The following is a 72089-nucleotide window of genomic DNA, read 5'->3' as shown; positions in this document are numbered from 1 at the left end:
AGACACATATGGAGCGTTCTCAAACTTGGTCTATGCCAGTATCAGGCTCATACACAAACCAAGTAAAGACACAGCAAAATCCCCAAATCACAGACCAGTATCATTAATGAACTCACATGAAAAATCCTGAATAAAAGGCTTGAAAACCAAATACAGGTACATAACACTAACGTCCTCCACAATGATCAAGTTGGCTTTATTACAGAGACACAGGAATGGTTTAGCATATGTAAGTTAACAAATATTATAAAGCCTAGTCACAGGCTTGCAAACAAAAAAAAATCACAGGATTGTACTAGAATGTTTTAAGGTGTGTTACTTTTGTTTATGTTGCATCTGTTTAACTCTGTGAAGCTGTGTTACTGTGCCTGTCTAAAACACCTGGTGGTCTAATAAAGAAAACTGAATGGCCAATAGAGAGCAGGAGAAAGGATAGGTGTGACTGGCAGGCAGAGAAAATATATAGAGGGAGAAATCTGGAAAGGGGGATGAAGAATAAGCCAGAAAAGGGAAGGACATGAAGGGCCAGCCACCCAGCTACACAGCCAACAAGCCAGGATGTAAGAGTAAGATTTACAGAAGTAAGAGAACAGGAAAAGCCCCGGGGCAGAAGATAGATGGGATAATTTAAGATAAGGAAAGCTGACTAGAAACTAAGCCAAGCTAAGGCCAGGCATTCATAAGTAATAATAAGCCTGCATGTGTGAATTTATTTGGGAGCTAGGTGGTGGGCCACTAAAAAAAGAATAAAAAGCAAACAACAACATTACAGGATCATTTCCATAGTTCCAGAAAAATCCTTTGAAAAAAAATCAAGTATGTATATAAAGTAGCAGAAAACATATGAAATACATGAAAGGACAAAGAATTTTACTGAAGTATTGACCCGAAGAAATAAGGAGCTGGAGCTAAGAGTGAGAGCATGCATGGAGCTGTGCATCCAGTCCCTACAACCACGGTGAAAAATCTCAAGAGTATAGAAGATAGGAATTCCACCGAAGAAACCCGTAGCATCTGAAAGTTAGGACTTGTGATGGGATTTGAAGCCGATCTGAGTGGATAGGCTCTATTATGGTGAGCAAATATATGGTTGGTTGGTTGGTTGGTTGGTTGGTTGGTTGGTTGGTTGGTTGGTTGGTTGGTTGGTTGGTTTGTTAATGGGCTCAGACAGTCTCTGACCTCCTTCTCCAGGAGATTATGGCCCGATTTGGGATCCCTGCCTCTCTCCAGTCTGATAAAGGCCCAGAGTTTGGTTTACCTCCCAGATTTCTCAAACCCTATCTGAAGCTTTTAACATCCCTAAGCATTTCTATATCCCTTACAATCTTCAATCCTCAGGGAAGGTAGAATGGACTAACCACTCCTTTAAAAATATACTTATTAAGATGTCACAGGAACTTCACTTTTACTGGGTATAACTATTGCCTCTGGCTCTTTTCAGGGTCTGGGCTCTTTCCACGCAACCCCTTTAAATCACGCTGTTTGAACTCATGTATGGGAGGCCAGTTCTAGCCCCTGGCCTTCTATTCAAACCTTTGCCACTCCCTGACCACCCGCTCACCCCCTTACTCTATCACCTCTATTCTCTCCTATGGAATTGTGCTGACCGTTCCCTACCCAGGCCACGTGACAACCCCTGCCACCCCCAGTCAACAGCAGGGATCATGTCCTTCTTCCACCCAAGGCCAGCACCCCTCCCCACTTCCCCCAAATGGCAGGGACCCTTCAAGCTAATTCTTGTGACCTCCATAGCTGCTAAGCTCAAGAGCTTTCCTCACTGGATTCACCCATCTCACCTACCACCTTTTACCTCACCCCTACCCCAGGGTAATCCCTCCGCATGCACGGTGATGCAAACAGGGCCCTGCTCTCTTAAGTTCTAGAGGACACAGAGACCAACGGCCTGTTTCCAATTCCAGAAGAACAAGACTTCGTCCCACAACTGTACTCAACCCCACTGGATTGGGGACCCCATATGTTTCTCTTCTCAGTTCCCCCTCTGCGTTCTCCTGTCCCTACTGATCACACTCTGCTCCATCAGTTCCCACCCCCCCCCACCGACTCTAATAACATTCAAAGTTCTAATGAACCACTCGGCTGACTCACAGGACCACCATCAGCCACAGAGCTGGAGGTGCGAGGACCATCAAATACACCCAGGCGGTAAGAAACAGGAACACCCCAGAAGTATTCACACCCCCAGACTCAAAAGGTTCTGGACTCTGCAAAACAGACTTTAATACATAAAAGTTTGTTAACTGCCCTCAGCGATCAATCACCTGGGTCTCCTGGATGCTGAAGTGATAGGGCGATAATGAAAGGAAACAGACGCCTTAAGGTTTGTCTCAGGTGAAGATAGGAAGCCTAATTGATAATAGGAAAAAAAGCAGTTCCAGATTCCTGTCTCTCTTTGCTACATGACTCCATAATTTCAATACTAACCAATAAAATTCTGATAGAAGAATACTCAGCACTACAATATCATAGCTACAAGTTCAGGATTTAAATTCCCTTTGGTCACTTCTTAATATGTCTAATTTGTCTCCTTTGTAAAGTTAAAAATTCTTCTGAGCTCCAGGGAGTTGACTTGGACCCACCCAGACAGGTCAGATCCACTTCAGATAAGTATCATTCAAACTTTCCTGGTCTTGCGACCCCCTCCCTCATCCTTAGGGTACCCCCTCATCTCCTCCCCCACCAAGTACCAGGATCTAAGAAAAAATATTTTCTAAACTTCAACTTCTGCCTCACCAGCATCCTGTCAGGCTCAGGCTGTAAGATCCAAGCAACATTGGATGATTGCCAAGGCCTCAGAACAGCAGTGAAGACAATCAGCTACCTCAGAAAAACCGGCTACCTTGGAAAAAGTCCCCTGCCGCTCCCAAAATTAACTGGTGCCCTCCAAGTCAGCTGGAAGCAGTTCCAAGAGACACAACGCCCAGTTCTCATTCACCCAGCATCCCTGACCCCTTACTTTTTATAATAATAATAAAGAGGCTGGAATGTTATTATCCCTAGCCACTTCTGGAGTCACATGACCGCACACGTGGTGTCAGCAGTCAGGCAAAATGCTTAGTCACTCCAGGGCCTTACATCCTATGTAATCTGTGCACAGCATGGTCAAGTAGTCTGCGCAAAGTGTGGTCACGTAAGCCATGTGTGGCACAGCTACATAAGCCCATATGTGCATCCATGAGGCGACCTATAAAAGCAGACTCCACCCTGCCCTCTCTGCACATTTCTCTCTGAGAGGCCTACTCATGTCTGTCCTTTCCTTCCCCTAATAGAATCTCTTATAGTGGGTTTTGTTGTATCTTGTATTCTCTTGTGCCCTGTAAATAACATCGGTAAATAAATAACACTGGGGACCCAATGCCTCCCTGGGCTGTGGTTATCACTGTAGGGTAAAAAGGGCCAGTGAAAGAACACCCTGTCCCTAAGACCAGAGCTAAAAACACATCCTGCCTCTAACCAAGTTCAGGACTTGAAGTCCCACCAATCCCTGAATTCTGCTCAGAGTCTGACCAGGGTTTCCCTGGCAAAGTGTTAACAGCCCTGACTCTGGTCTTGTATAATATTAGAGGAACCAGCCTCAATATTATACATCCCAGGGGCTCAGGAGAGAGAACTACTAACGGCGAGGACTATTATCAGGAAATAATCTCAGCACACCGAGTTCTATAGTCCACTTGCTTTAATTCCTCTGGCATAACATCCTTTATACACAGCTTCAGTTCTGTTCTCATGTCTAGCTCCTTTCTTGCCTGATTTCTCTCTGTATTTATCTACCGTCCCCTCTAGGTTCTATCTTAATTCCTTCATCTAGTTCTGTCCCTTCTAGGTTCTCATTTATCTAGTTCTTTCCCCTATCAGCTCCTCTCCCGTCTCCTTCTCTCTCATCTGGCTCTTCCTCATCTTGTTCTTCCCCATCTGGCTCTTCCTCGTCTTCCATCTCGTTCCTCTAGTCCTCTCTTTTAGCTCTTCAATCTAGTTCTTCCCCATCTCAGTTCATTCCTCTCAAGTTCTTACCCATCTAGGTCTTCCATTCTCTTCTCTCTTCTCTGTGTCTCCTGCCTGGGAGTTCTGGTCTATATACACTTACAAGCAGTATTTCCTTAGCAGTGCAAAGCCAGGCTTCCAGGGTCAAATGGAGGGGTGATAAGAATAGGCTTAATTGACACATCCGCCAGGCCTTCTCAAACAGGTAACCTGGATGCTTAAGTCTGTTCTTAGAGAGTACAGAGGTATCTCTGATAAGGTACTTTCCTCCATCCAGTGATGGACCTGGCCGGATGCTACCAATAATGATAATTACAGGGAGGCTTGAACTGGGAGTTCTGGCTGAGCATAGCTGTTAGCACAGAAGGTTATCTAAATATTCCTAGAAGTGGTTAGGTAAGTAGTTAGAGGTCTATGAAGTTAGTAAGGCTGTAAGAAAGGAGGGGTCTGAGCTAAATTGTGTAAAGCTATTACTTAATGTCTACCTGACCTAGGCGGTGTCCCCTTGTGGAATTTACCTTAAGTCAGGAGACTCGCCTGTGGGTTGTTATCACTGTTAATCCTCGGAAATTGGGTGACCACCTGGGTGATGTCTCCTTTAGTCCTTGAAAGTGGCTAGGGGAGATATCTGATTCCAGAGAAAGCCTTTCCTGAGGCTGTTCTCCAAATGCCTGGAATGTGTATGTCTAGAGAGTGATCAGTCCGCACTGTTAGCCCTTCTTAGGGAAAAATCAATTAGGAAAGCTATGAAGGCACACATGATTTTCATAACAGAATACAGCTGATATATACCAAGCCAAGTAACACCAAAAACTCCTTGGGATTTGGCTTCCTCTGGAGGAATTCCCTGATTCCTCCAGGTAGTGACTTTGCCATAACCAGCTGAGTTCTTATGATATATTCCTGCGGCCCGCAGCACTCTGGGAATGGTTTCCTTGATGCGAGTGTAAGAACTCTGCTCCAGCAGGGGAGGGGTTTACAGCTCTGCTCTGCTCCAGGAAGAGTCATTGCAACAGACCTCACCCGATAGATTTATTGGGAGGGAAAAATCCAGCAGAGTGTCTGCCTCTGCTAGGGAGAAAAGCAGTGACAAACTGAACAGGATACAGAGCTTATATTGTTTCTTGGGGGCGGAGCTTTCCAGATCTGGGAAACCATTGGCCATCCTGCCCCCACCAAGTTCCTGGGCGTCTGTGATTATACACTATACTAGGACAGCCAAGCACACTTCCTCCCACAGTCAGAATCCTTTAGACATGAAAGTTCCTCCAAATGGCTACCAGATGTGCATCTTTCCAGGGACTCAACTAGATAATACACACATATACACAGAGAGAAACATACACAGACACACAGACATACACACACAGACACTCAGACATATACACACAGAGACACAGACACAAACATACTACACAGACATGAGACGCACAAACACAGACACACAGAGAGAGACACATAGACACAGACACACGCACAGCACATGGACACACAACACAGAGAAAGACAGATACAAACACAGAAACACACAGGCACACACAAAGAGAATCACACAGATATGCTGCAAGTCACAGGAAAATGTAATGGAATCCAGCTTCTATCACAAAAGCTATTACTTGGAAAGGTCAAGGACTTTTCCGAAGGGCAATCCATGGCTTAAGGAGTTTTGGTGATATTTTAGCTTTTGTATACATATTAGCCGATTCCTGCAATGACTTTCTTATACGCTGTGTATGCTTCCAAGAACTCCTAACAGTGTATTTACCTGATATTCTTCTCAAGCATCCTTGGCCGTAACAGCAAACCAGGTGCAATGTAGCTGTGAGGCAGACTGCCTAGGTCTGGCAGTGACCCTGCCCTGCCAGTGCATGGCGGCATAGGAAAAGAGAGGCAGTTTTGTTTTAGTGACTGAGAGACTCTTTTACCTAACCATCTGTGGGATTGTAGTTTGAGCACATTTGTGATAGACTCATAACGTTTCACCTGACCACTTATAAGAATATACTTTGAGCACATAAATTCCCTTTCTGACTTATTCCAGGCCTTATCAACCCCACCTCCTCTATTCACATCCCCGTTGCAGATGAAGCTGGCTGTCACGGCTCTGGTAGGAAGCTTGGAAGCTTTCCTTGGTATTGGAAGAGTCAGGCTGCCGGTGAGATGGAGACCAGTGCCGGGAGATGGAGGGGAAGGAACCGAGATGGAAAAGAATGAGGATGAAGAAGAGGATGGAGATGGAAATGACTTAGAGTTATGAGAGGACAGGAGGAGAAGGGACAGAGAGGAGCTAAGTACAAGAATAGAAAAGAAGCTGTGTAGAGAGAAAACTGACTCTAAATAAATAAATAAATAAATAAATAAATAAATCATATGAACTAAAGGGTCACATGTACATAGATTCATTTAATATCATCCAAGATTAGATTATCAACTGGTCACAGATTCTTCCTGGACCCTGAAAGGGCTTTCAAGTGGCTGGACTCCCATAGTCCCTGTTACAGACACATGTACAAAGACACACATTCACACAGAAACACACAAACACACACACATTACACAGACACACATAGGTACACACCCAGACACACACAGACACCATACAGACACACAGACACAGAAGCACACACACCATGCAGACACACACAGACACGGACGCACACACTCAACACACAGAAACACAGATACAAACACACAGAAACACACAGGCACACACAAAGACACACACTCACACAGAAACACACAAGTACATATATAACACAGAAACATACAAGCACAGACACAGAAACACACATACCATGCAGACACACAGACACACACAAGTGCACACACAGACACACACAGTCCCATACACAGACATCAGACACACACAGACACTCACAGAGAAACATACACACACCACACAGACACAGACAAACACACACCACATGGACACAGGCACACAGAGACACACACACTCACTTACCAACAGACACATAGACACATATTTACACGCCCCAAATTCCCTCATGCTGCCCCCCACAGCACAGGGACATAGCGAGGTCCCTCTCCCTGCCCAGCACTCACCTGCACAGGTGCCCAACAACTCCTCCAGGAGCAGGCACTTTAGTGACAGCTGGACTAGGACTAGGGCTCTGTGTTCCAAGAACAACATCGTCTTCATCTGCCTTCATGAATCATCTGAGTTCTCTGAAGATTCAAAGCCAGACACGCTTCTCTTGTAGGTCCACCCAGCCCAGGATGCCAAGAACAGAATTGCATCACAGAGGGCGGAGTAGGTCTGGCAGCAGGTGAACAGCTGGGCTGGTGGGAGAACAGCTGGTGTGGGGCTCAGTGGAAGGTGAGAGTCACTGATACAGTGAGAAAGCTGTGGGGTCAGGCAGCCCTGATTCAAGTCCTGTATTCCTCTCCCTGGAAGCATTACAGCTTTCCTTTACAGCTATCCCCACTGCATCTCTGCAACAAGCAGGAAGGTTTCTTCTTTTTAACTGGTTTTTGTTTTGTTTGTTTGTTTGTTTGTTTTTTGAGACAGGGTTTCTCTGTGTAGCTTTGGAGCCTGTCCTGGATCTTGCTCTATAGACCAGGCTGGCCTCGAACTCACAGAGATCCGCCTGGCTCTGTCTCCCGAATGCAGGGACTAAAGGCGTGCACCACCACCTCACGCTCTTCTTGATGTTTTAATCAGGAGTCTGGAATACAAATAAACCCCTCATCCACCAGAAACCTTGTTTCATTATCTACTCCCCGTATCAAGATTCCATAGACATGCTTACACAGGACTCAGGCAATTTATGCTTGGAATTCCCCTTCTGCAACCACAAAAACAAATAATGTAAGCTCCTTGTTAATAACTTGTTGAGAATTAATAAAGCCATGAAAGATGGAAAATTTGAACCTTAGGTACCTATTGTTTGACCTTTGGGTTTAGCTATGTTGCTGTCTGGATTGGGCTCAGCCCCTGGGACTGAGCTCACCACCCACTGCTGCTGAGCAGATCCTACCCAGCCTGGACTTGAGTACTTTTAAAGCAGAACAGTAAAATTAAAAATGTATTTTATATTCACACACACACACACACACACACACACACACACACACACACACATTAGGAGAGACAATAAGCAGTTCATATAATTTCTCACTAATTTAGAAACTCAGGGAGTAAGGGTGGTGCTGCACACCTTTAATCCCAGAATTTTTTAATAAGTGAATTTATTTATTTATTTATTTATTTATTATGTATTTATGTGTCATTTATTTTACTTCCCTGGCACACCCATCTTCTAGGGGAACAGAGAAAGTTGTGAAGTCAGCACAGCTGCTTAACAAAGCTCCAGCAAAGCTGAGCCACATGCTATGATTGGTAGTTGACCTGAGGCCCTTTTGATTGGAATCTCTGTGTGTTACACTCTTGGCAGGCTATTACTGTAATGATTCACCATGTCTTTTCTGGGGAAATTGTTTCTGTATCTTCCTGAAGAAGTCTTGAATGACTAACCCTTTGCTTCCAGGGAAATAACCTTAGTTGATCACACTTGGGAGTCTTCTCTGTGCCTTGGAGATTGATATCTGCTCTCATGCAAACTCAAGAACAAAACAGAACCACATAAATTCAGAGGAGGCTGACAAGGTTGAGCAGAATAGGAGAACTGACACCAGGTCAGTGTAGCTGGACTTTCTCCAGTCCTTCCATGCCCAGCAGACGAATCTCTCCCACCCAAGGTCCCACAGCTGCCTATAAAATAATTATTCAGAAGCTTATATTAATTACAAATTACTGGATGGCCTATGGCTTCAGCTTCTTGCTAGCTAGCTCTTTTCATCTTAAATTAAACCATTTCTTTTTTTCTTAAGAAATTTTTTATTCATTTTACATACCAATCACAGACACCTCCCCCCCTCTTCCCTCCTCCTGCCCCTCCAGCCTTCCCTCCCTCCCATATGTGCAAAAAATATGCTGTGTCCAAAAAAAAGACTGTCCCCTTATAGTCATCCACTGGCTCTGGGATCTTTCATCCCTTAGTCCATAATTTGGGTAAATGAGAAAGGAGTGGTGGATCTAGGAGGAGTTAGGTGAGTGAATTAATGTGACTATCATACATTTTTATAATTAAAAATGAGACAGAGAGAGAAAAGAAGAAAAAGCTCCATATAAACCTACAATCTTGTAAACAACCTTAAAAGTTGAAGGGAGGCATCCTGCATGGGTGGCCAAAGCTCTCCTGGAAGTGATGGGTTATAGAGCAAAACTCCAGGGCCAGGAGTAGGATTGCTCGTGATTGGTTAGTCAGGGAGCCCCTATGGACTCAAGAAACAATGCAGGCTCTTGTTTTTGCTCTTGGTTGCCCAAAGAACTAGGTGATAACACTTGGTTGCCAAAGGCATCACACATCACAGTCACACGACACAGAGCCATGGAGATGGAGCTGTGTTTGAAGCCTCCTTCCTGCCTGGTAGCTTTCATAGTGACAGAAGATGCCATGCAGGCTGTTAGGGGAGGGGAGTCTTACCCAGCTATAAATCCAACCTGCCAGGAAAGATGTTCAATAGTGGCACAGATGGTATGTGGGTAACCAACATGCTCTCTGATTGGACTGGAGGTCCACTCCACAGGAGGGATTCCATATGTGGTACCATAAACCCACTCAAAATCCCATGGCATGGAAGGTCGTAGGGCCTGGGGGGGAGTGGTGGTGATGGTGGTGGTGTGTGTGCATGCTAACTTCTGTCATTATTCAAATTCACAAAGCATTGGACTACTTTCTAAATAAGAATGTTTATACTCACAGACAGTAAAGACTCTCCTTGGCTTTAATCACTGAGTCTTCTCTTCAGTTGAACCACATTGAAGGAAGAGAAGAATAAGCAGCACAGGTGCTGAGAACAGCGATTGTTTAGTGCTCAGCACTGGATTAGACACTTTTGTGTCTTCTCCTGGGTTCAGGGAACATTGCCAAAGAGGGAAAGATTGTAAGAGCTGGAAGATGGGGAGAAGCCCTTCAAAATGCCATCTTCTGTGCAAGACACAGTCACTGCAAGCAGGAACTTACAACTCTGGATAACTGTGCTGGGTCTGCACAAGAATGGGCCCATCAGCAGCAGGGAAAGATGAAGGAGGGATTTGGGGGGGGGGGTTCTGAAAATGGAACAATTACGTGAAAGGATTAATGTTGATGGCATGTATGTAACATCAATAATGCATATTATTTGTTTACTTATCAATATTTTACAAGTTAAAAAGATAATCCATTTAATTGCCAAGATAAAAAGTTTTAGAAAAACTTGTTAAAATAAATTATAGAGAAATTCAGAGTCAGACAGAAGAATTTAAGGGTGAAATTATTTCAGGATTGGATTATAAGGTTACAGAAAGACAGCCTGTTTTCAAACAATCAACCTTAATTTAGCTGGTAACCAAACAGCAACTACCTGATCAAGGACATGCATGAACTAATTGGACTCCAGTTGAAATGTTAGATTTAAGGAAGTTTGAGGAGGCTATAGTATCTTATGGCACACATTTTCCATTTGTAAAGCAGATGTTAAACTCCTGGTCAACTTGTAATAGGATTATTCCTCAAGACTGGAAAGAATTAGTAAGGGCTGTCCTGGAACCCTGAGCATAACTGCAGTGGCACATGTGGTACAGAGATGAGGCTAAGACCACAGAAAGTCAATGGAGAGGTAGAGTTGTGGGAATTTCCCAGGATCAGCTTCTTGGAAAAGGCCAATATACTGAAATACAAAGACAATGTTTATATGATAACCAAACCTTAATTCTATGCCACATGACAGGCATGAATGCATGGCACAGAATTGAGGAAGCAGGAAAGCAAACTGAACTTGTACAGCCATTTTGGAAATCAATATGACACTTTCTTAGAAAATTGGGAATCAATCTCCCTCAAGACCCAGCTACAACACTCTTGGGCATATACCCAAGGAATGCTCAATCATACCACAAGGGCACTTGCTCAGCTATGTTCATAGTAGCCTTATTTGTAATAGCCAGAAACTGGAAACAACCTAAATGCCTTTCAACTGGAGAAAGGATAAAATGTGGTACATATACACAATGGAGTACCATTCAGCAGAGAAAAACAATGACATCATGAGGTTTGCAGGCAAATGGATAGAACTAGAAAATATCATCCTGAGTGAAGTAACCCAGACTCAGAAAGAAAAACATGATATGTACTCACTCATAAGTGGATACTAGATGTAAAGCAAAGGATAACCAGACTGCAACTTACAACTCCAGGGAGGCTACCTAATAAAGAGGACCCTAAGAAAGACACAGGAATCATGAGCAAACTAGGGATCAGGGGATAATGGAGGGCAAGGGTGGGGGAGAGTGAGCTTAGGGGAGCGGGAGTCCCAGTGGATCAGGAACAGAGTGGGAGAACAAGGAAAGAGATACCATGATAAATGAAGACTTCACAGGAATAGGAAGAAGTAGAGTGCTAGAGAGGGCCCCAGAAATCCACAAAGATGACTCCACTATAGACTAATGGCAATGGTCAAAAGAATGCCTGAGCTGACCTACTCTGGCAATCCGATGGCCGAACACCCTAACTATCATGATGGAACTCTCATCCAGTGACTGGTGGAAGCAGATGCAGAGATCCATGGCCAAACTCCAGGTGGAGCTCCAGGAGTCTAATCAATGAGAGAGAGGAGGGATTATATGAGCAAGAGATATTGAGACCATGATTGGAAAAAGCACAGGGACAAATAGCCAAGCTAGAGAAAACATATGAACTGTGAACCAATAGCTGAGGAGCCCCCGTGGAATTGGACTAGGCCCTCTGGATAAGTGAGACAGTTGATTAGCTTGAACTATTTGGGAGGACCACAGGCAGTGGGTCCAGGACGTGTCCTTGGTCCGTGAGCCGGCTTTTTGGAACCTAGGGTCTAGGCTGAGACACTTTGCTCAGCCTTGGTGCAGGGAGGAGGGGAATGGCCCTGCCTCAACTGAATGTACCAGACTGGGCTGACTCCCCAGGGGAGACCTTGCCTTGGAGGAAGTGGATGTGGGGGTGGGTTGGGGGGGGAGACTGGGGGGTGGGAGGAGGGAGGACAGGGGAATCAGTGGCTGATATGTAAAATGACTAGAAAAACCTCTTATAGAAAATTAAACAAAGGAAAAGAAAATTGAGTCATTCACTAAAGTTATACAGGGCCTGAAAGAATCCCTCACAGATTTCTTACAAAGGTTTTCATCAGCAGTAAATAGAATGTTCCCAAATTCAGAAGCTAGACAGATAATAATCGAATCTTTGGCTTTTGAGAATGCTAATGCAGCATGCAAAAGAATAATCAGGCCATTAAAGGTAAGATCTGCACTCTTGGAGGATTGGATCAGGGACACAATTAATGTTGAGTCTCATGACCATGATGACATGTGGATAGGAGAAGCAATTTCAAAAGGTTTAAGGAATGTCAGATGTTTGGGGTGTGGAAAGCAAGGTCATTTGAAAAGGGGATGTAAACAGGACATTCCTGGAAAGAATGTTTATTCTAGGAACAGTAACAGTATGGCCCTTCCTTCTGGAGTATGCAGAAGGTGTGGTAATGGTAAACACTTTGGGTAAATAGTAAAAACTACTCGAATGTAGATCAACAAGAGACGGACAAGGTAATCCTTTGCCTCTGTCCTCAGGAAACTCTCAGAGGGGCCTCATGCAGGCCCCCACAGCAAATCCAGTTCAGACCTTTCCTGCCATCATAGAAGAAACCCATATTCAGACCAATTAAATAACCAAATACCTATTGGAATAAACCAGACTGCTCAAAGTGATAGAATAGCTGAAGCAGAGAGAATAGAAAAATCAAAAGAAGCCATAAGGCAATTTTTTGGCAAATTGCTATAAATTAACAAAGACCAAAATTAAAAATACAAATAAATGATGTTTTGTAGGGTGGTTTAGTAGACACAGGTGCAGATGTGACAATAATTGCACCAAAATTTTGGCATCCAACATGGCCTCTTCAGGAGGTAAAGGTACCGCTGTTAGGGATCAGAACATTATCTCAAGTGAAACAGAGTGCAAGATGGCTCGAATGTATAGGTCCAGAAGGACAGACAGGAAAATTAAAGCCATATGTGGCTAACACAGCTATGAATTTATGGGACTGTGATCTATTACAACAATGGAATACTCAGATTAATATCCCTCCAACCTCAAAAACAAATCATAAACTAACACATGTTTCTGAGAGAAATATTAGAAGGTATTATTCTAATGAGTGGTCACCAGCTATCCAGATTGTACAAGAACAGGGCACAACAACAACTGATGATCTTTCAAAGACACCAACAGCTCTACCTTTAAAATGGTTAACAGACAAGCCTGTATGGGTTCAGCAATGGCCTTTAACAACAGAGAAACTCCAGGCTTTAGAAGAGCTGGTAGAAGAGCAGTTAAATGCTCAGCATATTGAAGAATCAACCAGCCCTTGGAATTCTCCTTATTTGTTATTAAAAAGAAATCTGGTAAATGGAGAATGGTAACAGACCTTAGAGCAATGAACAAAGTAATTCAGCCAATGGGCTCTCTACAATATGAAACTGTTTCTTTTCAAAACCCTCACAAGAAAAAGACAGACAAATATTTGTTTTCACAGTGCCTACTTATAATAATTCTCAGCCAGTTAAGAGATATCAATGGAGGGTTATCCCATGGGGAAGGTTGAATAGACCAACTCTGTACCAATATTTTGTACAACAGCCATTGGAAGTGATACGTAAAAAATTTCCTAAATCTATAATTTATCATTATATGGATGATATTTTACTAGCTGACTCAAATGCAGATACTTTAGAAAGAATGTTTGAAGAAGTAAAGAAAATTTTGCCTTGGAGGATTGCAAATTGCTCCTGAAAAGATACAAAGAGGAGATTCTATTAATTATTTATGATATAAAGTAGGTGTACCAAAAATTAGACCCCAAAAGGTACAAATTAGGAGAGATGGATTAAGGACTCTTCATGACTTTCAAAAATTATTTGGAGACATTTCTCATCTATGAACTATTGCTAGGGTAAAAAATAATGAACTGAGTAATTTGTTCAAAACCTTAGAAGGTGACAATGACTTAAATAGTCCAAGAGAATTATCACCTGAAGCTGAGAAAGAATTGGCCTTGGTAGAGAAGAGAGTACAGGGAGGACACATGGATCATGTTGATCCAAAGCTGGATTGCATTTTGGTTATTTTATCCTCTACACATTTTCCTACAGCAATTTTAATGCAGAGGTAAGATATTATATTTGAATGGATACTTCTACCAAATAAACAGAGTAAAAAATTAAAAACATATGTGGAAAAAAATCTCTGACTTGATTTTAAAAGGAAAATTGAGTGTTTGTCAATTATCAGGAATAGACCCAGCAGAAATTGTCATACCTTTAACTAAGGAGGACATTGACAAATTATAGGCAGAAAGTGAACCTTGACAAAGAGCTTGCAGTAATTTTTTGGGAGAGATTAACAGCAAATATCCCAAAAGCGATAGAATTGAACTTACAAAGAGAGCTGATTGAATTTTGCCTCGCATTGTACAGGAAACACCCATATCTAGAACTCGTACATTTTATACAGATGCAAACAAACAAGGAAAAGCAGGTTACAATTCAGAAAACTTAAGGAAAGTGGTTCAAAGTCCTTATAATTTACTTCAAAAATTGGAATTATATGCTATTCTGTTGGTATTAATGGATTTTTCAGAACCTCTCAACATAGTTACTGACTCTCAGCATGCTGAAAGAGTGGTATTACATATTGAGACTGCAGAATTTATCCCTGATGAGTCAGAATTAACTTCATTAAGTATTCAGTCACAGGATATAATCATGAACATGAATCACCCCTTATATATAACTCACATCTGAAGCCATACAGGTCTGCCAGGCCCTCTAGCACAAGGCAATGATGAGATTGATAAATTATTGATAGGAAATGTACTGGAGGCCTCAGAATTTCATAAAAAAAAACACACATTATGTCAATAGTAAAGGTTTAAAAAAGGATTTTTCCATAACCTGGCAACAAGCCAAGGAAACAGTAAAGAAATGTCCTACTTGTTCCTTCTACAATCAAACGCCATTACCAGCAGGATGTAACCCAAAGGGTTACTCAGAGGAATGAAATCTGGCAGATGGACGTGTTTCACTTTGAAGAATTTGGAAAATTGAAATATGTACACCACACCATTGATACTTATTCAGGATTTCAATGGGCAACTGCTTTGAGTTCTGAAAAAGCTGATTCTATAATCACATTTGCTAGAAGTTATGGCCATCCTGGGTATACCTGCACAAATCAAAACTGACAATGCTCCAGCATATGTCTCTGTTAAAATGAAACAGTTTTTTGCTTATTACAAAATAAAGCATATTACAGGTATACCACATAATCCTACAGGTCAAGCAGTTATAGAAAGATCAAATAGAACTCTAAAGGATATGCTAAATAAACAGAAAGGGGTAACAAAAACATAAATAGACTGCATAATGTTCTATTAACTTTGAATTTTCTCAATGCTAATGAGAAAAAAACATCAGCTGCAAAGAGAAATTGGATAATAGAAAAAACTACAGAATTAAATCAGCCTATATACTTCAAGGATATGCTGACCTCTGAATGGAAACCAGGATATGTGTTACGTTGGGGACGAGGTTTTGCTTTTGTTCCTACAGGAGAAGATAAGCTGTGGATACCATCAAAATTGATAAAGGTTCGATTTGAACAAGAGAAACCTCTTAATTAGAGGAGGTGATAGTTCATTAACCAGCATGAACATCCAATTTAAACTTGTACCATTACTACATGCCTTTTCATTTAATCAGATATAACTTGCCAAAGGAACATCCCCAAAATTAGTCTTGGGGAAAGGTTTTTGTTTTTGTCTTTTAGGAGAATGAAGGTTAGGGAATCTGAAGAACACAGGACAAATGAGACAACTGAAGAAGAAGGACAAATCATCTATCCCAGGAAACAGAGTGAAATGGCCTATTGGTATATCATCTATAAAATTTTATAAGTCTTCCTAAATGTTTGTTTCTGCTCTTCTCTAAAGAAATTTAACACTATTTGTCTTCTAGTAGTCCCAGTTCAAATACAATTTAAAGCTGGCTTTGGAGTTGGAGAATGTTTCTCTCCTTCTTTAAACTCAAGCATGTTGTTAAAAAGAAAGTGCAAACTCCCTGTATCATGCCAGAAGAAAGATATACATATACATATTTATGAGTTGTATAGCTTGGCCTACTCATGAGACTCCTAACAGTGGGAGCAGGGGCTTATCCCTAATGCTTTAGCTGGGTTTTGGCAATCTAGTCCTCATACTGGATTGCCTTTCCCAGCCTTAATAAAGAGCAAGGTGCTCAGTCCTATTGCAAACTCATATACCATTCTTCTTTGAAATCCATGTGAGGCCTGTCCTTTTCTGAACAGAAAAGGAGGAGGACTGGATTGGGGGGGCAGAAAGAAGGTGGAGGGTCAGATGAGAGGAAGAGGGAAAATAAGGTCAGGATGTAAAATAAATAATTACATTTAATTAATAAAATACTAATAAATTATTATAACCTATTAAAGAAGATTAAGTCACAAAATTTAATGGTCACCTCATAAATAATCAAAATTTTAATATGTTCTGAACCATACTTGTAGTCCTGTTAAGTACATTACAGAATTAAGCCTTATTTAGCTTCCTGTATATGTTTTCAAGGTTAAGCCTAAAACAAGTAGCTAAAAACAAGCAAGGTTTGTTCCAGCTCAGACAGTTAATAAATAACCATCCTCTAACTTGTTAAAGAACTTCTGAAGATGGCATTTAAACATGTTTAATGGAGCTCTTTCAGGTCTAGGCTCCAAGACGACAAAAAAGAAGAAACATTAGTGCTGAAAACAGCCATGACTGTGTGCATCCAAATCAATGCACAAGGTGTGCCTGGTGTGGGCCCAACGACAAGGCCACTAAGAAGTTCATCACTCAGAACATTATAGAGTCTGATGCTGTCAGGTACACTTATGTGCTTCCCAAACTCCATGTCAAGCTGTATTACTGCGTGGACTGTGCCATTCATAGCAAGGTATTCAGGAATCAATCTCCTGAAGCCTAGAAAGACCGAACATGCCCACCACTGTTTAGACCTGCTGATGCTGCACCATGACCTCCACCAAAGCCTATGTAAAGAGGTGGCTTCATAAGGCTAGAAGAAGAAAAAAACATAACAGAAAAGCAAAGTGGAAGTTGTACTTTAAATACATGCATATTTAAACTAGTCGCAAGTGCCACTACAGTGAACAGGTGTGTGGTAGAGAAATGGGAGAGGAGGAGGAGCAGAGTATATCATGCATTGTGGAGAGAAGGGGAACTGAAAACGCAAAGGTGGTGAGGAACAGGCTGATGTGGGTGGTCTATGCTGCCACCTGGGCTCATATGATGTCTGGGCCTGTGTTAACACAGAGGGACATGTCTGGGTCCTTGATCCCACCTCAATGGTGTCTGTGATGATATCCATGGCATGTGTTACCACCAAAGGACATGCAGATGGCTGGTGTCTGGGCCACCACGTGAGGCCATGTTGGTGTCTCGGGGCCACATTGTCACTGGGACCATACTGATCTTAGTGACCTGTGCTGCCACTCAGGGTCATGGCGACATCTGGGCCCAAGCTGCAGCTGGGGACTGTGTCTATATCCGTGGCCCTGCTGGTAGCTAAAGGCATGGGAGTATACAGCAGGTGACAACTAGTGTTCAAAAGGTCAACCTATCAAAACCAAGGATTCTCATAGAGTACTGAACCATCACAGAAGGTGTGTTGGGGTTATTTCGTTCTGAATGAATTGGCTGTTTCCTGTTGTAGATTTCTTATGCAATTACAGCTATGATATCTCCCCATTACCATGCATCTTCATGTAATATGTGTATGTAATCTCACAATTACATCTCAGTCTTATGGGCACATATATCCATGGGTGTTGAGGAAAATGACTTTTCATTTAGCTGTATAATTTTGATATATAGCAAATATACTAAGAGATGCTTCATAGCCAGATCCATTGTCCCATGAGACTGCAGACACTTAAAGCCTGCTTTGTTCCTTTTGCTCAGACTAACACAGAAAATAATAATCTCTCCTCAGTCTAACACAAACTGCACACACTTAGCTCATTTTTTACCTCAGAGCAAGTCAAACTAGGCTAAAGGCCTTTGTAAATAGATCATATGTTTAAAACTTTACAGTTATGCACAAAATCAGAGTCACAGGTGTCTACCAAGGTTACCAACATAAAACACCCTAAAAAAAGCCTGCCAATTTTTCGCTTGCCAAGCATGCTGATAAAAAGCTATGTCTCCGAGTATATCGCACTGGGCACTGCATCCCCTCCTTCTGGTCGTGAGACCTTGGAACCTTTTATTACCACAGTAATGGCTCTGCTCCTTATCATCTAGTCTAGGAATATGCTATGACCTTGAGGGTTTTGAAACTTTTCTCAGGATTTCAAGGAGTCTCCTGTGAGAAATGTATGGATAGTCAGGCAAGAGTGGAGCTGAGAATGAGAGTTGAAAAGAATCTGTAGATTTAGAGAAGTTTACTTACAACAATAAAGAGATAGGCTGAAAGAGCATGGTGTGTATAGATTCATTTCCTAATCCTTCAGATTAGATCCTTAGCTGGTTGTAGTGTCTTCTTCAAACTCTGGGAGAAGATCCTTGAGTCCATCACTTAAGGCCCTTCATTAGGCCTACCTTAGCCAGGATCTTTGTTGATGTCTGTGGGTCTTTTGACTACTGGGGGCCTTGGGAGAGCTGGGTCTGGTAGCCTGGGCAACCGCTCTATGTAACAGATGAAATAAATGACTGATGCCCACTTCAAGTCCAGGCTCCTCCTAGATATTAACTCTAATGACAGTCATTGTGGGTCCTTTCACCCTTCTATTTCTGCTAGTTTACCTTGGGCTACTGCATCATTAATGCATTAACTAGATGATGATTCCTGTCTGGATACCCCTAGGCATTAGCCCTAGGTTATTAGGTCCCAATATACACAGGTACCTGTCACAGAGTCCAGGATCTGACTCAGGATACAATTCAACAGGGGAACATAAGGGTCAAAGTTGACCTATAAGCTCCACTTGCCCAAGGACAGATAGCTTCCAGGACTGCTTGAGGCTACTGTTTATGGGAGATAACAAACCACATGTTTTCACTCCCCTGAACAAGTTTGTTTGACTCAATGGCACCTGATTTGCTTGATGACATGTCGGTGGGAGGTATACAGGAAGCAAGTATGTCAGGATATATGCTTGCCCCTTGCAGGATCTTGGGGAACACAGTGGCCTGTGGTTTTGCCTTTTTAAGCCTCTGCAAAACGTGACTCATCACCATTTCCTGGAACCCACACTATGTACCAGGCCCATCACTTGGCCTGTATTTAATTAAAGCTTGTTTCAAATTTATCTCAAAGCTAATGGAACTTGACTTTCTCTTGCAATTCTCAGGTTTAGCATCAACTCACTGGCATTCCATATTATCCTCCTTAATCTTTTCTGGAAAGAAATAATTGACAACTAAAATGTTATTAAAAAAATAAAGGAGGGGAAGTAGGTTTCTACAGCTACTCCTCACAATATTTTTTCTTCTACTTTATATACTTTAAATTTTTTAAATTTGGGCAAAGATGCCCTATCTGCTGCAGACTGGGGGATTGATTCTATTATATCTTACTGCTATTGTTACACTCATGGCCTCTGCTACTACTAATGTGCTAGCTTTATCTCAAGAGGTACATACAGCTAGATATGTTAATTATCTATCTAATAATCTTTTGTACACTTTACAGCCTCATTCTTAAAAAGGCCAGTTATAGGCCTATTTTTCCTGTCTGACAGCTGATATCATATAAACACACTGAGGCTTATATTAATTATAAATTCTCAGCCAATAGCTCAGGCTTATTACTAAATAGTTCTTACTTTTTTAAATTTTTTAATTCATTATACATACCAACCACAGATCACTCTTCCACCCCTCCTCACACTCCCCCCACCTACCCTCAAGCCACCCCCATCCATTCCTTCAAAACGATAAGGGCCCCACAGGGAGTCAACAAAGCCTGGCACATTAAGTTGAGGAAGCACCAAACCCCTCCCCCTGCATCAAGGCCAAGCAAGGCATCCCACCATAGGAAATGGGATCCAAAAAGCCAGTTCATGCACTAGGGGTAAATCCTGGTCCCATTGCCAGGGGCCCCTAAAACAGACCAAGCTACACAACTTGTCTCCCAAATGAAGAGATCCTAGTGTGGTCCCGTTCAGGCTCCAGTTCTCATGAGCTTGGTTCAGTGGTCTCTGTAGATTTCCTCATCATGATCTTGACCCTCCTTGCTCATATAATCCCTCCTCCCTCTCTTTGACTGGACTGCCCCCAGAGCTCAGCCTGGTGCTTCCAGCAGTTACTAATTGAAGGCTCTATGTTGACAGGGTATTCACCAATCTGATTACAAGGAAAGGCCAGATCAGGCACCCTCTACACTATTGCTAGGAGTCTTAGCTGGAGTCATCTGTCAATTCCTGGGAATTTTCCTAGCACCAGCTTTCTCTCTAATCCCATAATGTCTCCCTCTATCAAGATTATCTCTTTTCTTGCTCTCCCACTCTGTTCCTCCACCCCTCAACTCAACCATCCCATTCCCTCTACCATCCCCTTGCCCCCAGTTTACCCAGGAGATCTCATCTATTTCCCCTTCCCAGGGTGATCCATGTGTCTTTCTTATGGTCCTCCTTGTTACCTAGCTTCTCTGGAGCTGTTGGTTGTAGTCTGGTTATACTGTGCCTTACAGCTAATATTCACTTATGAGTGAGTACATACCATGTTTGTCTTTCTGAGTCTGGGTTACCTCACTCAGGATGATTTTTTTCTAATTCCATCCATTTGTATGCAAATATACACCCAAACTCATGGGGCACTTTGAAAGCAGTGCTAAGAGGAAAGTTTAAACCACTAAATACCTACATAAAGAAGTTGGAGAAATCTCACACTAGCAACATAACAGCACACATAAAAGCCCAGAACAAAAAGAAGGAAACACCCCAGGAGGAGTAGATGACAGGAAAAAATCAAACTGAGAGCTGAAATCAATAAAATAGAAACAAGGAGAACAATAGAAAGAATCGGTGAAACAAAAAGTTGGTTCTTTGATAAAATCAACAAGATACACAAACCCTTATCCAAACTAACCAAAAAGCAGAGACAGAGAGAGAGCATCCAAATTAACAAAATCAGAAATGAAAAGGGAGACATAACAACAACAGACAATGAGGAAATCCAAAGAATCATCAGGTCATACTTCAAAAACCTCTACTCTACAAAACTTGAAAATTTAAAAGAAATGGACAATTTTCTGGATAGGTACCATATATAAAAGCTAAATCAAGACCTAATATCACTACATCCTATTATCCAAGCATTCAAACACATGAGTCTATGTGGGCCATAGGTAGTCAAACCACTACACCTCAGCACAGTAAGTAAGCAGGTGTACTTACAGCATGGGAGATATAGAAGCTTCAAACAGAACTGTTGCTTTGTCCCTAACCAGCAATGCCCTGTCTCACACAGGACCATGCAGAAATATTTCATGAAATACCAGTGGTTGTTTTCTTTCTTTTATTTTTCTTTATGTGTGTGGCATTTTTGGCTGCATGTATCTCTATGCCCTCAAGCAAATCTGTTGCCTACAGAAGCCAGAAAAGGACATTGGATCCCCTGGATACTGGAGTTATAGATGGCTATGATCTGCCATGCCTGTGCTGGTAACTGAACTTCAGTCCTCTATGACAGGAATCAGTGCCTTAACCATTGAGCCATCACTCCAGCCATTTCAGGTGGGTGTTTTCTGAGGCAGATCTGACTGGTAGAAGGTAGAGAGTAAGAACTTGCTAGGATTCTGGCTGAAAGGGACAGTTGTGTTTGGTAGATCTTGGCTAGGTATTTGGAATGCCAACTTGTTCCATATGTGACCATTGTTAGTAATACCCAGGATCTAAGGCCAGTCACTGCAAGGGTTATTTCTATAAAGAGCACAATAGGGTAAGATGAGAGGCTGATGTTTAAATGGATTTATTAATTAACTTCTTCAGCAGAAAGTCCATGTACTAGATATGGTTTCTACTGGAGGGGACAAATTTAAGCCCTATCTTTTATCCTCCAGGTATAGAGATAGCAGTATACAAGAAAATACATCATTGCTTGTCCACTAGGTGGGCTGGAGAAACCTGAAATTCTGCAGAAATTCTCCAGAGGCAGGTGACTTAGTTCTAAAGTCAGACTTAACTGTCCATTTGTTTTTCATTTCCTGTGCCAGACATCCCCTCAAGCTTTAACAAAGATTAAATTCTCTAAGAAACAGCTACTCATGATCCACAGACATCAGAGAAGGCCTCCAGGGTAGAGACACTCTATATATATCTGTAGACAGATTGCTTATGCTTCCCATCTTCCATCTATGACTTGTGTGAGCCTAATTTGATGACTATGTTTTCTGTATCTTGATATCCCAGTGATATCACATATGGTAAATGAATGTTGTCATAGCAATAGGGTAGGCTAAATATGACCAAGGACTTGACATTGGGACAAGACAGCTCTTCACATCATCTATGTCTGTCACTATTTACCTACAGAGAAAGTTCACTAGACTTAATCCCTGAGGGCATTCAGTCATCAAGAGGAACTATGTCCTTTATCCAGTGAACTATGTCCACTTGGGGACATTGACAGTCCTATGAAGTCTCATAAACCCATCAGAAATGTTGGATTAGGGCCTCAGCACCTGGGCAGCTGTGATATCTATGCTGAGACTCAGAAGAACATGCCCAGGTGACCTAGCCTAACTGTGGCTCTCATGGCAAAACTGGCTGGTTCCATGAGCTAGGAGATTCAGAGAGCTAATAAATCATTCTCTCTTAGCTCTAACAGGTCAGATTCCAAGTCTGCCCACACTCCTCCAGCTCACATCGAGTCAGGATTCTGGGACAATGATCTTGAGCCAGGACATCCTGGTGGTGGGTTGTTCCCTCATCTGGCTACATTTATGGTGAGATCCACAAAATCTGGGTTTGTTCTGATTCTTTGGCTGAGTTACATCACCACATACACTGTTCTCAGCAGGGTGAATTCAGATAAAAGATTGACATTGCAATTGGTCTACACTGGGTGTGCACTAACTGCTTAAACCCTACCATGGGCTAAAAATGAAATAAAATTTAAAAAAATATATCATGTGTCCATCAGGATGTTGTAGGAAAGAGCAAAGATCCATTGGTGCACATTGTGTCTGCCACTGTGTGTGCAAGCCCCAGTAATCCTTGATTGACGGCTGTTATAGCTGCACATGTCCATACATTTCAACCACATTTACCCCTTTTCATCAGTAAAACTTTGTACTGATAAAAATTAAAAAGTTTTACTTTTTTGTTCTTACTGTTATTCCCTGGCAGACAAAGAACAAATAGAATGCCAGACAGTGGTGATGCTTGCCTTTAATCCCAGCACTCAGGAGGCAGAGGCAGATGGATCCCTGAATTTGAGGCCAGCCTGGTCTATAGAATGAGGTCCAGGACAGCCAGAGCTACACAGAAAAACCCTGTCTTGAAAAACCAAAAAAGGAAAAATGAACTAATAGACTATTCTCACCTCCAGCTGCATCATGCAACAGTGATACCATAGTGATTTGAACAGTATGGAGAGGGTACAAGCAGGTTCAAAGTAAGGCTAGGAACTATAGGGAGGAAGGATTTTTTTTTCAATTTCAATTCTGTTTAATGGAAAATAAATAGTAACAGTTGTTAATTTTTTCTATATATGAAGTCAATGAATTTTGTTCTTAAAGCTTCAATCCTAATGAATCCAGGATGACAAAACATGAAATCTTGATCTGAAGACCAACTGTGTTCAAAGGTATTTCCAGATGTGCATAGCTATGGAAACTGGCAGTAGTCCTTCCAAATGCTCCGGATAGTCTCCCAAATGCAAACTGAGGCAGAAAGGAAGAGCAGCCTTGGGCACAGTGGCTTGAGTCCTCTGGTCCAGAAAGGAAGGGAGGAAGGATTCTTAGTTGAGAGCACCGGCTGCTCTTTCAGAGAACATGGGTTCCATTCCCAACACATACAGGGCAGCTCACCATAACAATTAACTACAATCTGAAGAGGAAAGAGATGGCTCAGAGGTTAAGAGAAGTGACTGATGTTCCAGAGGACCCAGATTCAATTCCCAGGCCATCTGGTGTTGATCATGCCAGGATAAAATTTTTAAAAAGGAAGACGGAAACTATTAACTACAATTCTAGGGAACCCAATGCCTCTAAGTGGACTCTGCAAGCATTGCAGGTGGTACACAGACACACATGTAAAAAAAAACACTCATGAACATCAATGAATGTTGTAAAATTCTTTTGAAAACAAATAAAAAAAATTGAGGCTACAGAGAAAAGACAGTGTTCTTGGTCTCTTTGCATTTCATGGAATGCTGGGCCTATGTTCTAAGCAGGTGTGATCATCCCTTAGCTTCAGTGTGAGTGACTGGGTAGTTCTACAGAATTTGGTGGAAAGAAGCAATGTGACATGATTGATCACTATCAGTTAGTGCTCCTGAACGTGTCATTCACCCTGTATGTAATTGTATTCTCAGGTTTGTGAATGGTTCAACCCAACTGCTTTTAGGTGTGCTCACAATTAAGAGCATTTTGTAGATTAGGGATGCCTTCTCCTTTGCTGCCTCTAGAATCCTTGGGCCATCTCTTTCTCATTTTATTTTTATAATATCTATTTTATTTTATATATGCATATGGTTCTGTACAAACCTCTGTGCAGGACCCTTCTGAAGCCAGAGGACTTTGTGGAATTCTTTGGAGCTAGAGTTACAGAAGGTTGCTTGTGAAGGTACCAAACATTGGTGCTGGGAACTGAACTCAGGTCCTCTGGAAGAGCAACAGGTGTACTTAACCACTGAGCCATCTCCCCAGCCCTCCTCTGTCATTCTCTTCCTCCGTGTCTGGGAAAATCCTACTGTACAGTTATGGAAGTTAGAAGACATGAGGGAGTTGAGTCTGTCCCTGAAACACGTGGGACATGGGGATTGACTCAGCGTGTCAGCCTTAGCAGCAAGTGCCTTTACCCACTGAGCCATCTCTTTGGCCCAACCTGGAGGGATTTTCATTTGGAGACTCATCCTGTCATAGTTCGAAACTTCAATCATTAAAATATAATGGCCAACATTTGTAACACGTTGCTAAACAGTCTTATTAATAGAAAACCTGGAGCCAGATATTGGGGGTGAAAGTTGAAAGATCAGAGAAGCAGACCAGCCAGCCACTAGTTCTTACCTCTATGAAACCCTCTAAAAAGAGTCTAAAAAGAGAGAATTGCTGTTTCCTCGCGGCATATATACCTTCCTGTGCCCTACCACATTACTTCCTGGGATTAAAGGTGTATGCCAACACTGCCTGACCTCTGTGTCTAATCTAGTGGCTGGCTCTGTCCTCTGATCCCCAGACAAGCTTTATTGGGGTGCACAATTTATCACCACATTGATTAAGTTTGAGTAGGGAACAATCTGACATTTCTTCCTCCTCCTAACATTTCCTGCTCACCAAGAGCTTCCGCTGCCTAACTGCAGCGGAACTCTGTCCTCTCTCTGTGCTCTGCAAGCACAAACTCTGAGGCCCCTCTCAAGCTCTTATCTTAGGAAACTCCAGCTATTCTCTAAGTTCCTCTTATCCACTGTCAATGCATGGTCACCTCACCTTTGTGCCAGGACACAGTTCTGCAGCGTTAGGCCAGATTCCCACACCCTTAATCAGGCCACATCTCCTGCAGCTCCTTCTAGGACAGAGTGTAGGTAGGAGCTGTCTGTGCTGTGACCAGGCTACTCACAGTTAACACTACCTGGTTCCTCCACGCTCCCAGTCACTTACTCTACATTGAACTCTCACTACAACCAAAAGGTTGTAAATGATCAGACCTTTTTTTTCTTCTGGGGATCAGGAGAAGACTGCTTAATGATATTGCCCAGAAATAGAGAGTGTTCTTAGAAAAGGCTCCTCAATTTCCCTCCATGATCAGTCTCTTGGTAGCTATTTCTCATTCTCTTACTCTCCCTAGCCCTCTCTTATTTTAACTCTTATTTTTAAAGCTTTTTTAAAATTTTCCACATGCATATTGTTTACATTATATCATTTCCACCCCACCCTCTCCTACTCTACCTCCTCTTAGGATTTCAACTCTCTCTCAACTTCATGGCTTTTTCTTTAATTGTTATTATTATTACATATATATTTGTGTATGAACCAAAAAATATATAAATATAATCTGATGGGTCCATTTAGTGTTGCCCATGTGTATATGTGTTTATGACTGAACATGTGGGATTAGATTACTTATCCAGGAGAACACTGACTCTCCCTCTCTCAGAATTTATTAATTACCTGGAGCTCTTTATGTAGGAGGGGAGTCTCTTGAGATTTCCCCATGCATCCTGGCATGTCAATTAGTGTTGCCATTTTCCAGGACTATTTACGCAATCATATGGTTGACTTTTCTTGGGTGTATATTCCCCATAATACATAGAAGACGCAATAGACATCCTGGTCTTCTGCCTCTTAAAGTATTTCCAATCTTCTTCTGAGATTCTGAACCTCAAACAAGGCAGTTGTGTTATAGATAGATCAGGTAGGGTTGGACACTGCATGATGTGCATCTTAGTTGGGGTTTTATGCTGTAAAGAGGCACCAAGGTCATGGCAACTCTTTAAAGGAAAACATTTAATCAGGGCTTGCTAACAACTTCAAAGTCATAGTCCATTATTGTCATGGCAAAAAGCATGGTAACATGCAGGCAGGCATGGTGTTGGAGGAGGAGCTGAGAGTTCCACATCTTAATCATCAGGCAGCAGAAGGAGATTGTGTGCTAGACTGGGAGTAACTTTACCATATGAGACTTCAATGCCCACCTCCTCAACCACAAACTTCCTCCAACAAGGCCACAATACCTAGTAGTGCAACTCCCTAAGGGCCAAGGATTCAAACATGTGACTCCATGAGGGACATTTGTATACATACCACCAGGCATCCAATGTTCACTGCATTTGCATTAGTTTTGGATTTCTTTGGTGGCTGCTCTGTGCAAAAAACAGCATCTTTTATGTAGGGCTAGAGCTACACTTGTCTGTGAGAATAAGCATGTGTATTGAGAATGAACCTAGAAATTAAACTGCTTTAAGAAAGTGACCATTATAGGTTCTCCTCTAGGATTCATAACATCACTATCCATGTACAGTTGATTGCATTCCAGTACCAGCCGTGATTTCCATCCTTTTGAGCAGCCTGAAGTCGAATGTGACAGTTTTTGTTTACCTCACAGGGATAACTGCCAGTCTTGAGCATTTGGAGATATCTTTCTATGATGGCCATTGTTGTCATTTGTAGGAATCACAACTGGGTAGGACAATTGATTGTTTTCCTTTATTGCCAGCTTGTATACAATCTTCAAGTACCATAAAGTCTAGTCCTCAGAGAAGAAGTTTCTGCATCAGATCAGCATGCACAGGGACAACAGGAGTTGGCACCAGGTCTTCTGTACATATATTATAGCTATTACCTTGGTATTTTTATGAGACTCCTGACTCTGAGAACAAGTGGGTCTCTGACTCTTGTGTCTGCTCTTGGGACACTTTTACTCCTGTTGGGTTGCAGGGTCCAACATCAATATGATAGCTTTTTGTATCATCTTATTATATTTTATTTTGTCGTGTTTTCTTGCTATCTTTTAGAGGCCTATTCTTCTCTAATGAGAGAAAGAAAAAGGGAGTGCCTCCCCTTGGTATGGGATGTGCAAGGAATGGGAAAGTGTTGAGAGAGAGGGGAAACTATAAACAGTATATATTGTATGAGAAAATAATCTATTTTCAATAATAGGAAAAAATTCTTTCTTCAAAGTGATTAATAGCAGTAACAACCTTTAGTTAGATTAACTTTGTTTAAAAGACTAACATTATTATCACTAAAAGTGAAATTTAAGAACTTGCTGTCCATTTTTCAGATTACTAAAATTTATATGACTACCCAATAATGATGGGGGTATGTGGTGGTATTATAATTGTACTGAAATGTGATTTTGATTGTATGTTAATAAATAAAGTTGCCCAGGGGTCAGAGCTATTAGAGCCATAGCAAGAGTGTGGCCGTGGTGGCACACGCCTTTAATCCCAGCACTTGGTAGAAGAGCTAGGTAGATCTCTGTGTGTTCAGGAATACAGCCAGCATTGGAGACATATGCCTTTAAGACCTGGGGGGCTGTACATACAGACAGTGATGAGGCAGTCGTGTGTTTGGGTTTACAACCAATGAGAAGGCAGAACAAAAGACTATGAAAAGACTTACACACAGGAAATAGGTCTCTTTCGGGAAGCTAGGAGCTCACAGGAGGAAGGGTAAGATTTTAGCTCTGGGCCGGGCGGTGGTGGCGCACGCCTTTAATCCCAGCACTCAGGAGGCAGAGGCAGGTGGATCTCTGTGAGTTCGAGGCCAGCCTGGGCTACCGAGTGAGTTCCAGGAAAAGGCGCAAAGCTACACAGAGAAACCCTGTCTCGAAAAAAAAAAAAAAGATTTTAGCCCTGAGCTCTGACCTCTCGGCTTTCTCTTTTACATTGGTTCTGTGTTTCTTATTTAATAAGATGGTTGGTTACATCTACAGGGGTAATGGTAGAGGGACTTACATGAGACAGACAAATACTTACAAGCCCAGAGCCCACAGAGATGGAAGCATGAAGAGACACAAAACTGATTCCATGAATAACTCATAAGATTAAATCAACAAAGATGTTTGACAAAAGTGGACAATTTTTAATGATGAAAACAGACAAACTAGGGGTAGAAAGAGGCCAGTGCAGCAGGGGCTCATGTGAAAACCACCGCCAACTCGGTACTCAGTGGGGACACTGACAGTTTCCCTCCAAGACCAGGATCAACACAAGGATGCTGTGGTGGCCATTTTATTCAGTATTCCCTTAGGTGTTCTAGACAGAACAATTAGGCAACACAAATAACTAAATGTTGGCCAATTAATTGGCTATAAAATATATATAAAGGTGACATAACCTTATTTTTGGAAATTCCTAAAGATTCTACAAAAGTTTCTAGAACTGGTGAACAAATACACCCTACTGAGCTCTGCTACTGTAAACTAATATTGTGCACAAACAATTAGATGTCCTGTTTTGTCACAGGCATAGAGAAGCTAAGTAACAAGAAGGACTCAAGTGGGACCCATTTATCTCGCTGGGAAGTCTTAAAAAATAGAATAGATTTTGTGGATTGTCTGGGAGCAGGTAGGGATGGGAACAGGAGGAAACAGGTCGGGGAAGGTGGTATGGAAGGAGAGAATACTTGGAGAAATAACTGGAATGGTCGGAGCATTTTGGGAGCAATGTGGAAACCTACTACAGTGAAAAGTTAGACAGAATCTGCAAGAGTGATCCTAGTAAACACTTCTAGTAGTGAGGGATAGGTAGCCTGAATCAGCCATTTTCTACAACCACAGAAGACTACTAGCAGTGGGACACCAATCTAGCCATCAACAGTCGACCGACAATCTGTTCTTCCTGAAACATATACTGAGGTATGGTGGAACACAACTTGTGGGAGTGGCCAACCAATGACTGCACCAAATAAAAGCCCATGCCATGAGAAAGAGCCTAGACCTGTTACTGCCTGGATGGCCAGGAACCAGAGACAGGATAGCCCAGAAATTCAGGAACAAACCAAACATGACTGGAAAAACATTTCAATGAAATGATTACTAACGATATTCTCTTATACTAGTAGATCAGTGCCCAGCCTAATAGTCATCAGAGAGGCATCATCCCACAACTGATGGGAATGAAATTATTACTAATGATATTCTCTTATACTAGTAGATCAGTGCCCAGCCTAATAGTCATTAGAGAGGCATCATCCTACAGAATATAGTAACTGATACAGAGACACACAGCCAAACACTTGGCAGTGCCAGGGGAACCCCACAGAATATGGGAAGGAAGGATGGTGGAAACCAGAGGGGACATGGACACCATGAAAACATGGAACACAGAATCAATTTGGCAGGGCTTAGAGGACCTCAGAGACTGAAGAGATAATCATGGACCCTGTATGAGTTTAAGCTAGGGCCTCTGCATATAAGTTATGGTAATATAGATGGGTATTTTCCTGGAACTCCTAACAGTGGAAGTGGGGACATCTCTGACTCTTTTGCCTGCCCTTTGGACCCTTTTCTTCCTACTGAGTTTCCTCTCCCAGCTCTGATGTGAGGGATTGTGGCAAGTCTAATATAAATTGCCATGTCATGTCCTGTAGATATATCAGGGAGGCCTGATCATTTTTGAAGGGAAGCAGAAAAGGAGTGGATCTGGGGTAGAAGAGAAGTGGAGTTTAGGGAGGAGTGGGGGAGGGGAAACTGTGGTCAGGATGTAATATATAAGAGGATAATAAAAAAAGGAAAGAAATACATATTAACAGGAAAACACTCGTGTGCAAGGTCCCACTGTGAATGCCACTCTCGGGATGAAAACAGTATGATCGGCCCTTACGTGAAGGACCTTACATCTGTGCATTAAACAAACTGTGGATCAAAGCTGTTTAGAAACCAGCTATGTCCACAGTGAAACACGAGCAGACTCTTCTCCTATTACTCTTCCTCACTTCACATGGGTGAGGGTGTGCAGGCAGCATTGGGCCTAGGTGAATTAGTTAAACAAGGAATGTATTTGAGCATATGAGAGGATGTTTTTCTCTAAGCAAACAATGCATCATTTTCACAGCAGTCTCAGAACATCCAAAAGTTTGAGGGCTCCTGAAATTTAGTTCCCATGAATTCTGAAATAACACTATATATTTGAACCACAACCTCATCTCTTAAGGCCTTTGAATTTTTTGTAGCTGTAGCCAACCGTCTTATTAAATAAGAAACACAGAACCAATGCAAAGAAGAAAGCCAAGAGATCAGAGCTAAGAGCCTTACTGCCTGCTGCAGCTAGCCTCTTCAACCAAGAGACCTCTCCGAAAGAGAGCTACTTCCTGTCTGTTCGTCTTTATATAGACTTTCTGTTCTGCCTTCTCATTGGTTGTAAACCCAAACACATGACTGCCTTGTCACTGCCTGTATGTACAGCCCTCCAGGTCTTCTATGGTATTGAGATTAAAGGTGTGTGTCTCCAATGTTGGCTGTATCCTTGAACACACAGAGATCTACCTAGCTCTGCCTACCAAGTGCTGGGATTAAAGGTGTGTGCCACCACCGCCATGCTCTTGCTATGGCTCTAATAGCTCTGACCCCCGGGCAACTTTATTTATTAACATACAATTAAAATCACATTTCAGTACAAATAAAATACCACCATAATTTTTGTTTATAATATTGATGTCTTTAGTTTCCTTGTAAGACAACCTCACTTTAAATCCTGGCCTTCCATTGTACATACTTGTATCCCGGGATTATAGCCATGAGTCACCATTCAGGCTGTGCCTGAGTAGCACTGATCATTTTCACCACATAATTTTCTCCATTTTGTACACCATTGATAAAAATATGACACCACTCTGCTGTAGGATGAGAGGAGAGGTCACTCACTCATCGTGGCCAGGAGACTGGGAGACTGGTCTTCAAACCCAATCGGTTGGAGACCTCACACTGATACTCTCCAGCATCCTCGACCCTCACAGGATCTATTCTGAGTCCACAATTAGTTGGTGACAGAGTCATCCTCTCTGTGAGCTGCAGATTCTGGTTATTGAAGATCCAGCGGATAGAGATATCAGTGTCGGGTGAGATGCACGTGAAGATGACAGATCTATGTCCTGCAAATGTGGTGTCAGTGATTTGCACAAAGGGTTGCGTCATATTCTCTGAAGAAAGAGAGGAGGGTACCAAATGACAGGAGTCCAGACAGCTCAACCAGGCCCTCCTTAGTTCAGACTTTATAAACCTTCCAGGGGGAGAATTGGGAGCTGTGACTATAGACAGACCTTGTGCTTTGGATCTCCCACCCAGGGACTGTGTGACCCTGATTCTGGCACTGTTCCCTGTGTCTCAGTTTCCCTGTAATAGGACACACAGTGCATGATCCTTGCCAAGTCCTTAAGATAATCTTTGTTATCAGCAATGGTCTGAACTTGGGATGGGGAGCTGCTCACATCAGCAGCATCTGTTACTATTCACCTGCAGAAGAGAATTCCCTAGGCTGGATCCCTGAAGTGAAGGAGGAATCTGGTGTATCTGCCTCCTCTGTTTCTTCCCTGGGTGCCTTGACCTTCCTGTAAAGTCTCAAGTCCATCAGAACAATAGGCTAATGGCCCAGACACCTGTCCACTGAGCTTCAGGAGAAGGAGATGCTCAGGTGACCTACCTAACTGCAGCTGTTAAGTCAGTACACAGCTGGTTCTACACTCTATGGGATAGTCAGTCCCATGACTTGGACAGTCAGCAAAGCCTTGTTCCCTGTCGCTCTGAGAGGAAACCTAAACAAACCTTTACAAAAAGCTCCCCAGACTTTTTGTAAAGGCCCTCTGCATAAGCAAGACAGTTGTGCAGCTTGATCTGCCTAAGGGGTCCCCTGGCATTAGGATCAAGATACATCCCTGGTGCACAAGCTGGCTTTTTGGAGCACACTCCCTATGGGGGGACACCTGGCACAGCCTTAAGGCAGGGGGAGGGGCTTGGACCTTCCTCAACTGAATGTACCAGGCTCTGCTGACTCCCCACGGGAGGCCTTACTTTCTTGTAGGAGGGAATGGAGGATGGGTTGAGTGGATGGCTGGAGGGGCAGGAGGAGAAAATAGGGGGATCTGTGATTGGTATGTAAAATGAATAAAAAATGTAATTTTTAAAAAAGCTCCTCAGTCTCACTTTGAGTCCAGACAGGGTCAAAGTTTTGGAGTCTGTGCTCACTGGTGGTCTCTGTGAGGACTCCATGGTTTAATCAGCCAGGGAATGCCTAACTCCCTCAGAGTCCTTCTGGGGATATGTGTATGGTGACATATTCAAGTATCTGGGCTCCAGCTGACATCCTGGGGCTGAGTTTACCCAGCACAGATCCTCCTCTCTGCAGGTAAAGAAAAACAGGTGAGGGGTTCTGATCTATTAGTTTGTCTACCTTGTGTGTGTCCTGGAGTAGGTGTTGAAACCCTGGTAAAGAACACAATGTAGTAGGGGAGAGAATAGGCACAGCCCAGTCCTGACAGCTTTAGTGTATGAAGTAGGATAGGCCACACCCAGCAGCTTGGAGCCATAGAGAGCCACTTACTCTTTATGTAGAATTCCGCGTATGCTTTTTCAATTTTGGAATGCTTCCTTAAAACTTCCAGTGTGTACATTCCTGCATCTTTCTCAGTGACATCCCGGAGCATCAGGGTTCCATTATAGTACACCATCCCTTTTCCCCAGGAGAAGGAAGTCCTGGCCATGCTATGGTCTTCAACTTTAAGGAATGGGGTTCTATAATTTGCTTTGTACCAGGTAAAGGCTAGCATATCTTCTGGGAAATTATGGACTTGGAGAACTACACGTTCCCCTTTAGCAGGATACAGAGGCTCCGGGTGGATCGTGAGTTGGGAAGAAGTAAAAGGGTTACAGAACACAGAAAGGGAAGCTGAAAGGAAAAAGAGAAAAAAGTCATCACATGGGGATCATTGTGCTTGGTGAAAAGATGGTGACCTCCATCCTGAGCAGATGGATTTGTCACTCAGCCTAGAGTTGCAGGTGTGTGTGCATGCGTGCGTGCGTGCGTGTGCGTGTGCGTGTGCGTGTGCGTGTGCGTGTGCGTGTGCGTGTGCGTGTGCGTGTGTGTGTGTGTGTGTGTGTGTGTGTGTCTACCCCACTTACTGAAGAGCAGAAACCTGACCTCCTCCTTTCCAACAGTGCCCCTGAAGGTGCCATGTCCACTGCATGGAACTGTCCCCTTGGGTGTCTACATGGCTGCTCCCTCGCTGCCCTCAGTCAGACACTGCACACACTCATGCACACTGGGTTTTAAGATGATGCCTCCCCTAACTCAACAGGCCTGGAACTTTCACTGTCTAGGTTCTTTCCTCAGTTTCTTTGAGGTAACACTCAACCCCTGACCACACCTAATAGATGTACTTGCTAATCTGTCAAGTAGCCCTTAGGTCTGGGGCTGTGTGGGAGCTGGGAGCAGTCTCATTTTCAAGGCAGGCTCAGGTCTTCAAAAGGCTTGGGTTCTAGGCTGGCTGGCTTTATGTCAACTTGGCAGAAGCTACAGTCATTTTGCAAGACAAGGCCTCAGTTGAAAACGCCAGCACCAGACTGGCCAGTGGGCAAAGCTCTAGTAAATATTTTTAAATTTGTAATTGATGCAAAAGGATTCAGACCAATGCAGGCAGTTCAAGCCATAGGCCAGGAGTCCTGGGTGATGTAAGAGAGCTGGTTGAGGGGCTGGAGAGATGGCTCAGTGGTTAAGAGCACTGACTGCTCTTCCAGAGGTCCTGAGTTCAATTCCCAGCAACCACATGGTGCCTCACAACCGCCTGTAAGGAGATCTGGTGCCCTCTTCTGGCCTGCAAGGACACATGCAGGCAGAACACTGTATACATAATAAATAAATAAAATAAAATAAAATAAATAATCTTAAAAAAAAGAGAGAGCTGGTTGAGCAAGTATGAAGAGCAAGCCAATAGAAAGCACTCCTTCATTGGCTCTATGCCAGTTACTGGATTTCATTTATGACACTCTCAATTTGGAGCTAATAAATACGCCAGTTTGGCATGGATTTTCTAAAACCATTGTTCCCTATCAGCTTTGTAAGAGTAGAGCACTAGAAAATGCTCCCCTGGGTCACTTTAGTCCAGCCTTGGAAAGATGAAAGGATTCAGGGCTCTCTACTCTAGAGCCCCAAGAGCGTGGGCTGACTCTGACATCTTAGGCTGAGTTACTTTCCATCAAGGTCTTCCTTGATGCAGGTGGAGTCAGAAGATGGAGGATGATCTATGGTCATTTGTCTCTACCAGTGTGTCCTGTGCTAAGTGCTCAAACCTCCCCATGTGGACACTGGGCAGAGGGAAGGGAGGCTAGGGCAACCATGACAGTCCTATGTGTCTAAGTCCCACCCAGCACTGAACAGTCATGGAGAATCACTTACCGTATACCTGGAGTTGTACTTCTGCTTCTGCATTTCTCATGTCTGTTCTCAGAAATCGTACAGTGTACACTCCAGGGTCTTTGTGAGTGACACCATGAAGCAGCAGGGATCCATCACTGTACAGCATCTCTCTGCCAGTGTATGCAGACCCCCACAGAGTTGCTTTCCTGTCTACTAGGTATTTGACAAGCTCAAGCTTCCTGAACGAATTCACCCATTTGAACCAGACAAAGGCTATAATATTCAGTGGTGGATTGTGAACGAGGAGAAGAACACTTCCTCCTTCAGCGACGCTGGGTGGCACTGATTCAATACTGGGCTGGACAGAGGTGGCATGGTGCCCACAAGTCCAAAGGAAAACTAGAAGGAAAGAGAAAGATCCATATAAATAGAAACTTTTGACTGACATGGGCCCCTGTGTCCCGAGCACCTGTGTCCACTGCTCGTCCTCAGTGTGGGAGTGTCTCCCTGTCCCACCTGGTGAAGGTCATCATATGACCCCCATGTTCAGAGTGCCCACACTTGTCATTTCCACTCGGTTGTGCTCTCTCCTCAGTTGTCAACGTGGCCCTGTCTCACTGCCATCGACCCCTGCTCACATTTCCAGTGTTGGTGTTGGGGTGACGCCTGCCGGACCTCTTCCCCTGCACACCCCACATCTTCACTCTCTGACTTTGTTGTCAGTGTTTTTCTGTTCCTCTTGGGCTTCCAATCAACACCTGACTTCTCCTTCAAGTCCATGAAGACTGGGGCATCAAAAAGAAACTTAATTTGTCTTATTTTTTAAAAAAAAATACTGCCTAGAAAAAAACTTGGATATCTGTAGAGAATGAATGAATGAATGAATGTTCCAGAACCCTGTATGCCCATAGATTTATTGAATAATTCATAGGCTAGGGGATACGGTATTGAATCAATCCATTTCCTTTTTTTTTTTTTTACACTAGTTCACATATTACGTCTGCATGTGAGTTTGTATCAGGACCAGTCTCAGCATGGGTGGGTGGGTGCAGGACACAGCACTTGAGTGGAGGTCCGAGGACAACTTGGTTCACGGGCATCAGCTTGTCAGAAAAAGAAGCAAAGGCCTATATCCATTGGCCCATGTCACTGGTCCACACCAGTTTGATTTTTTTATTTATGACATCAAGCTGAGAATATTCTTCTTCAGAATATTGGGGCCATGCCTATTAATTTGGTGTAAGAACAATGTCTCTCCCACACTTGCCTTTTACTGTTCTCCCTTATTGTTTAATGTTAATGTTGCTGAGCCTCTGGACTGCCCTGTCTTCTCCCCTACAAACATTGAAACTCTTCTCACGTCCTTGTCCCTCTTAGGAGACTCCAGACAGTAGGTCAGTCCTCTCCTCTCACACACAGTCAACTCTTGGTCTCCTCGCCTGTGAACAGGAGCCCATGAAAGGAGATACATTCTTTGCAGAAGGAAATGGAGTCTGTGGTGTCTGTAGGCTGATCTGTCTTCCCTCTGTGGCACATCTGCTCCAGCACAGCTCCCAAGCTCTGCTGTCCTTCCCCCATCTGAGCTGAGCCTCTTCCCAGGAAGGAGCACCTCCCAGAGTGCCAGGGGCTGTGGGTGGGGCTGTGGGTGGGGCTGTGGGTGGGGCTATGGGCGGGCTGTGGGTGGGGCTGTGGGCGGGGCTGCGTTCCAAACACTGCTCTGCCCCCTCCACCCTCGGTGCTGCCTGGTGTCCTCTCCCCTTCTCTCCTTATGCTTCTGTCCCCAGAACACACACTGAGAGACAAGGGTAATGACCTTTCCTGTGACATGAGAGAATAACATCTGACCCTGGGGCTGCACCCTGCTGTGTCTTAGCCTTGGTCTCTAGTCACCAAAGGGAAAATCTGCACACCTGTGTGACACAGAAACCCAGCTGGGCACCCAGTCTGCCCTGTGTTCTCAATCCTCAGCAAACATGGAGTTTGCTCTTAGCAGAAAGTGACAGAAATATCTGTGAGGCATCAAAGGGACCAGATGAGTGATGTGTGGGGAAGAGAACAAATCTGTTCTCAATGGAGCCACCAGTCAACGTTCTGGCCTAGGTCAAAGGCCCAGGATGTGTCAGGATGTATGGGAGGAGGTGATCTGATTCCTGGACAAAGGCTGTGAGCTCCTTTGTCCCAGGCAAGATTTCAAGACCATGCTCCCACTTCCTGTTTGCTGAGCTGAGTAATGGGTCTGCCCATGTGCATCATGGTCTTTCTGAGATAACTTGGACCTTGGTCTAATTGGTTACCCTTGGATATTGTATATTTCCCAGAGGAAACACATAAAGGGGAAAATGGAACATGATCATGTGGCAGTGTAGCAGACACATTAAAAAGCCGTTAGGTCTGAGAATGCTGGGTCCATGAACTATGAACCAAAGACTGAGGGGCCCCCAACTGGATCAGGCCCTCTGAATAGATGAGACAGTCGATTGGCTTGATCTGTTCGGGAGGCATCTAGGCAGTGGTACCAGGTCCTGGGCTCATTGCATGAGTTAGCTGTTTGAAACCTGGGACTTATGCAGGGATGCTTGGCTCAATCTGGGAGGAGGGGACTGGACCTGCCTGGACTGAGTCTACCAGGTCGATTCCAGTCCTCAGGGGAGACCTTGATCTGGAGGAGGTGGGAATGGGGGGTGGGCTGGGGGAAAAGGGGGGGGGCAGGAAGGGAGAGAACAAGGGAATCTGTGGCTATTATGTAGAACTGAATAGTATTGTAAAATAAAAAAAAAAATGCTGGGTCCATAATTGTCAGGTCTGAAAAAAGGAGGATGGAATCAGGCTACTAGATAATGTCCTGATTAAGGCAAATTCTTTTCCACTAGTTTATTGTGTGTCCTGATGGCACCCCTGGTGATCACTAGAGCAACTGCAGTTCATGTCTGGGAAGCTGTCAGATCAGCACAGCCTGTAGCCATTTCCTTACCGGAGAAAATCCCCTGAGCTGGACCCCAGAGGACACTTGTCAGGAGCTCTCTCCCTGTCCTTGGTTGCCCTGACCTTCCTGTGAAGTCTCATAAGCCCATCAGAACATTTAGGTAATGGCCTGGGCACCTGTCTGGCTAAGCTCTCCCTCCATGTTCAGTCTCTGGAGAAGATGTCCAGGGGACCTAGACTAAGCATATCTCTCATGACAGTGCACTGGCTGGTTCCAAAGGTGCAGGACTTGGACTACTAAAAAGCATTGTTCCCTGCCATCAGGAGATCAAAATCCAACCTTTGTGAAATGCTTCTCAGACACACCATGTGTGTCCTGCACTGAATACTAAAACCCCAATGTGGGGATGCAGTGCAGAGGGGAGGAAAACCCAGGCCACTCTACTGTGTCTGTCCAGTGGATTGAAGCCCACCCAGAACCCAGAATTCACAAAGAATCACTCACTGTGCACGCGAAGATAAGCGGTTATTGTTGACACAATATCTCCAAGTCTGTCTAAGAGCTCTATGGTATAAAGTCCTGTATCCTTCCTGGTGACATTTCTGAGCAGCAGGGATCCATTGCGGTACACTGTCTCTCTGCCACTGTGTAGAGGCCCCGGCACACTTAAATCTTTGTTCAGTGCGTATGTTACAATTCCATGGTTCATACTTTTCACCCTTTTGGACCAGACTACAGCTGCAAGATTCTCTGGCAGATTGTGGACAAGGAAAAAGGCATTTTCTCCTTCGATGACTTCAGGTGGGACAGATTCAAGGGCAAATCGGGCAGTGGTAGAAAGGTACCAGCACGATAAAAGCGAGGCTGGAAGGGAACAGAGAGAAATCATCGATATTTAGCACATCTGATCATCACTCAGCTCAGATGTGGGGGTAGCCGTGTGTCCACCCTCCTTAGCAGACACGAGCAACATGACTTCCATTCCCTCGGAGCCTCCGACTGTGTCATTAACTCCCTCGGGAATCCTCTGCTCAGGTGTCTGGTTCCTCTCTCAGTGTTCCCTTACCACTCCTCACATTGAGTGCTTGGTGTGAGGAACAATGCCTCTCTGAACTCCTCTGGCGAGTCCTCACTTTCTGACTTTTTTCTGTTTCCTTTGTAATTCCAGTCAATTTATGACTTCATCTTTCAGATACACTGACATCAGGTCCACAAGAGCCAGGGCATTGTGAGGACCGAGATTAGTGTGACCATTTCAGAAAGTTAAGTTCTTGGAAAAGATTTAGGCACAAATGGATAAAGGAAAAAGAGAAGGAAGAAAGGGAAGGAGGGAGGGAGGAGGAAGTGTTCCCACAGGATTATCTACATAGTTCCCAGGTTTGGAGCTGATGACAATAATTATATTCAGGTGTGATTTAAATTATCTTAGATTTACTCATATATAGTGTGTGTGTGTGTGTGTGTGTGTTTCTGAAAGCAGATGTCTCCATGTGCCCATGTGTGAGTGTATGTCAGTACACCTGTGTGGAGGGCAGAGAAGAGCCTGCAGGTGTCTGTTCTCTCCATCTACCATGTGGGAGCTGAGGATTAAATCAGAATGTCATGTCTCCACACACTGAGCCATCCCACTGGCCCACCCATTGATGTCTATCTGGAGTCACCCTGTCCTGGTTGTGGACATCAGGCTTCAGAACATGGCAGCCAACGGGATTGACTGTGAATATATTGAGTTTTGGGGGCGTTTCTCTTCCCCTCATCACGTCCTATCCACTGAGAGCTTCACGCAGCTCAGCTTCTGTCCCTCAATGCACTTTCTGCCCCATGACTGCAAACAGAAACCTCAAATTCCCTCTTAGGCGCCTGTCCTCTTTAGGAGACTCCGGCTCTTCTCTGAGTTCACCTCCACCCCACAGTCAGAGAGTGAGTACACTTACCTGTGAGCAGGATCCCACGCCAGGGGGTGCAGCCCTTGCAGAGAAGCACAGAACACACCTCCATCTCTCTTCTCACTGTGCTGTCCTCCCTTTAAGGAGAAGAATTTCAGCTCCAGCAAGGCGCTCAGTCTCTGCTCTTCTACTTTCCTCTGAACTAAGTTTCCTCTCTGGCAGAAGCACTTCCCAAAACCCAATGGGCTGTTGGTGGTGGGATCTGTGTCCAAGGCACTGCTCAATTGCTTCCACTCTCAGTGCTGCCCAGAATCCCTCTCAACTTCGCTTTATGTTTCTCCTCAACAAACATATTGAGCAACAGTGCTGATAAGCATCCCCTTGCCCTCAGAGAACAATGGCTGACACCTGCTGAGTCTTGCCTTGAGTCTGTCAGCACTAGAGGGAACCTCCATCCTGCCTATGAGGTCTCATGACACAGAGACCCAGCTGAGCACCCTGTCTGCCCTGGGTTCTCCATGCTCTGAGTAAGTGATATTTATTAAATCCCAGGAGGAAGGTGACAGAGACGTCTCTGAAGGCTGGAAAGAGACCAACTGGATGATAACTAGGGATGAAGATCAATCTTTTCTCACTAATGTCACCAAAGTTCTGAACTAGGAGAGAGGCCCCGGAGTAGTTGTGTAAAGAGATTCATGTCCTCAGTGTTGTGGAAGAGGTGACTTGTGCTTCCTGAAAAGGAACAGGGGCTCCATTTTACTATAGAGGGTTTCAAGACAACATTCCAGCATTATGTGTTGGCTGAGCTGTGTGTTGATTGAGCCTATGTCCTCTCTGATCTTCCTGGTCACCTTTACCCTTTGCCTAGGTGATTCCCTGGTAGTAATCTTGTCTTCCCCTATGAGAGATGCCAAGAGAGAGGGGAACTTAGGGTTCCCCATGTAGAAAGGCGTTCTCAGAAAAAGCAAGCAGCCAGTAGGTCTGAGCAAAGTGTAGGGAGGGAACTCATGCTTAGTGTAGGGATGGAAACCAGCCTTCTAGACAACACCATGCCTGGCTCAAGGAAACAATTTTCTGACCGAAAATGTGCATCCTGATATCACCTCCTAGAGATCACTGGGGGAACTGCAATCTCATGTCTAGGTCTACAGCAGGCAGGATCAACAAACAAGTCGATTGTGACCTGCCCTGAAGCCCTCCGTACACATGGGATGCAGGGCCAGTCATCCTGTTCTGTTCACTGTGCTCTCTAGAATGCCAAATGTCACCTATTGTAGGGTGAGTCTAGACAGGGTTCCAAACAGGCATCCTCAGGAGGAGTCTTGCACAAGCAAGTCCTAGAACATTTCACCTGATAGAAAAAGAAGAGGACACAGCCAGGCATCGTGGTCATGACTGTAATCACAGCACTTGGGAGGCAAAGGCAAAAAAATCTCTCTGAGTTCACAGATAGCCTAGTCTACAGAGTGAGTTCCAGTACAGAAAGAGCTATTACACAGAGAAACCCAGTCTTGGAGGGGGAAAAAAAAGGGAGGATATTAATGCACCAATGTAGGGTCTGCACATGCACATTCTGGCCCATCACTGGTGTCTAAATCCTTACTTCTCTTTGCCCACAGTGTGCTGAGAGGGTCTGCTCTTGAGTACAGGGAACATTGATTTAAATGAATGTGCCATCTGCTCTTCCTTATTCAGTGTTCTATGCTTCTTTCACTCTGATTGAGAAGAAACACCCTGAGCAAAAGCAGCTTAGGAAAGAGTAAAGGGTCCATTTCCTTCTGGGGCTGTGTCATAGTGTAGCACTGAGGGAAGTCAAGGCAGAAAACATGCTGCTTGCTGGCTCGTTCCCCGGCTTACTCTCTGGTTCATGCTCAGCTGCCAAAGACCATCTGCCTAGGAATGGTGTTGCACACACTAGCCTGGAACCTCCTGTGTTAATTAAGACAGTCCCTTACAGACACGTGCACAGCCTGGCCTAATAAAGACAGTTGCTCTGTTGAGACTCTTTTTCCCCAGATGACAATGGACTGTGTCAAGGTGACAGTTAATGCTAACTAGGACACTGTTTCAAACTGCTAAGCCCTTCCCCTCCACAGGGAGATTTCAAAGGAAGTTCCCCGTTCTCCAAATACGTGTCCTTCTTTGTTTGCTGTGCTCACCACAGGTCCTGGTGTCCACTGCCCCACACAGCTGGACCCTGAGGCCTAGATAGAGTACACCTGAAGGACATGTACCCTGGGTTTCACTTTTCCCACTTCCCAGATCCTGAGCCCAGGGACACTGTGATGTCCACCACAGACACTGTGAAGTGAAACAACATCATCAAAACATTAGCTTCATCCAGCCATTAGTTGGCCACTCCCACAATTTCTGTGACACCTTTACCACAGCATATCTTGAAGAAAGGACAAACTGTAGTTCAAAGGTTGTGTGAAAGTCTTGCCAGGTTATAGTTGATGGCTGGTCAGGATCTGTATCCACCATAATTAGGAGTTTTAGCTAGGATCCGCTTCCTAGATTCCTGGGAGTTTCCATTACACTAAGTTTCTAGCTCCTCCCAGAGATGTTCCCAGATTTCAGTTGTCTCTCCCAGTGCTCTCTCCCTACATCCTTCCTCCACCTGAGCCCCCCTGTTCCAATCTCCACTCCTCCTCCAGACCCCTCCATTCTTATACCAGCAATGTCTATTCTATTTGCACTTCACAGGTGTGGCCTTGTTGGAGTAGTTGTGGTCTTGTTGCAGAAAGTGTGTCACTCTGGAGAGGGGCTTTGAGGTGTCATATATTCTCAAGCCACATCCAATGAGAAAGACAATTTCCTGTTGCTTCTACATCAAAATGTAAGGATTCTCAGCTCCTACTCCAGTACCATTATGAAACCATGTTGCACCATGATGATAATGGACTAACGCACTGAAAATGTAAGACACCCAATGAAATGTTTTTCCTTTATGCTAGTTGTCATGCTCATCCTTGCATCTCTGGGATAAAGCCCACTAGAACAAGTAGGATGATCTTTTTGATGTGTTCTGGAACATGGTTTGCAGGTATTTTATTAAGTATTATTGCATCTATGTTCATGAGGAAAATTCATATGTAATTCTTTTGATTTCTTGAGTGTTTGTGTGGTTTGGTTATCAGGGTAAATGTGGCCTCACTAAATGAATGTGGCAATGTTCCTTCTGTTTCTATTTTTTTTAATAGTTTGAGGAGCATTTGTCTTAGCTCTTCTTTGAAAGTCTGATAGAGGTTGCCATTGATTTTGTGTGTTGTGCAAGTGCTGCTGCAGGGAACTGAGTAGAGAGTATGGCTGGGCTGGGAAGCCAGAACATGAATATAGTGGCCTATGATTATGTGCATGTAGTCTTCACTTGGGAAGAGTGGGCTTTGCTGGATCCTTCCCAGGAGAGTCTATTCAAAGATTTGATGTTGGAGACCTACAGGAACCTCACTGCTATAAGCTACAGTTAGGAAGACTGTAATACTGAAGAACATTGTGAAAGTTCTAGAAGACATGTCAGGTATGAGCAATATCATACTGAAGAGACACTCTGAAAATACTGAATGTGTTAAAACCTTGGCACATCACAGTCATCTTCAAATACATGAAAGTACATATACTGAAGAGAAACTCCATGAATATAAGCATTGTGATAAAGCCTTTGCATATTACAGTCCTCTCCAAAGTCATAAAAGAACACATACTAGAGAGAATGTAATCAATGTTGGAAAGTCTTTGTCCATCAGAATAATCTTCAGAAACATAAAAGAACACATACTGGAGAGAAATTCTATGAATGTATGTATCAGTGTGGTAAGGCCTTTGCATGTCAAAGTAATCTCCAAAAACATAAAAGAACTCATATGGCAGAGAAACTTTATGAATGTAGTCATTGTGGTAAAGCCTTTGTATGCCAAAAGAGTCTCCAAATACCTGTGTTAGAAGAATGAATGCTTACAAGACAAAAACAATCATGAGGAAAAATTTGTTTGTTTAAAGATTTTAATTATGTGATCTTGTGTGGGTATGCACATGTGTATTCTGGTTCCTAGAAAATTAGACCATTTGAGTTTCTTGTAGCATGAATTATGGAAAGTTGTCAAAACCTGAATTTGGTCCTTGGAATGAACTTGTCTTAATTGCTCAGCTATGTCTCTGGGCCTTTAAATATATTAAAGCCTTTTAATATCATCTTGATATCAGAAAATAGGGAAGAACTCATACAAGGAGAAAAACCTATTCATACAAATGACTTTGTAAAGGACTTAGACATCAAAGTTGTCTTCAGGTTTAAGAAAAAATCTTATTTCATCTCTTTTTCTTCATACCCTTGAAGGAAGCAAATTACATACCATGTTCCCTCAAGACTGACAATGGAGATCACTGCATTGTGGTTTCTATTTCGCAGCATTTGAGGTAAATATTAATGTGTGCAAATCTATTTAGTCAAATTCAATTTGTGGTCATCTGTGGCTTTTGTTCATCTTCGATTGTGATTTCACTTAAAGATAGATATTTTTCTACTACACTGTATAGAATGGGGTGCCCATCATCTAAGTAGTCCATTATTTGTTTAAACATCAGGAATGTGTGATCATACTTTTTCAAGTAAGTGTGTCTACAAAAGGGTGGTGGGTTATTGTTCTTGGTTTCGTTTTTTCATATTTTTGCAAATTGCTTTAAGATTTTTTTTTCTCCAGCCTAGGTTGGGTGTCAGCAATTAGTCTGGGATACATTTGAACTCATGATCCTCATTTGTCAGCCACCTGGTAGAAGTCCAAGGGTAGATGATGTACCACCAATATTTGATGTTTTGTCAACATGTTTTAAAAATGTTAATGTTAAAGCGTTTATCAGAGAAAAAATAAGAAACATTAAATACATCATGTGTGTATCCAAAGCATAATTTTCATATCTTTCTGGTAGAGATGTAAAAAGGTAGGATAATCACCAATCAACTATATATTTTACATTATAACTAGATGTGCTATGGGTATGTATATATTATTTGAAGTTCCATGCATCTTCATTTCCCGATCAGTTATCCATTTGGCCCTTCATCTTGAAGTACATCCTTCTAAAGGAATTATCCAGACATGCCAGATAATATAATGGCAATGAGATTTTTTTTAATTTATGTTGTGAGTATGTAATGTGATTATGGGTTTTTAGGCCATGACACATATGTGGAGACAGCAAGACAACTTCGTGGGGAATACTTTTTCTCATATTCTTATGGTGATTAAGATAAGTTTACCATCCTTGCACACCACAGACATTTCTCACTGAATTGTCTCATTAATTCTCAAATAAGATTAGTTTAAATATACACCCTAATATATTGTCTTCTTTTCATATTGTAAACACTTTCATTGAAGCATAGAGTAAAAGAGGACAACTTGAATAATAAATCCTATTTGCAAATGAAAATGAAAAAAAGAAAGTCTGAAAGAATTCTATGCTAAAACAATCTGGGGGCAGATGCCTCTACCCCTGTCCCCTCATGAAGAAAATAGCCACCTGTGACACGAGTGAAAACCAGAGTCACAAACCCACTCTGCATCTATTGGGAATAGGTAAGGCCCCATCTCTGGACTGGGAATAACAGGTCCCTACCCCCTAGGCACCCTCCCCCAAGTCACTGGAGCCCCCTGTGACACCAATGAAAACCAGAGTCATAAGCCAATCCTGCACTGATTAGGAATAGCTGCTCCATAAGACAGAGCCTGCTAGTGTACATTGAAGCAAGAGCTGCTCCCTGAGACACAGAACCCATCATCACTGATTAGACTAAGAGCCCAGATTAAACCAAGAGCTCCCATTAGACCAAGATTATCAATCAGACCAACAGAGGCTCCCTAAGACACAGACATGATTTGTATGGAGTAGAGGAAGAGATGGGTAGAGACGAGTGCAAAAATACAGTCAACAACATAAAGAACAATATGACACCATTAGAAACTAGTGGTTCTACATCAGCAAGACCTGAACATCCTGAAGCAGAAGAAATCAACCTTAAAAATGATTTTAAGAAGAAGATAGAGGTCTTTAAAGAACAAATGAAAAATTCCCTTAAAGAAATAAAAAAAAAAGACAAACAAGGAATTGGAAGAAATCACTAAAGAAATTGAAGAAAAGGCAAACAAAAAATTGGAAGAAATCAATAAATCCCTTTTTAAAAAAGTCAAGAAAAAGCAATTAAATGGGTGAAGGAAACAGTCCAAGATTAGAAAACTGAAATACAGGCAATAAAGAAGACACAAACTGAGGGAATGCATAAATGGAAAATCTGAGTAAATGAACAGGAACTACGGATGCAAGGAACACCAACAGAATGCAAGATATGGAAGAGAGAATCTCTGGCATTGAAGATATGATAGAGGAAATAGATTCATCAGTCAAAGAAAACACTAAAGCCAAAAAAGTCATAACACAAAACATCCACAAAATCTGGAACACCATGAAAAGACCAGACCTAGGAGTAATGGGGATAGAAGAAGGAGAAGAAAACCAACTCAAAGGCACAGAAAATATATTCAACAAAATCATAGAAGAAAACTTTCCCAACCTAAAGAAGGAAATGCCTGTGAAGATACAAGAAGCTTATAGAACACCAAATAGACTGGACCCAAAAAAGAAATTCCCTCTCCACATAATAATCCAACCATGAAACATGCCAAATAAAGAAAAAATATTAAGAGCTGCAAAGGAAAAAGGCCAAGTAACATATGAAGACAGACACATCAGATTAACACCTGACTTCTCAATGGAGACTCTGAAATCCCAGAAGGTCCTGGACTGATGTTATGCAGACACTAAGAGATCATGGATACCAACCCAGACTATTATATCCAGCAAAACTCTCAATCACCATAGACAGAGTAAACAAAATATTCCATGATAAAACAAGATTTAAAAATACCTACCAACAAATCCAGTACTACAGAAAGCACTGGAAGGAAAAATCTAACCTAAGGAAGTTAGATACACCCATGAAAACACAGGCAACAGATAATCCCACACCAACAAATACCAAAAAAGAGAAACACACACACACACACAACACTACTACCAAAAAGTAACAGAAATTAACAATCACTGGTCATTAATATCCATTAATATCAATGATCTCAATTTACCTATAAAAAGACACAGGCTAACAAAATAGATAAGAAAACAGGATCCATCTTTCTGCAGAATAAAAGAAACAAACCTCAACTTCAAAGTCAGACACTATCTCAGAATAAAAGACTGGGGAAAGACTTTCCAATAAAATGGACTTAAAAAGCAAGCTGGTGTAGCATGCTAATATCTAACAAAATAGACTTCAAAATAAAATCAATCAAAAGAGATCAGGATGGACATTACCTATTTATCACAGGAAAAATCCATGAGGATGAAGTCTCAATTCTGAACATTTATGCCCCAAACACAAGGGCACCCACATTTGTAAAAGAAACATTACTAAAGCTTAAATCACACATCAAATGCCACACACTAGTAGTGGGAGATTTCAACACCCCACTCTCATCACTGGATAGATGAGCCAGACTGAAACTTAACAGAGAAATAAGGGACCTAACAGATGTTATGAGTCAAATGGACTTAATAGATATCTACAGAACATTGCACCCTAACAAAAAAGAATATACATCCTTCTCAGCACCCCATGGAACCTTCTCTAAAATCGGCCACATGCTTGGTCACAAAGCAAATCTCAACAGATACAAAAAAATTGAAATAACCTCCTGTATCTTATCAGATCACCATGGAATAAAGTTAGATTTCAACAACAACAAAATTTACAGAAAGCCTACAATCTCATGGAAACTGAATGATGCCCAAATGAATCACCAATGGGTCAAGGAAGAAATAAAGAAAGAAATTAAAGATTTCCCAGAATTAAATGAAAAGTAATGTACAACATACCCAAACTTATAGGACACTATGAAAGCAGTGCTAAGAGGAAAATTCATAGCACTAAATGCCCACATAAAGAAGTTGGAGAATTCTCACACTAGTGACTTAATAGCACACCTGAAAGCTCTAGAATAAAAAGAAGCAAACTCACCCAGGAGGAATAGACACAAGAAAATAATCAAATTGAGGGCTGAAATCAATGAAATAGAACAAAGAGAACAATACAAAGAATCAATGAAACAAAGAGTAGGTTCTTTGAGAAAAACAACAAGATAGACAAGCCCTTATCCAAATTAACCAAAAGGCAGAGAGAGAGAGAGCATCCAAATTAACAAAATCAGAAATGAAAAGGGATACATAATGACAGACAAAGAAGAAATCCAGAAAATCATCAGATCATACTTCAAAAACCTGTACTTCACAAAATTGGAAAATCTAAAAGAAATGGACATTTTTCTGGATAGGTAAAACATACCAAAGTTAAATCAAGACCCGATAAACTATTTAAATAGAACAATAATTTCTAAGAAAATAGAAACACTTATTAAAAGTCTCCCAACCAAAAAAGCCAATGATTAGATGGTTTCAGAGCAGAATTCTACCAGTTCTTCAAAGAAGAGCTGATTCCAATACTCCTGAAATTGTTTCACATAAGAGAAACAGAAAGAACATTACCAAACTCTTTTTATGAGGCTACACTTACCCTGATACCCAAACCACACAAAGATGCAAAAAAGAAAAAGAATTACAGACCAATATCCCTCATGAACATGATTGCAAAAATACTCAATAAAAATACTAACAAACCGAACACAAGAACACATCAAAAAATTATCCACCATGACCCAGGAATGCAAGGATAGTTCAACATATGAAAATCGGCCAATGTAATACACCATATAAACAAACTCAAAGAAAAAAACCACATGATCATCTCATTAGATGCTAAAAAGGCCTTTGACAAAATCCAACACCCCTTCATGATAAAATCCTAGAGAGATCAGGAATACAAGGAACATACCTGAACACAATAAAGGCAATTTACAGCAAGCCAACAGTCAACATCAAATTAAATGGAGAGAAACTCAAAGTGATTCCACTAAAATCAGGAACAAGACAAGGCTGTCCACTCTCCCCATATTTATTCAATATAGTCCTTGAAGTTCTAGCTAGAGCAATAAGACAACAAAAGGAGTTCAAAGGAATAGAAATTGGAAAAGAAGAGATCAAACTTTCACTATTTGCAGATGATATGATAGTGTACATAAGTGACCCCAAAAATTCTACCAGGGAAATCCTACAGCTGATAAACTCCTTCAGTAAAGTGGCAGGATACAAGATTAATTCAAAAAAATCATTAGCCCTCCTACAAATGATAAAAGGGCTGAGAAAGAAATCAGAGAAACATCACCCTTTACAATAGCCACAAATAATATAAAATACCTTGGGGTAACTCTAAGTAAGTAAGTAAAGGACCTGTATGATAAGAACTTTAAGTCTCTGAAGAAGAAATTGAAGAAGATATCAGAAATGGAAAGATCTCCCATGCTCATGGATAGGTAAGATTAACATAGTAAAAAATGGCGATCTTACCAAAAGCAATCCACAGATTCAATGCAATCCCCATCAAAATCCCAACACAATTCTTCACAGACCTAGAAAGAACAATACTCGACTTCATATGGAAAAAAAACCAGGATAGCTAAAAGAATCCTGTACAATAAAGTAATTTCTGGAGGCATCACCATCCCTGACTTCAAGCTCTACTATAGAGCTATAATAATAAAAGCAGTTTGGTATTGACATAAAAACTGACATGTGGAACAATGGAATTGAATTGAAGACCCTGACATGAATCCATACACTTATGAACACCTGCTTTTTTACAAAAAAAGCAAAACTGTACAATGGAAAAAAGAAAGCATCTTCAACAAATGGTGCTGGCATAACTAGACATCAACATGTAGAAGATTGCAAATAGATCCATATCTGCTGCCATTCACAAAATTGAAATCCAAGTGGGTCAACATAAATTCAGTTACTCTGAACCTGATAGAAGAGAAAGTAGGAAGTAGTCTTGAACGCATTGTCACTAGAGATCACTTCTTAAATGTAACACCAGTAGCGCAGACACTGGGAGCAACAATTAATAAAAGAGACCTTCAGAATGAAATTGAGAAGCTTTTGTAGGGCAAAGGAGATGTCAGTAAGACAAAGCAACAGCCTACGGAATGGGAAAAGATCTTCACCACCCCCACATCTGACAGAAGGCTGATCTCCAAAAATACAAAGAACTCAGGAAACTAGGCATCAAAATACGTAACAATCCAATTTTTAAAATGGGCTACAGGGCTAAACAGAGGATTCTCAACAGAAGAATCTCAAATGGCCAAAGAATCTCAAATGGCCAAAAGACATTTAAGAAATTACTCAACATCCTTAGTCACCAGGCAAATGCAAATCAAAACAACTCTGAGATACCATCTTACACCTGTCAGAATGGCTAAGATCAAAAACACTGAAGACACCTTATGTTGGAGAGGATGTGGAGCATAAGGAACACTCCTCTACTGTTGGTAGTAGTGCAAACTTGTACAGCCACTTTGGAAATCAGTATGGCAGTTTCTCAGAAAACCGGGAATCAATCTTCCTCAAGACCCAATGATACCATTCTTGGGCATATCCCCAAGGAATGCTCAATCATACCATAGGGACACATGCTCAGCTATGTTCATAGCAGCATTATTCAAAATAGCCAGAACCTGGAAACAACCTAGATGCCCCTCAACTGAAGAATGGATTAAGAAAATGTGGTACATATACACAATGGAGTACTACCCAGCAAAGAAAAGCAATGACATCATGAAATTTGCAATCAAATAGATCAAACTAGAAAATATCATCCTGAATTGAGGTAACTCAGACTCAAAAGAACAAACATGGTATGTACTCACACATAAGTGAATACTAGATGTAAAGCAAAGGATAACCAGACTGCAACCCACAGCTCCAGGAAGGCTAGCTAGCAGGGAGGACCCTAGAAAGAATGCATGAATCGCCCAGTGAAGGAGAAATAGATGAGATCTACATGGGTAAACTGGGGGTTTAGAGAGGGGTAATGGAGGGTAAGGGATGGAGCATGAGAACATAGGGGGATGGGAGGTTTGAGCTGGAACATGGACAGAGTGGGAGAACAAGGAAAGAGATACCCTGATAAATGAAGATTTCATGGGAATAGGGAGGAACAGAGTGCTAAGGAAGTTCCCAGGAATCTACAAGGATGACCCCACCATAGACTACTGGCAATAGTTGAGAGGGTGCCTGAACTGGCCTACTCTGGTGATCAGATTGGTGAATACCCTGTCATCATAGAGCCCTCATCCAGTGACTGATGGAAGCAGATCCATGGCTGGGTTCCAGGCCAAGCTCCAGGAATCCTATCTATGAGAGAGAGTAGGGATTGTATGAGCAAGGGACACCAAGATCATGATGGGAATATGTACAGAGACGACCAGGCAAACTAGTGGAAATGCATGAACTGTGGACCAGTAGCTGAGGAGCCTCCATGGTACTAGACTAGGTCCTCTGGATAGGCAAGACAGTTGTTTAGCTTGAACTGTTTTGGGGGCCTTATCTGGTGCATGAGCTGGCTTTTTGGAGCCTCGTGCCTATGGTGGGACACTTTGTGCAGCCTTGGTACAGAGAGGAGGGGCCTGGATCTGTCTCAACTGAATGAACCAGGCTCTGCTGACTCCCCCTGGGAGACCTTGTCTTGGAGGAGGTGGGAATGGTGGGTAGGTTGTGTGAGAAGGCTGGGGGTGAGAGGAGGGAGGAGAGGGGAATCTGTGGTTGGTATGTAAAATGAATAGAAAATATCTTAATAATAAATAAATAAATGATTTTAATTTTGGGATCTAAAAATACCATCTTGCTCTGGGCCATTTTTATTGGGAGAATATTAATGAGTGTTTCAACTTCTTGGAGGTTATAGGTATATTTAAATTGTTTACCTGATTTTTATTTAACTTTGGTAAGAAATATCTATCAAGGAAATTGTCCATTTCTTTTAGATTTTCCAGTTTTGGAATATAGGTTTTTGAAGTATGGCCTAATGATTCTTTGTATTTCCTCAATGTCTGTTGTTTTACCTCCATTGTTAATTTGGATAGTCTTTCATATCTAATCAATCTTTTATCATAACTAAGGAAAATTATAACTAGATACTAGGTAGTCTTCAACAACATCAAAGACCCCAGAAGGATATAATAATGCCTAAGTAAATAGGAAGTGCACTGCAAGAAACTTACATAATTCTAGAAATAATAGAGACAGCTGACAGCCTGGACAGTCACCCAAAGTTCTTCTACAATGTTGGGACATTCATCTCCAGCTTATAGGCCTAGAGTTTCTTAGTCACTTCTCCCTGTGTCCTGTAGAACGCCGGGCAGTCTCCTCTGTGAAGCAGAAACCCAAAGGACCATTTTGCCTTGTTTTGGCAAAATTCAGTGGTCATTTTTCTATGGGTCCTGTAATGTCCAGTTTATACAACATATTGTCAAACAGTCCAGGCAAGAGCAGTTTCTTTCCCAATGACTAACTTTTGTCATAAAGAAAGAAAATTCTATAATGAGTTTCTTCTATGCCCATCATCCTCTTCAAAGTAATTGGTGCTGTGGTGCTGTCAGGAGCAGATGTGTCTCATTGTTCAGAAAAGTCTAAGTTCTTAAAACATTTTAAATGCCATATTCTGTAGGTCTTTGAAGTGTTAGAAGATTACCTACTTAATTGAAATGTATCTATGTATACCTGGAAAACTTAACTAACATAAGTTTATCATAGATGACTAATTTTTAATCTGTATTTCTTAATTATACATTACAATTTTAAATATTGCATAAACATAGTACTTTAAACAAGAATAGAATTATATACAGTATAACAAAATTAACTTCAAATTTACATTAATAAGTTGAAATCCATAGCAATGTAAAACACTTTAAATAAATTGTTGCTCTTAAAAAGTAGACTCAATAATCTACCATTTTATCCTATCATATCTATATCCCTTTTCTTCTTGAGAAAGAGATTGCATCTATAAACAACCCCCTTTAAATAAAAATAAACATTTATAAACAATATTTTGGGAATTTGGGCATAGCTTCTTATACTACTTCCTGCTGATTGGGGGTGCTGGGGGGATCCTGAGAAAATTCGAGATAATGATCAAATCCTGGGAAGACTGACTATAACCTTTATTGACAGATACCATCTGTTAAGGTTTGAGAGGTCTTGTTTGATCAAATCTGATCCATCTTAACCTGGAACAAATCCATAGCCTCTTGTTTCCTGTGGAAACAAAAGCAGAGCCTGCTTCCCAAAGGAGCATATCCTTAGATCCAAATTTTGAAGTCAAGATCCCTTTAAAATATACATGTTCACTTAACTTAGTAGCCTTTACAATCAAATGTCTCTCTCCAGTTAAAAATCCCAAAGACAACACAACCCAGACCCTCTGTGTAATTTCCATCTCTATATGGCTTAACTTTCATAGTACTTTTACTGTCTCTTTAAAGACTTTATTTTTTAAATTATCGATTTCTTTATATAACTGTCTATCCTCCTTTTCCTCTCTCTTCCAAGCCTACATTCATTTTTGTACACATTGTAAACCATTCAGAGGTTTATTTTATGTGAATCCATCTTGTTGTGAAACTGTAATCCTTCTCTGATCATTGCATTAAACTGCAGCATGGCTAAGATTGAAGTGGCAGCCCTGGCTGCTCACTCTGCCCACTTCAGCTTTTCAACATGATGGAAGTACCCAGGAGATTCATACTTACCCTGCCAACACTGGGGTCCATGTTGCCACCAGGCAGCATGCAGCTGACCCATGAACCCTTTTTGTCTGTGTGAGTAAAGGCTAAATCCACCATGCAGTGTGCTGCACATCTTGGAGACATCTCTGTGAACCAAAATGGGAATCTGCCATGTTGCACTCAAGCCCGAACATTGCAGTGTCTCGAGGCCTGCATGAGATATAAAGTAGGAGGCTGGTTTTGGCTCCATATTGGAATTTCTTATTAAGTTCTCTCAGGCTTTAGGTGGAAACTGAAACCAACACAGTGGTCAGCCAAATGTAGTCAAAAGTTTTCTCCAGTCCCACCAGGCCCCACGATCCTTCAGCTGCTTATAAAATAATCACTCAGAGGCTTAATATTATTTACAAACTGTATGGCCTATGGCAGGCCTCTTGCTAGCTAGCTCTTATATCTTAAATTAACCCATTTCTATTAATCTATGTTTTGTCACGTGTTCCAAGGCTTTAACAGTTGGCATGTTGCTCCCTGGACAGCAGGCTGGTGTCTCTCCAGACTCCGCCTTTCTCTTTCCTGTCTCTCTCCTTGGATTTCCCTCCTGCCTCTAAACTCCCTTGCATAGGCCAAAGCAGTTTATTTATTAACCGACGGAAACAACATATATTCACAGCATATAGAAAGATATCCCCCAGTATCCCTGTTCTCTCCAAGACGTTTATCATGAAGGAGTGTTGCATTTTTTTCAAAGGCCTTTTCAGCCCTAAATGAGATGAATATATGGGTGTTTTTCTTTCAGTTTGTTTATATGGTAGGTTACATTGACAGATTTTTATATGTTGAACCATACCAGCTTCTCTGAGATGAAGCCTGATTGATCATGGTGGAAGATCATTTTGATGTGTCCTTGGATTCAGTTTGTGAGTGTTTTAAGGAGTATTTTTGCATCTATGTTCCTGAAGGAAACTGGTCTGAAATTTTCTTTATTTGTTGAGGCTTTGTGTGGTTTTGGAATGGGGTGACTGTGACCTCATAAAAAGAATTTGGAAATATTCCTTATGTTTCTATTTTGTGGAATAATTTGGGGAGTATTGGCATCAAGTCTTCTTGGAATCCTGGTACAATTCTGTGCTAAAATCATCTGACCCTGAGCTTCTTTGCTTAGGAAACTTTTATCAATGGTTTCTATTTCCTTGGGGGTTATAGGTCTATTTAAATTGTTCATCTGATCTTGATTTATATTTAGTAATTGACATCTATTGAAAAAAAGTCCATTTCTTTTAGATTTTCTAATGTCATGGAGTACAGGTTTTGAAGTATGACCTAATGATTCTTTAGAATTTCTAAGTTGTTATGCCCCCCTTTTCCTTTCTGATTTTGTTAATTTGGATATTCTCTCTCTCTCTCTCTCTCTCTCTCTCTCTCTCTCTCTCTCTCTCTCTGCCTTTTCATTAGTTGGGATAAGGGTTTGTCTCTCTTGTCGATTTTCTCAAAGGACCCACACTTCGTTTCACTGATTGTATTGTTCTCTTTGTGTTTCATGGTCAGCCCTTGGTTTGCTTGTTTCCTGCTGTCATCTACTGAGTGTGACTTGCTTCTTTTTGTTCTAGATCTTTCAGGTGTGATGTTAAGTCACTAGTATGAGATCTCTCTAGTTTCTTTATGGGGGCACTCAGTGCTATGAACTCTCCTCCTAGCGCCACTTTCATTGTGTCCCATAACTTTGGGTATGTTCTGCATTCATTTTCATTAATGAAGTCTTTCATTCAGGAAGTCTTTAATTTCTTTCTTTATTTCTTCCTTGATTCAATGGTAATTCAGTTGACAGTCATTCAGTTTTCATTGGTTTGTAGGATTTTGTTGTTTCTGTTTTTTGCTGAAATCCAGCTTTAATCCATGGTGGTCTGATAAGATACAGGGGATTATTTCAACCTTCTTATATCTATTAAGACTTGCTTTGTTGAACAAGTATATTGCCAGTTTTGGATAATGTTCCATGAAGTGCTGAGAAGAAGTTATATCTTTTGAGTTTGGGTGAATTGTCCTGTAGATGTCTGTTAGGTCCATTTGAGTTATAATGTCTGCTGGTTTCTTTATTTCTCTGTTTATTTTATGTCTGGATAACCTGTCCTTTGGTGATATTGGGATGTTGAAGTCTCTCACTATTAATGCATGGGTTTCAATGTGTGACTTAAGGTTTAATAATGTTGCTTGTATAAATATGGGTTCTCTTGTATTTGGGACATAGGTATTCAGGATTCAGATTTTATATTGGTAGGTTTGTTCTTTGGTGGATATGAAATGTCTTTCTCCATTTCTTTTGATTAATTTTGGTTTGAAGTCTATTTTGCTACATATTAGGATAGCTACAGCAACTTGCTTCTTAGGTGGTTTGACTGGAAAATCTTTTCCCAACTCTGTACTGTGATCTAGTAGAGGCTTATGTCAAGGCCAGGAGCTCATCATCTGGCATTCAGCTTTGCCTTTAGTGCAACAGGGCATCTCAGTTCTTCTTGCTGGTGTGGCCTGTACCTGAGCACCAGGAGTCAACCAGAAATAGGGACAGGGCCCAACAGCAGTGTGGTTGATGACAGCTTTCTCTGTGGGATGGGTCTTTGGGAACAGAATCTAGGGAGTGAGGCAGTATGCCTGGTAGGCAGGTCACACACTTGTTCTTCTGATTAGTATGGCCTGTGCCTCAAGACTCTATTTTCCCTGGTGACTTTGGGTGACCTCGTGATGACAGTTAATGCTAACTAGGACACTGTTTCAAAATGTTAACTCCTTCTCCTCCATAGGAAGATTCCATAGGAAGTTCCCCATTCTCCAAGTGGGTGTCCCTCTTTGTTTGCCATGGTCATCACATGTGCTGGTGTCCACTCAGAGCCAGGATACAGCTCAAAGACATCTACCCTGAATGATACATTTCCCACTTCCCAGATACTGAGCTCAGGGACACTGTGATGTCCACAACTGTGAAGAGTTAAGTAAACAGCATCATTAAAGCATAAGTTTCATCCTGACTCAGGACAGGCCTCTCAGGCAATCACCTGCCTCTTCTGGCTCCATTGGAATCAGAACAGAAGTCAATTATCAGCTGAGACAAGACAGGATCTGGGAGCACTTGGGGTAAAAAAAAAAATTATCATGGCTCAATGTTCTGGGTATTCCTTCTGGGTCTTAGAGAAAATGATAGCAAATGGAGGGACAGGAATACATGAATTAGTGACAGAGAGGAAAATTCTACTTGACCTTAAGTAATGTTTCTTTACCTGGGAAGTTCCTTCCTCCTGGAAGAACCCCGTCTTCACACTCCAATACCAGTCCAAGATGAGCCAGGAGAAATCGGAGATGCAAGGAGAGGAGGAAGAATCATAGCTGGAATCTCATAAGAGGATTGGGATCTGTTGAGTCCATGACACAGGTTGGGAATTAATTTCTGTATCTATCCATAAAAACCAAGGCTTAACCCAAAGCTCAATGCTGTAATCTCAGGGAACTAAAACCCAAGGCCCGTAATTTTCTTCACTTTGATCCTATTGTCCCCAGTGGCCAAGTTCTAGACAAGGGAGATATAGGATCTACAAGTATTAGTTATGATGTTGGGGATAAAGAGCTCTTGGAAGAATACCTGGAGCTCTCCACTGATAAGCAAAGAGGACTGTGCAGGTGGGTGAGAGGCAACATTGTAGAAGAGGTTGATGTTTGATCCTGGATACAAATGGTTATCTGAGAGGGATATGATCAGGACGTCTGAACTATATGGAGCTAAGTGAATAAAACCACATGTAATGCCTGCAAAGAAATGGGAAAATTCTGGTGCACAGAAGGCAGATCCCCACCAGAGCTGGGATGCAAATCAGAAGAGTACCCATGTATCATACACAATCCCTTGATCCATCACTGGCACAACACATAAAAAATCCCACTGGACTCGAATATGTGCACTGACCCTGAGTCTGAGGTGCCCACTGTCTTCATTACCCTGAGCCTGTCTTGGAAGAAGTCCCCCCAGTCCATTCTAGCTCAATGTTGGGCCTAGCTGCATGTGCTTTGGCTAGAGCATGATTCCCTGGCCAGCCTAGATATCTGTGTGGTGGGTCTATGTTAATACCCAAGAGTGGCTGAATGTCCCAGTTCTAGCTCGCTATATGTAGGCAGTTATAGCTATGAAGAAACAGAAATTACTCAAGCAACATTCAGGCTGAATGGGGCACTTCAGGTGGCAGTCACTCATTTCCAGATTACACACTCATAGGATCCTGTGTCAGTTGTGACAATGAATAAGTGAGAGTCTAGTTGTCCTCTGACAGTTTCAGCCTGTCATCTTCTGAGAGGCTTTGACCATTTATCTTCCACAGGTAGGTTGTACTCATGTACATGTTTTATGCCTACCGTCCTCCATCTCCATGGGGTTAGAATTGTCATTTGTGATGACATCTTTGGGTAGCAGTGTTGTGCAGACAACAGAAAGAAAATGGCCTGCTTTAGGACCTGTGACCCTCACAAAGGCCTCTTTCAACCAGTGTCAGACTTTCTAACATCCACTCAAACCTTAGAGAACCAGGCAGATGATGAATCATAGGCAGATGCAGGAGGACTTGAGTGCACAGTCATGGTGTGTCTCCTATGCTGTGTGGGAGAAACAATCTTTGCCATGTGTAAGCTGAGCTGTAGAGCTTGATAATCCAGACCTAGGATCTGGAGTCTGTTGCCCATTGTCTCTTGTGGACTTCACTGACCCACTGCCTCCCTTACACCAAACAACACTGGGTCCCTCTAGTTGTACTGATGTCCACTGCTGAGCCTGGCTCAGTGCCCTGAAGGCAATGATGTTTATAGAAGTCCTAAAGATTGGACAGAATAACACTTCCTATTTAGCTTCCCTGAGAAGCACCCACAAATAGTCCTTGGGACTTGTGTGTACAGAAATCTCACACATAAGACCAGGAGTGGTCCTGTCATCTGGTAAATGAACAAACTAGACCGTAACATAGGCCAATCTTCCCAGGTGTTTTATGATGACTGAGATGATCCCTGAATACAAAGGATGAGTCACAGAATGATCTAAGAGAGGGAATATTATGAGTTAAAAGTGAGCTTAAAATAGAACCATTGCCTTGGCCTGTGATGCTGTCTTGCACAGTTAGGGGCCGTAGCAATGTATTTCCTGAAATGTAGGTTGCTGCTTCCTTCTTTCTTCCTTCCTTCCTTTCTTTCTTTCTTTCTTTCTTTCTTTTCTTTCTTTTTCTCTCTTTCTTTCTTCCTCCTCATGTGTATGGCTGTTTTTACTGCATGTATATCTGTGAACCACAAGTATGCCTGCTGCCCACAGAACCCAGAAGAGAGCATTGGATACCCTGGAAATGGAATTACAGTTTGGTTATGAGATGTCATGGGTGTGCTGAAAACAGAACTTGGGTCCTCTACAAGAGCAATCAGAGTTGTTAATGACTGAGGCATCTCACCAGCACTTCCATGTGAGTGATTTAGAGGCAGATCTGACTGGTAGAGAGCAAGAACTTGTGGGAACTCTGGATGGAAGGGACAGGTGTGTTTGGCAGATCTGGATTAGAAATTTAGGACTCTAACTTTCTTCATTAGAGATCATTGTTACTAATACCCAGGATCTAAGGCCAATCTCTGAAAGCATTACTTCTCTAAAGAGTACAATGAGGTAAGATGAGAGACAGATGTTATGTTGTTTGAAATCAGTGACTTCCTGATCAGAGAGAGTCCTGTGTTAGATGCATGATCTATAGGAAAGGTGAAATCAAAGCCATGTCCTTTTTCTTTCTGGAGTAAATGAGAGTGGCATGCCAGAAAACAAGTGATTTTCTGTCCAGTAGGTGGGCTTGGAAGTCCTGAAATTTTGCAAGAATTCTGCAGAGGCAGGTAGCTTAAAGTCAAATCAATCTGTCCATTTGTTTTCATTTCCTGGCACAGGCATTCACTCAAGCTGCTGATTGCCAAGAGTAACATCTATGCAAACCAGTTTCTCACACTGCATAGACACTGGAGAGGAGCTTCAAGGAAAAGAAACTGGATACATGGTAGTACATAGACAGCTTATCTGTCAGTCATGGTCTGTGTGAGGCAGATGTACACACTGGGGTTTCTGTATCTCAGTTTCCTAGTGATAGCACACATGGTGAATGGATGTTGCCATGGAGATAAGGTAGCCTCAGTATGAACAAGGCCCTGACACAGGGACAGGACAGCTGTCCAGATCAGCACCATCTGTTGCTACTTGCCTGCAGGAGAGAATTCATTAGACGTAATCCCTGAGGACACGCAATCATCAGGAGGACCCATGGCCTCTGTCCCTCCCCTTGGGCTCCCTGACTTTTCTGTAAAGTCTCATAAGACCATGAGAAGAGTTGGCTAAGGGCCTAAGCACTGGAGCAGCTGGGCTATCCATGCTGAGACTCAAAAGAAGATGCCCAGTTGACTAGTGGATGTCTGGGGACTGTTTGCTGGTGGTGAACAAAGGCTCCTTTAAAAGCCAGCTTCCAGACTCAGCATTAGTGGCAAAAAAAAATCATGGGGCTTTTTTAAGAGGCTGTGCTACCAAACACTTAAATGGGGTTTATGAGCAAAGGGTGGCACACTACTCAGAGGCAGTGTGGAACCAAAAACTCCCCATAGTTGGTGTGTTAACTCCTGATGATACATCCACCATGAAGCAAGGCACTCAGAACCAATGAATTTGCAGAGTCATTCACCAAATCCAAGACTTCGGTCCTAGCCACAACTGCTTAGCAGTTTAAAGGCTTGTGTGGTCAGAAAAAAAAATAGAAATATACAGTAAAGACAGATTCAGACAAAACAAAAAGTCTAAATGGTACACAGTGTGTTTAAAAATATGCATAGGCTTGGGAGAGAAAAGAGAAGGTATATTCAGTCATAAAAAAGAAATATATGCTACTGGTGTTATATTTAGGAAGTGGTCTCCGGTGCCAATGCATTCAAGACTACTTCCTACTTTCTCTTCTGTCAGGTTCAGTGTAACTGGATTTATGTTCAGGCTTTTGATCCACTTGGACTTGAGTTTTGTGAATGGCAACAGATATGGATCTATTGGAATTCTTCTATACTTTGACATCCAGTTATGCCAGCACCATTTGTTGGAGATGCTTTCTTTTTTCCATTGTACAATTTTGGCTTCTTTGTCAAAAAGCAGGTGTTCATAGGTGTGTGGGTTAATGTCAGGGTCTTCAACTTGATTCCATTGGTCTGTATGTTGGTTTTTATGCCAATACCAAACTGTTTTTATTACGATAGCTCTATAGTAGAGCTTGAGGTCAGGGATTGTGATGCCTCCAGAGGTTGTTTTATTATACAGAATTCTTTTAGCTATCCTCGGTTTTTTGTTATTCCATATGAAGTCGAATATTGTTATTTCCGGGTCTGTGAAGAATTGTGTTGGGATTTTGATGGGGATTGCATTGAATCTGTAGATTGCTTTTGGTAAGATTGCCATTTTTACTGTGTTTTTTTTTTGGGGGGGGGTTGTTTTTTTTAATAAGAATCCATACCAATGTAATTTATTTAAAACTGATAGTTGCTTTTAGTTTTAAAGTAGATTTAATAATCTACCTTTTTTTTAGGTGTGTTACTTTTTTTTATTTTTTGTTTTTTGCCAAATGCCGTTTATTAAAGGAGGGAGGAGGTCTTAAATACAGGCTTATAGAACAATGGGAGAACCCCTGAGGGCAGAAGTTCACTACCGATGTTTTACAATCTTGCATCTAAGCTGTTAATGCCCATTATGTAGGATACACAGACAAGGAACTTCCCTTAAGCATTCAGGAGGGTGGAACCAGAGAGGGAATTAGCACTGGGAGGATATCAAGGTCAAGGTCCGCAAGCAAGACAACAGTTACCCAAAACGGAGGCTAGGGCCCTACAGGTCCCCCTTTTGCTAGAAAATGAGCTTCTGACTTGGGTTGCGTGGGATGTCAGCAGGTCATCTTACTCATCATGGAGACACCTGCCCAGGCCACACAGCCACTCTGTCTTAGGTTGGTGAGTGCCCCTAGGCATTACCAGTCTCTGAATACTCACTGTCGTACAGGCTCAATCATGTGCGAGCTGCAGAGTTAACTACTGCCAAAGATCTCAAAGTGTCACTGGGCTTGCAATCTGTATGTTCGACACAGGAAAGACCAACAGAAGTCCTAACCCACCCATAGCCAGTAGGCTAAAGGCAATTGAGCCATTCCCTTACTTAATGAGCCTTATTGCAAATTGGAGTCCTTGTAAGATGGTATCCCAAAAGCAAATGGATCTTGAGTTTATAAATTTATAATTTTCAAAGCCAATCAAATCCTACCTATCCATGATCATGGGAGATCCTTCCATTTTCTGGTATCTTCTTCAATTTCTTCTTCAGAGATTTAAAATTCTTGTCATACAGGTCTTTCACTTGCTTAGTTAGAGTTACCCCAAAGTATTTTATATTATTTGTGGCTACTGTAAAGGGTGATGTTTCTCTGATTTCTTTCTCAGGGGAGACCAATAGAGAGAGCTGACCTGATCTAAAGGGAGCTCATAGACTATGGACTGACAGCTAAGGAGCCTACATGGGACTGACCTAGGCCTTCTGCATGTGGGTGACAGTTGTATGGCTTGTTCTGTTTGTAGGCTGCTATCTGTGAGATCAGGACCTCTCCTTTGTACATGAGCTGGCTTTATGGAACCTATTCCCCAAGCAAGAATGCCTTGCCCAGCCTTGATGCAGGTGGAGGAGCTTGTCCTGCTTCAAGGTGACATGACATGGTTTGTTGACTCTGATGGGAGGCCTGCCATTTAGCAGCCTGGGGGTCCAGCCCTTAGTGCTACTACCCAGAGTACTCAGAGAAATGCTTCTCAGAAGCAGAGATGGGAAGATAACTTCATACATATCTGAGGGTCATACTCTTTATTCTTCTGCTCTTTATTCTGCCTTTTACAAATTCCCATAAATATATATATTACAGTCCACATGGGACAATAGATCTAGTTATGAAGCATATCTTAGTATATTTCTATTCATCAAAATTATACAGCTTGATGGGCCCCCAGCTGGATCAGGCCCTCTGAATAGGTGAGACAGTTGATTGGCTTGATCAGTTTGGGAGGCAACCAGGCAGTGGTACCGGGTCCTGTGCTCATTGCATGAGCTGGCTGTTTGAAACGTGGAGCTTATGCAGGGACACTTGGCTCAGGCTGGGAGGAAGGGACCGGACCTGCCTGGACTGAGTCTACCAGGTTGATCGCAGTCCTGGGGGGAGGATTTGCCCTGGAGGAGGTGGGAATGGGGGGTGGGGTGGGGGTAAGGGGAGGGGGTGGCAGGGGGAGAATAGGGGAACCCGTGGCTGATATGTAGAACTGAATGGTATTGTAAAATAAAATAAAATAAAAATTATACAGCTTAATGGGAAGTCATCTTCCTGTCCATCCACAAATATAAGTGCCCATAAGATTGAGATGTGATCAAGAGATTACAGACGTCATATAAAATTAGTGCAGGATTGGGAAGATGCCACAGCTGTTTCTGCACAATTGAAATTACAGACAGGAACAACAGTTTTCAGAGTCGGTGGCCTTGCAAGCCTTGCCTGACAGGGTTCCTCCATCAGAGAATCATTTGTCTGGAGGATTGACATCTGAATTATCAATTGCTATCTGCTGTGACTGCATTATGGCCCACAGTAGTTTGTGATATCACTCCTGACACTACCCCTTTCTGAATGGAGGAGAAGTGAATGGGGGCATAGACAGGAGGTGGGGGGAGGGAATGGGAACAGAGGAGGGAGGGAAAACTTTGGTTGGTATGTAAATAAATAGAAGTTCATCGCTGGAAACATTATAGAGGCCACTGCTGTAGGTACATATCCAAAGCAAGTGTCTTTCACACTCATGTGTTTACCAAACTCTATGCCCAACTGTATTATTGTATGAGCTGTGCCGTTCATAGCAAGGTGGTCAGAAATCAATCTCCTGAAGTCAGGAAAGACCAAACACCTCCACCACTATTTATACCTACTGTTGCTGCACCATGACCTTCTCCAAAGCCTATGTGAAGAGATGGGTTCATAAGAACAGAAGAAAAAACACCTTGGGAAAAAAAATGGAAGTTGCACTTTAAATACACACACACACACACACACACACACACACACACACACACACACACACATATATATATATATATATATATATATATATATATATAATAGAGTCAGGCCCACCTGATGCCCCCCAGTGAGCAGAAGACAACCACAGGTCTGCATGGCAACCTGTACCCTGGACAAGTGGATGCCACACAATGAACAGGTATGTGATGGAGAAATGGGAGAGGAGAAGCAGAATGGATCATGCACTGTGGAAAGAAGGGGAACTGAAGACACAAAGGTGGTGAGGAACAGGCTGATGTGGGTGGCCTATGCTGCCACCCATGATGTCCATGTGATATCTGGACCTGTGCTGGTGCAGAGGGACATCTATGGGTCCATGTCCCTATCTCACACAGGATCTGTGATTATCTCCATGGCACATGTTACCACCGAAGGCTATGTGGATTCTTGGGATCTGGGCTACCACCTGAAGCCATGTTGTTGTCTGAGGGCCACAGTGTCACTGAGACTATACTGATCTTAGTGGACTCTGCTGCCACTCAGGGGCCTGGTGACATCTAGGCCCAAGCTGCAGTTGAGGGCCATGTCTATGTTCATGGCCCTACCTTAGGCAGGGTCTGTGTTGATGCCTGTGAGTCTTTTGCATCTGGCACCCTGGACAACTAACTGCTCTATGTAAAACAGAGGCTACTGTATAGCCTTAAGAGAAAATTATTGTTTTTATACAAACAATTTGGGATTATCATCTGCCTATACTCAAAGAAACACTGCAAAAGAGGAGACCTGAGATAACATAAATAACCATTTCCATCCCAGGCTCCTCCTAGGTAGTGCCTCTAATGTCAGCCATAGCAGGGCCTTTCACCCTTCTATTCTGCCAGTTTACTGTTGGCTCTTGCATCATTAATGCCTTATCCAGAAGATGATTCCTGTCTGGGTACCCTTAAGCAGATGGTTATCAGATCCCAATATAAAGAGGTACCTATCACAGAGTCAAGGATTTGTCTCAGGATACAACTCAACGGGAGAATGTAAGGGTCACAGTTGACTGTAAGCCCCAGCTGCCCAAGGATAGATAACTTCCAGGACTGTTGGAGGTTGCTGTTTATGAGAGATAACAAATCACACGTTTTAGCTCCCTAAACAAATTTTGTCGACTCAGCTGTGCTGGATGTGCTTGATCACACATGAGCGGGAGATATGCAGGCAGGAAGTATGTCGGGATATATGCTTGACCCTTGCAATGGGAAACACAGTAGCCTTGTAGTTTTGCCTTTTTAAGCCTCTATAAAATGTGACTCACGGCATATTTCCTAGAAATCCACCATATGTACTGGGCCAGAGCCCATCATCCTAGCCAGTATTTAATTAATGCTTGGTGCAAGAAAATTGGCCTTTTCTTTTAGATTTTCCAATTTTGTGGAATTTTCCAATTTTGTGGTTTTTGAAGGGTGACCTGAGATTCTCTGGATTTCCTCATTGTCTGCTGTTAATGTCCTCCTTTTCCTTTCTGATTTTGTTAATTTGGATATTCTCTCTCTGTCTTTTGGTTAGTTTGGATGAGGGTTTGTCTATCTTGTTGATTTTCTCAAATAACCAACTCTTTGTTTCATTGATTCTTTGTACTGTTCTCTTTGTTTCTATTTTATTGATTTCAGCCTGGAGTTTGATTATTTCCTGCTGTCTACTCTTCCTGGGTAAGTTTGTTTCATTTTGTTAGAGAGTATCAGGTATTCTGTGAAGTCCCTAGTGTAAGATTTCCCCATATTCCTTATGTAGGCACTTGGTGTTATGAAATTTCCTCTCAGCACTGCTTTCACAGTGTCCTATGAGTGTGGGTATGGTGTGCAATCATTTCATTGAATTCTAGGAAGCCCTTAATTTCTTTCTTTATTTCTTCCTTGACCCAGTGGTGATTCAGTTGAGAGCTGTTCGGTTTCCATTAGTTTGTAGGCTTTGTGTAGTTTATGTTGTTGTTGAACTCTAACCTTAACCCATGGTGATCTGGTAAGATACAAGGGGTTATTCCAATTTTTTTGTGTCTGTTGAGATTTACTTTATGGCTGAGTGTATGTGGTCAATTTTAGAGAGCATTCCATGAGGTGCTGAGAAGAAGGTATATTCTTTTGTGTTTGGGTGAAATGTTCTATAGCTGTCTATGAAGTCCATCTGAGTCATACATGACATCTGTTAGCTCGTTTATTTCTTGGTTAGGTTTCTGTCTGGCAGATCTGTCCGTTGGTAGAGTGAGGTGTTGAAGCCTCCCACTATTAATCTGTGAGGTTTGATGTGTGGTTTAAACTTCAGTAATTTTTTTTTTACAAATGTGGGTGTCCTTGTATTTGGGGCATAGATGTTCAAAATTGAGACTTCATCTTGATAGATTTTTCTCATGACGAATATGAAAAGTTGTTGGAGCCAGCTGACGAGTTGACTAGGGTTGCTGAGTAGGGCATGAGGCTGAGGAAAAAACACAAACAGAAGAATAGACGGAGACAGAAAATCAGTGTCGGGAGGGCTTCTGCTCAATAACAAGCAAACCCTGAGTTTATTTCACAGGCAGCTTATATAGAAACTGAAAGGCTAAAGTGGAACACAGCACAGCACAGGCACTCTAGCCTGTCCTTGAATCAAACATATGCCACCTGCTAACATCAGCAGCCTGCCTAGAATTTGTCATTTGCTAAATGATTAGTTCTTTCTTCAAGGTAATCAGGACTTTCTCGCAATCCCTGTACTTTTCCTAGGAGCCTTATCAGAGCTTTCTCACAGCTTCTAAAGAGACTAGAGCAAGCAAGCTTTGAACTCTTTTGAGTCAGAATGGACTTCAGCTTCAAGCTCAGTCACTGTGAGAAACTGAGTCACTATAGGCTCCCACAAAAAGTCCTTTTCCATCTCTTTTGATTAATTTTAGTTTGAAGTCTGTTTTGTTAGACTTCAAGAGCTACATCAGCTTGGTTCTTAGGTCCATTTGATCAAAAAATCTTTTCACAGCTCTTTTCTCTGAGGTAATGCCTGTCTTTGAAGTTGAGGCGTGCTTCTTGTATGCAGCAGAAAGATGGTCCTTCCAAGGCAGAGAGACTTTATTTATAGTCAAGTGGATTTCCTATAGTCCGCTCAAATCTTCCTGTCCCCTCCATTTCCTTTAATGATTGTCATGACCCAGAAGGATTGCCCAAAGCTCTGAATGATGCTCATGCTCCTTTACTCCACATGCTCTCGATTCCTGTATTGTTTCAGCTGGTGATTGGCTTCTGCTCTGATTCCAGCAGAGGCAGGTGATGAATGTGCCTGGGAGGCCTGTCCTGAGTCAGGATGAAACTTACATTTTGATGGTTCTGTTTCCTTGACTCTTCAAGATGTCTGTTCTGAACATCACAGTGTCCCTCGGCTTAGATTCTGGGGAGTGAGGAAAGAGACATTCAGGGTAGAGGTCCTTCAGTTGTACCCTGGCCTTTGACAAAATCCCACACCCCTTCATGATAAAGTCCTAGAGAGATCAAGAATACAAGGAACATACCTGAACATAATAAAGGCAATTTACAGCAAGTCAACATCAAATTAAATGGAGAGAAACGCAAAGTGATTCCACTATAATCAGGAACAAGACAAGGCTGTCCACTCTCCCTATATTTATTCAGTATTATCCTTGAAGTTCTAGCTAGAGCAATAAGACAACAAAAGGAGATTGAGGGGATACAAATTGGAAAGGAAGAAGTCAAACTTTTGCTATTTGCTGATAATATGATAGTCTACTAAGTGACTCCAAAAATTCTACCAGGGAACTCCTACAACTAATAAACATCATCACTGTGTGGCAGGATATAAGAATAACTCAAAAAAATCAGTAGCCCTCCTATACACAAAATGATAAAGGACTGATAAAGAAATCAGAGAAACATCACCCTTTACAATAGCCACAAATTATATAAAATACCTTGGGGTAGCTCTAACCAAACAGGTGAAGGACCTGTATGACAAGAACTTTAAGTCTCTGAAGAAAGAAATTAAAGAAGATATCAGAAAATGGAAAGATCTCCTATGCTCATGGACAGGTAGGATCAACACAATAAAAATGACAATTTTACCAGAAGTAATGTACAGATTCAATGCAATCCCCATCAAAATCCCAACACAATTCTTCACAGACCTGGAAAAAAAATACTCAACTTCATATGGAAAAACAAAAAACCCAGGATAGCTAAAGAATCCTTTGAAATAAGGCAACTTCTGAAGACATCACTGCCCCTGATTTCAAGCTCTACTATAGAGCTATAGTAATAAAAACAGCTTGGTATTGGCATAAAAACAGACATATGAAAAAATAAAATCAAATTGAAGATCCTAATATTAATCTACACATGTATGAACACCTGATTTTTAATAAAGAAGCCAAAACTGTACAATAGGAAAAAGAAAGCATCTTCAACAAATGGTGCTGGCATAACTGGATGTCAATATGTAGAAAATGCAAATTGATCCATATCTGTCACCATGCACAAAACTCAAATCCAAGTGGATCAAAGACCTCAACATAAATCCAGCTACATTGAACCTGACAAAAGAGAAAGTAGGAAGTAACCTTGAATACTTTGGCACAGGAGACCACTTCCTAAATATAACACCAGTAGCAAAGACACTGAGAACAACAATTAATAAATGGGACCTCCTGAAAATGTGAAACTTCTGTAAAGCAAAGGACACAGTAAAGACAAAATGACAGCCTACAGAAAGGGAAAAGATCTTCACCAACCCCACATCCCACATCTGACAGAGGGCTGATCTTCAACATATATAAAGAATTCAAGAAACTAGACAGCAAAATACCAAACAATCCAATTAAAAAATGGGCTACAGATCTAAACAGAAAATTCTCAACAGAAGAATCTCAAATGGCCAAAAAACATTTAAGAAATTGCTCAACATCCTTAGTCACCAGGGAAATGCAAATCAAAACAACTCTGAGATACCATCTTACACTTGTCAGAATGGCTAAGATCAAAATATTGAGGACAGCTTATGTTGGAGAGGATGTAGAGCAAGAGGAACACTCCTACCCTGTTGGTGGGAATGCAAACTGGTACAACCACTTTGGAAATCAGTGTGGTGGTTTCTCAGAAAATTGGGAATCAATCTACCTCAAGACCCAATGATACCATTCTTGGGCATATACCCAAGGAATGCTCAAGCCTACCACTAGGACACTTGCTCAACTATGTTCATAGCAGCATTATTCATAATAGCCAGAACCTGAAAACAACCTAGATGCCCCTCAGCCAAAAAATGGATAAAGAAAATGTAGTACATATACACAAAAGAGAATTTTATTACTATGCTGTAAAAAACAATGACATCATAAAATTTGCAGGCAAATGGATTGAACTAGAAAATATCATCCTGAGTGAGGTAACCTTGACTCAGAGAGACAAACATGGTATTTACTCACTCATAAGCAAATGCTAGATGTAAGCAAAAGATAATCAGACTACAACCCACAGCTCCAGAGAATCTAGGAAGCAAGGAGGACCCTAAGAGCGATATACAAAACAACTTGGGAAGGGGAAACAGAAGAGATCCCGATGAGTAAACTGGGGGAGGGGGCAATAGAGGTTAGGGGGTGGGGAATGAGAACATAAGGGAACAGTGTTAGTTATTATCCGGCGCTGTGCTCTTACGCTGCAAGGAAATGTCACAAAACACGACAGGATCTGCTCATAAAAGTTTTATTAAAGATAAAAGGGACAGAGAGTGCTCAGGCCTGTAGGAAACACGTGTGTGGAGAAGAAGAAGCGGGAACATGGCGCTAGCTTTTAAAGGCTGGGCTTGCACAGGTCGACATCACTACTCCACACATGCGTGTAGATCACATAGCTACGTTGCATGCTTACGTAAACATGCAAAGTCACAGATCACGAGATGCCCTGACCCGGAAATGGCTATCTTGACCTGGAACTGGCTAGGCAGAAGTATCCAGGTCCGCTGGGCATATGTAAACACACCCAACCATGGGGGCATGTTGTGAATCCTTCATCCCTGACTCTTTCCTTTTAAAAGAAGAAAAAAATTGTGGTTGACTGTATGGGGGTGACGTTTCTCTCAAAGACTGCTTCCAACTGAATAGTGGGCATTGGTTGGCTCTTGTGGGGGGGATGAGAGGGTATCTTGTGAAGTCCTGGGATGATGGTGGGGAGGTCCTGGAATGACATTCTGCCGTCCCCTTGTTCTGCAGCTGTCCATCCGTGCTGTGGCTGGGAATCTTCCATGCTGTGGCTGGGAACCTTTTGTTTGACAAGATACTGTTGACATAGAAAAAGCTTAGAGAAAAAGAATCATTATTATTTTATTTTGGAGTTGGCATTTGTCTGAGGTAGATCTGGCCTGCATAGATAGAGACATGTGACATTTACCTGAGGTAGATCTGGCCTTAGTACTCTGCTTAATTTTTATCTGAGACAAACCTTATTAGAGGTAGTTTGTTTAAGGCACCTGTTTCCCTTATTAGGTTAGCATTTAGGAAATGCAGGTGATCAGTTGCTGAGTATTGAACAATGATAGATTGTTGTATTACATTATTCCTTACTGCCTGGATATTTTTGATGGTCCTTTTTGCCTCCGGCTCTGTGTGGCCCTGGTTGGGAAATGAAGGGGTGATACCTTATTCCTCTGGAATTGGTGACAAGGCAGTGGATCCTGATGTCCTCTGGAGCTTGAGAGTGAGAGGCCCTGTTTGTTTCACTGTATATGAAGAGAGATTTTTCTGGTATGGAGGTAAGATAAAAGGTTTTAGATGAGACAGGTGGACCCAGTGAGGAAAGTCCTCAAGTTTAGCAGCTGTAGGAGTCACAAGAATTACCTTAAAGGGTCCCTGCCACTTAGGGGAAAGGGGTGATGGGTGCTGGCCTGGAGGGAAAAGAAGAACCTGATCCCCAATGTGTATTGGAGGTGGACAATTATTGTCATATGGCTGAGGTAATGAACAGTCTGCATAGCTCCATAGAATAGACCTTAGGTGACATAAAAGAGGAGTTAACAGGCTATCTGGAACAGTTGGAGGTTTGGATAAAAGACCTGTTGTTAGAACTGGCCTTCCATACATTAGTTCAAATGGAGAGATTGAAAGAGGCTTTTTAGGGAGAGCCCTGAGCCTGAGGAGAGCTAGAGGCAATAATCTTACCCAGTCAAGATGAAGTTCCTGTGACATCTTAGTAAGAATAGTTTTTAAAGACTGGTTGGTAAGCTCCACCTTTCCTGAGGATTGAGGACAGTATGGGATGTGAAAATGCCAAGGAATGTTAAGAGCCTTAGCTAGTGTCTGAGAAATCTGAGAGGTGAATTCTGGGCCATTGTCAGACTGGAGAGAAGCAGGAACCCCAAACCGAGGAATAATTTCTCAGAGAAGGAGGTCTGCAACTGTCTGAGCCTGCTTATTAGAAACCGGGTATGCCTCCACCCAATTTGAAAATGAGTCTACCATCATGAGGAGATATTTAACTTTCCTGATGGTGGGCATATGGGTAAAAGCTGCCCGTCAGTCCCTGGAAAGGAACCTCTAGCCTGGTGGGTGGGAAAAGGCTGACTCCTGTCTTGGTATTAGAATCTGTTTTTTGGTAGATCTCACAAGAGGCAGTAATAGTTCTTAAGAACTGTAAGTGCTCAAAGGTGGGCTGCAGGTGAGCTTTTACGAATTGAGACAGAGCAAGACTATTAGGATGAAAGAGTTGGTGTAGATAGGAAAGAATTTGTCTAGTGTCTGGAGTTCCTTGTGAGGGTATAGGCTGTACTGTATGGATTCCCTGTGGTGGGTGAGGTGAGACTTGGCCCTGGAGAGCCGCTGTTCTGGCTGCCTGGTCAGCCCAGTTGTTTCCCCTAGAAATTATGGAGCTGTCAGTCTGATGAGACTGGCAGTGGACAATTCCTATAGCCCTGGGGAGGTGGGAAGCCTCCAGCATGGCCATTATTTGGCCTGAATTAGATATGGATCCCCCTTTTGCTGTGAAAAGACCACACTCCCTCCAAAAAGCAGCATGAGACAGGAGGATATGTAAAGCATATTTGGAGTCTGTGTAAACATTTAGAGATTGTCCCTGTGCCAATTGGAAGGCACGGGTGAGAGCTATCAGCTCAGCCTGTTGGTTAGTGGTGTGTGTAGGTAATGCCTGTGCCTCTATTATCTCAGTATCTGACACTATGGCATAACCCACTTTACAGGTCCCCTCATGTAAGAAGGAGCTGCCATCTGTGTACCAGGTATAAGTAG

The 72089-nt window shown here is 42.3% G+C and overlaps 2 protein-coding genes and 1 pseudogene across 4 annotated transcripts in view; 1 reads left to right on the top strand and 2 right to left on the bottom strand.

Moving 5' to 3' along the window:
• The window catches only part of LOC114682319 (zinc-alpha-2-glycoprotein-like), a 16504-nt gene extending 9008 nt beyond the window's left edge, over positions 1 to 7496 (bottom strand). For all 3 annotated transcript variants that reach the window (XM_037201859.1, XM_028856157.2, XM_037201855.1), the window contains exon 1: positions 7063 to 7496. In XM_037201859.1, coding sequence (XP_037057754.1) covers positions 7063 to 7159 — 97 coding nt within the window. In that variant the 5' untranslated portion in view covers positions 7160 to 7496. The remainder of the gene's footprint in view (positions 1 to 7062) is intronic.
• A 24189-nt stretch (positions 7497 to 31685) lies between these two features.
• On the bottom strand, positions 31686 to 40090 carry LOC114682318 (pregnancy-specific glycoprotein 22-like). Its single transcript, XM_028856156.1, has 5 exons — positions 40027 to 40090; positions 38597 to 38956; positions 35209 to 35568; positions 33358 to 33702; positions 31686 to 31960 (listed from the first exon to the last, which is right to left on the bottom strand). The coding sequence occupies exons 1-5, from the start codon at positions 40088 to 40090 to the stop codon at positions 31686 to 31688; spliced, it is 1404 nt and encodes a 467-aa protein (XP_028711989.1).
• Positions 40091 to 43307: 3217 nt separating this feature from the next.
• Positions 43308 to 57420, top strand: LOC114682317 (annotated as a pseudogene).
• Positions 57421 to 72089: the final 14669 nt, after the last annotated feature.

The sequence above is a fragment of the Peromyscus leucopus genome, chromosome 1 (assembly GCF_004664715.2).
Source record: "Peromyscus leucopus breed LL Stock chromosome 1, UCI_PerLeu_2.1, whole genome shotgun sequence".
Classification (NCBI taxonomy): Eukaryota; Metazoa; Chordata; class Mammalia; order Rodentia; family Cricetidae; genus Peromyscus; species Peromyscus leucopus.
Note: the sequence above shows the minus strand (reverse complement) of the source record. Positions and strands in the feature narration are given on the sequence as shown.

Coding starts and splice junctions, on each gene's coding strand:
- LOC114682318 (XM_028856156.1), bottom strand. CDS start 40,090: ATGGAGGTGTGTTCTGTGCTTCTCTGCAAGGGCTGCACCCCCTGGCGT. Junction 38,957..40,026: donor GCGTGGGATCCTGCTCACAG/GTAAGTGTACTC, acceptor GTTCCCTTCCAG/CCTCGCTTTTATCGTGCTGG. Junction 33,703..35,208: donor AGTACAACTCCAGGTATACG/GTAAGTGATTCT, acceptor TTTTCCTTTCAG/CTTCCCTTTCTGTGTTCTGT.